General features: G+C 32.4%; 2 protein-coding genes across 3 annotated transcripts; both read left to right on the top strand.

Moving 5' to 3' along the window:
* Positions 1–767: 767 nt before the first annotated feature.
* On the top strand, positions 768–8,069 carry LOC132731568 (uncharacterized; the record flags this gene model as incomplete). The annotated part of the gene is made up of 5 exons (XM_060717760.1): positions 768–943; positions 1,687–1,813; positions 5,122–5,357; positions 6,589–6,782; positions 7,751–8,069. Coding segments are annotated over 5 exons (893 nt in total), but the record flags the coding sequence as incomplete, so codon positions are not given.
* Positions 8,070–30,791: 22,722 nt separating this feature from the next.
* LOC132731567 (uncharacterized) lies at positions 30,792–68,235 on the top strand. 2 transcript variants are annotated; one of them, XM_060717758.1, is made up of 11 exons: positions 30,792–30,975; positions 41,485–42,331; positions 42,711–42,879; positions 48,613–48,750; positions 50,276–50,386; positions 51,057–51,260; positions 58,814–58,983; positions 59,802–59,928; positions 60,545–60,780; positions 61,832–61,995; positions 62,493–68,235. In XM_060717758.1, exons 2-11 carry the CDS (start codon positions 41,555–41,557, stop codon positions 62,650–62,652), a joined length of 2,256 nt encoding a protein of 751 aa, XP_060573741.1. In that variant the 5' UTR covers positions 30,792–30,975; positions 41,485–41,554; the 3' UTR covers positions 62,653–68,235. The 2 variants fall into 2 exon arrangements, with proteins under 2 accessions (XP_060573741.1, XP_060573742.1); XM_060717759.1 differs by lacking the exon at positions 30,792–30,975 and adding an exon at positions 35,060–35,212.
* The last annotated feature ends 3,854 nt before the right edge of the window (positions 68,236–72,089 follow it).

Here is a 72,089-nt window from a genome sequence, read left to right as displayed (position 1 = left end):
TAAAGTCTTACTAAAAATTTAAAAAAAAAAATCAAAAAAATGAAACAGTAAACCTGAGCCGAAAAATAATTCAATAGAAAAATGAAAACATATAAAATTTTCTTGCAAGAAATTTTAAGAAAAACACTTACATGCTTCTTCAAAAGTGACTTTTGATGGCTACCTTAAAACGATGATATTTGTTAATTTCAGTTATTCAAGTTGGAAGACTGTTCCATAGTTTAGGACCAATAAAACTAAAAGATTCCCGAGAAACAAAACAATCACTTAAGCACGAGCCATATGGTTTTTAACCTAAAAACATGACATAACATACTTTGTTCAACTCTTTTACAAACTGGTAACTAATTAAGGGATTTAAAATGGGAAGGGCCAATATGAACTCTGGAATCAAGATTTAGAACAAATCTCATCGTTTTATTTTTTGTTGTCTGTAATTTAGTGAATATACTCTGATATTGGCCTGTTATTTTTAACAAAAGTTGGTTCTAAGCCAATCAGGGAAGCGCATATCAAAGCAATTTTAAGATTGCATAATTAATAACCTTTTACTCTTCTTGAAAGGAAAATTATTAGCCTTTGCCACAAGTACATCCATGCAAACTGACCAAGCTTTGTACTGTTTAAATCTCAGTTTTGAAAATTTGAATTGCCTTAAATTGGAAAAACTTTAAATTTGAAATGGACTGGACCAAATTAAAAACAGGGCAAGTCCATTTCACAAATTCAGGAGGTTAAGCATTATAGTCTGCCTTTGTTTTAAAAAGGTTTGCAGTTTTATAGCACAGATAAAGCAGTAAAAATATTCGCTAAAAAGAAGAGAAAGACCACATTGGAAGAGGAAAAGGCATTATCTAAAGGTCATGTGATGATTTCTTACCAATGGGCAGATCAGCAGGTACTTAAAAATGTACGAGACAACATCAAGGCAAGGGGATATAAGGTATGCTTAAAAAATTACAATACGACAGGTATGTTTGTGAATACAATTTGGCACACACTCATTTTAACCTGAAATATACAAATTGATCATACAAACTTTAAAGTTTTAGGTTGCAACATTAACTTAATGCTCAATTATACAAAGAGTAGTATAACTTGTCCTCACTATGCCATCAAGGCTAAGTTCCCTCATTATGCTATCAAGACTAAGTGTCCTCACTATTTGATTAAGACTAATTGACCTCACTATGAAATCAAGACTGTGTCAACAATATTCAATCAAGACTAAGTATCCCCACTATTTCATCAAGAGTAAGTGTCCTCACGCTTTCAGCAATACAAAGTGTCTGCACTCTGTCATCATGGGTAAGTGTCTTCAATTATTCATCAATACAAAGTATGTTCACGTTTTCATCAACACTTAATGGATTCACTATGCCATCAATACTAAGTGTTCTCATTACTCCATCTTAGAGTATGTATCCTCAATATGTAATCAAGGCTAAGTGTCCTCACTATGCTTTTAATAATAATTGTCCTCACTAAGACTAAATGACCTCACTAGGAGTATTAGGGTTTTTTTTCCAAAAAGTAGTCTTAATTGCAAGATCACTCTTTTCTTTTTATTCATTGAAAGGTTGTTGAAGAGTTCGCTTATTAACAGGGTGGTCATATATTGGATGTGTCTTTAAAACAGGTTTGCCTTTATGTTTGACCCACCAAAATGCTTCTACGTAAATTTAGGTTTGGATGGATATTGACCAGATGGGAGGATCCACACTTCAAGCTATGGCAGAGGCTGTGGAAGGTGCTGATGTGTTCCTTATTTGTATGTCCAACAAGTACAAGCATAGTCCTGCTTGCAGGGCAGGTAATTGATTAAATCTTTTACAGACTATTTTAACCGGCTTTTTATTGGCAATAGTTTCAAGCATATACATGTATGTTGCTGCTATTTTAAATTATGTATAACATACCCAATCACCATATTGATGTATTATCAAATAATGCCACGGAGGAAAACACCCTCTGACCTGACTTAAACGTACTAAATTAAGTATAACAAAGAACTATATACTGGTGTCGGGTTATTAACGAGGAAAAGGAAAATGGTGGGTGTTTTGAGGAATTTAGTTGAATTTAAAACCCTCTGTCTGTTAAGTTGATGGTTTTGTTTTAGCACCAAGCTAGCCAAATACATACTTGGCACACAATTTTGCATGGACTTACCCTCTTAGTTCTTGCATGCCAAGGCCTATACTTACCATTAGATAACTCAAACGTTTTATCTATGGAAAGCCATGGCTGTCTTATATTGTTCTTTTTCAATTATTTTTCCATTTGGATAGTATATAAGTTCACTTCGACTATATATGAATTGAGAACACCTTCTTGTTTAACCGGAATCGATTATATTAATCCACAGTTACAATATATGAAACCATGCCTTCAGTGTATGAAACCAATGTAGCTATATGTTAGTTGATTTTATCAATATATGGTACCAATTCTTCAATATATTGTACCACAGAAGCCATGTATGGAACCAGATATCCTTATATGAAACCGAATTATCAATATATTAATTCATTTTTACAATATATAAAAACCATTTTATCAATGTATAGAGCCGAAGTATCAATATATAAGTTGATTATCACATTATATGATACCAGATCTTCAATATATGGTTCCAAAGTAGCAATGTATGGAACCAGATGTCCTGATATGAAACCGAATTATCAATATATTAATTCATTTTTACAATATATGAAACCATTTAATCAATGTGTGGAACCAGAGTAGCAATGTATCAGTTGATTAACACGTTATATGATAGCAATTTTTCACTATATGGAATCAATGTAACCATGTATGGAACCAGGTGTCCTTATATGAAACCGAAATACAATATATTAATTCAATTTTACTATATATGATTCCATTTTATCAATGTGTTGAACCAAAGTATCAATATAAAAGATGATTATCACATTATATGATACCAGATCTTCAATGTATGGAACCAGATGCACTTATATGAAACCAAATTATCAATATATTTATTCAATTTTACAATATATGAAACCATTTCATCCATGTATTGATCCAAAATATCAACTTATAAGTTGAACCGGCCCTGATGTGGTACCAGTTCTTCAATATATGATACCAAAGTAGCAATATATGGAACCAGATGTCCTTATATGAAACCGATTTATCAAAATATTTATTCATTTTTACAATATATGAAACCAGTTTATCGATGTATGAAACCGAAGTAGCAATATATAGGTTGATTATCACATTATATGATACCAGTTCATCAATATATGATTCCAAAGTAGCAATGTATGGAACCAGATGTCCTTACATAAAACCGAATTATCAATATATTTAATCGTTTTTACAATATATGAAACCATTTGATCAATGTATATGCTGATTTTTATATTATATGACACCAATTCCTCAATATATTAACATAGGTTGCTAGTATATGAATCCACTTTTCCAATATACGGAACCAAATAAGCAATGCATTGAACCAAAATGTCATTATATTGACGGGACCTTCTTTAAAGGCTGTATTCTATCCTTGCACCTGTAGTACAGTTTCGCGCCAATATTCCTTATAGAACTGTCAAAAGATTAGCGTGCTTCACTAATGGCATACTGCACATTTTCTAAAAATGGGAAATATTTGAATTTAAAGTCACATTCACTTTCGCCTTAAATTGGGCTTGGCAGGCAAAACTTATCGTTATATATGTATGTAAAGTTTCAAAGTCATAATTTATACTTCTGAGTCTTACCGACCATTAACAAAAACATATTTAAAAAAATCAGTTCATCTCGACCTTTACCTTTGATAAAAACTGAGTATGGTCAGTAGGACACATGAAGATTAATCTACTCACAAAAGTCAAATAAGTATTGATTTCATAAAATACTTAAAATAATTACAGAACCCAGTGACCTTGGCCTTTGACTTGTTGACTTGAAAATAGGCTACTTTGGTTCCATATAATGAAAATTGCTATCATAGAATGTAACATCAACTTATATACTGCTACTTTGGTTCCATACATTAATAAAATTGTTTCATTTAGTATAAAAATGAAATAATATATTGATAATTCGGTTTCATATAATGACATCTGGTTCTATATATGGCCACTTTGGTATCATATATTGAAGAACTGGTGTCATATAAATTGATAATCAAGTCATATATTGCTACTTTGGTTCCATACATTGATAAAATGGTGTCATAAATTGTAATAATGAATTAATATATTGAAAATTCGGTTTCATATAAGGTATCATAAAATTTCATAATCAACTTATATATTGCTACTTCGGTTCCATACATTGTAAAGTTAATTAATATATTGATTGTTCGGTTCAATATATGGATATCTTGTTCCATATATGACTGCTTTGGTACCATATATTGGAGAATTGGTTTCATATAATGTGATAACCAACTTATATATTTCTACTTTGGTTTCATAAATTGCTAAATTGGTTTCATATATTGTAAAATGAATCAATATATTGATAATTCGGTTTCATATAAGGACATCTGGTTCCATACATGGCTACTGTGGTATAATATATTGAAGAATTAAAATCATATATTGAGAAAATCAACTTATATATTGCTATTTCGGTTTCATACATTGACGGTATGGTTTCATATAGTATAACTGTGGATTAATATAATGGATTCCGGTTAAATAAGAAGGTGTTTTTAATTCATATATAGTCGAAGTGAACTGATATATTATCCAAATGGTTAAATAAATTAAAAAAAGAACAATATAAGACAGCCATGGCTTTCAATATTTATCTATAAGTAGTGATTTGGTTGCTTTGTTTTCAATTTGCTGGTGCATTATCATATTCAGCTCAACTATAATGAAGTTTTTGTGTAAGTTAGAAAAGTACAGAAGGAAATAAGTTGAAACGTCACACACTTATTTGAGAGCATAATAGAAATTAACTATCCAATGCCCATAACTCCAACATGGATATTTTTAAAGAACAATAACCCCTTTTGAACTTAGGAAGTTTTACATTATCTTGGCTCATGTTTACTTACAAACACTGAGAATATTCAAGCACACTGACATACCAAACTTTTGTTTCTTTTTCATTTTCTTTTCATTGCAGAGGCAGAATATGCATTTCAACTACGCAAAAGGGTTATTCCATTAAAGATGGAGAGAGGGTATACTCCTGATGGATGGCTCGGCTTTATAGTGGGCGCCAAGTTGTTCTACGAGTTCAGCCCAAAGTATCCATTTGAAGACAAGATGAAGGCCTTGCTTAAGGAGATAGATGGAGTACTAGGAAGATCAGGAGATGTTCCTGATTCAGGGGAGATTATCAAACCTCTGATTCCTTCTGTACGTTTTTAGGATTTGTAAGCCCCTTGTACATCCTGCTGTCACAATGTTGGTAGACTGACAATTAGTTTTATGATTGGACAATTGTGTTCGTGGCATTGACACAATTTCTAGTTATGTATTGGTCTATATCATTAGTTATAAAGACAAGTTATATGGGCCTATATAAATGAAGGTTGTATATATAACTGAGCCGCTAGACAAATAGATAATACAGAAATCTTACTTATTTAGAGGATTCCTTTAAAAATGACAGCAGCTGTGTATAATATTAATTATAAAGATTTTACAGGTTATATGACCCTATATAAACAGGTTATATGGCCCTATATAAACGGCTGTTTATAAATATAACCAGAGTCACTAGGCGAGGGCTATATTGCAAACAATCGTTTAAATACGGACCTATACCCTGTCAGGAATATTTATAATGAATTTATAATACGCAAACCTCCTTTTTGAGAAAAAAATGAGACTTCTTAGAAAATTGACAGCAGTCGTGTATATAAAACAATACAAACGTCACGATCATCCAAAGAAAAGTGACGTTACAAGCGTGCAATGTCATAAAAAATATATTAATGTCTCGATTGTCCAATGAAAAGCGACATTACAAATATGCAGTATCATTATGTTATAAGATAAACAGATTTTGGACAGTTTTATGACCAAAAATGAATATGATTATTATTTTTTTAACAGCTGCTTATACATAGTCTTTTTACCTCTCAAACGATCTTAGAAATTTATAATACAACACCATGAAATACTTTATTTTAAAAAATGTGAAAATTACATTATAAGTCTACATCAACCTTGTATGAAAATAAAAAAAAACATCATTTTATCAAAGTTTGTATAAATGCCAATAATAACATATATGTACATGTAATTATAAATCTAAAAAGAATTTCAATTTTTAAATGTATTTGCAGTGAAATTACATGTATATTGCAAAATATATTCCCTTAGATTAAAAAAAACACTATAGCCAAGTAATTACATTTGTAATTCACTTGATACCGAAGAGTCTCAAAATATGATAGATTATATATTAACTAAATATATGATGACTATAATAATATACTTCTACCTCAGTGCAACACCCTTTGGGAAACAAAGCTTTTGCTGTTTCTGAGAGTTTTTTTCCCTAGGGGGTTGAATTTATTGTGAAGTGTTATATTTAGAAGAATTGTTACGGTTATTTTATAAAGATAATTATGCAACCAAGGTTACACTGTGTGTGGCAATTATTCTTCAGGTGACGGAGGCAGCAGGTGCTCATTCTATAGATCATCCAGACACAGCTTCTTCTGCGAGTACTACGGTTGCTAAGATATCACTTTCTAAGGCAACCATTGAAAATGTGAGAAAGTGGACGGCAGACGATGTGAAAAAATGGATTGTCAAGAACAGATTGGAAAAGTAAATACATTTAAATGATACACGTTTTAATTCCAATAATATAGTTAAATAATCTAATATTAGTGTGCTCAGTGCAATGATTAGTTTGGCAGTTTATATGAGCACAAGTAATGCCATACTTAAGCTGAACTTTAATTCGAAAGTAATGCATGTAAAAGGGGAAGGGGGTAATTACTAAATGATTTGTCAAAAAGATCGAACATATGACAATTAAAATATGAAAACAATCACAGTCACTTTTTGCCGGAGTTTGAAATGTCTTGTAGTGATATTCACACAAATCAGGCAGGATTTGCTAGTTTTTACATCACATAGGTCTCATTATTTGAAAGAATGAAATTGCATCAGCATCACCGTAATGCATGATGCTCTTATGAGTACAATTATAAATGTATAACGAAACAAGTTTAAGGAAACATCATTTCTTGGCTTAATTGTTCGGAGAATAGTGAGAGCTTCTGGACTCGACCAAATGTTTGTGTTTCGGCATCAGGGTTACACTTTAGTTTTGTGTTTGCATCTCTAGAAAGGACTGAAACTTTACACACTTATTCTCTCTGAAATTCGTACATGATCATCGGAACAGATAACATAACCTAACTTAACTTTTTACATAGTTACACCCCATTACTTACTGTCGAACACTGAGAATAGTCGAGTAAATTGCATACAGATATATCTTGTTGTTATTTGTATTTTGATTTATAATAGATATGTCAAATGCAACAAAAATTAAACACTTGCTAACTTTATAATGGGGAATACTTTGCTTTTCGATCACTGTTATGGGAAAACTTGGTTGTTTACCTCAAGCATATGTTCCTGCCTATATAGACTGCCAGTGTAAAATTCTTTAAAAATAATTCCTTTTGTAATTGCCTTTCGTCTTGGAGAATGCAGATGGAGAGGTTACTAATATGTCTTTTTTTCAAGACGTAACCCTGTTACACCATTGTTATCTGTTACAGGTGCGGAATCAGCAGTTTAACTGGCGCAGATATCGCACTCCTCGCTAACATGCGAGTAGAATGTCCTGATTTTTTCTACAAGTGCCTCCATGATATGCTCAGAATTAAGAATTTGTCAACATTGACAACAATAGTCTGGGCTTTACATGATTTATCTTAGATTTAACATGTGCTTACATATTTAGTTACACCCTTTTTAAACCTTTTACTGAACGAACTTTAGTTATAAAATAATAATGTCTTTACCAAGGAATTTATTGAAAAAATTAACATTACCTTTTATCATGTCTATACCATGTACTGAAGATTTATTAAAGATTTTTACAATCATTATTTCTTTTTATATTTAACTGCATTGTACACATTTGTAACCTCAATTTGCCTTAGATAATCATTAATCTTTATATATGTATATGCATGATTTGTTTAAATTTATTTACTTCTTTCTATTTTATTGAAAACGTAATTTTGTATTAAAAAGAATTTTTACAGAATATATTACAATTCATAAAGATGTCTCACATTCTAAACGGCTCATTATAAAATGTTAAATTGGCAACAACCATTTATACACGCCATGATTATAACATATCAGACAACTTTAATTTGTAACAAAGTACAGTAGATCTACTTTAGTAAAATATGTAATGAGACTTTGGTGAGTTGACCGTCAATCCTTGCTCATTGAAAATATGCATATCGATATCAGATATTAAATTTAATTTTATTCCGGTCATTTTTAACAATCCATTCCAAGCTAGTCTTTATCTACTCAAATAGTGACATAGATCTAAGCTATATATTATAGTATGCTCTAAACAAATGTTCCAAAATTGTTTAAAGATATAAGTAAAAAAAAATAATAATAATACCACGGTTTTTAGATATATATCATGATATTATCCCATTGTTGTCAATCTGAATTCTTTCCGAACCTTTTGTACATTTTCACATTTGTTATCGTTTATACCGGTAAAAATGGATCGGAACTATATCAAAATCCTGGTACATTTTAAGCTAAAATATCTTATGATTGAGACAAGAAGACTAATGCCAAATATTTCCATATTATAAGGAATAACATTAATTTTTCTACGGAAGTTTCATATTCGTTACATAACAAAATTACTGTCATAACCTCAAAATCTTCAAAATAACTGGAATATTCTTTGTAAATTGAAAATTGAAAATTTAATTATATAACGAATAAGCACTACTCCGGTAATATTCCCGTAATATTCCTTTTATCTTATGAATTACCATGTCCGCAATATTCATCCAGAAAGAGTTAAACCTTTTTATTTGTAAAAGAGGAAGAATGCCTTTCAGAGTATCGAATCCACTTTTACTTTTCACAAATGTTACTTTCAGTTGACCACGAGATGCATCAGCGGAATTTATAAATTATTTTCAATTTTTGAGAATTTAACATATCTGTGAATTTACTTTTCTTTTAAACATATTTTTGAATTTGATTAATAAGGTCACTTGAAATCGAATTGTATTGATTTGCAAACGATTGCACAGCAGTTTTTTTTAATTCATATATCAAATTTAATGTTAGATTATCACTGCCCGGCAGTTCGTTGGCTGATCGGTTTGATGCTAATGTGTCTGTTAATTGGTAAAATGGGCTTAATGACTTTAACATCTGCACCAGAGTTTCTACAGTGTCAATGGCAGAACAAAGAATGCTGACACACAAGATATCTTCCTTGGACTGTTATAGACACAGTGGTTTGTCTTACTTCGTTCATATCTCTTGTCCGGAGTTAAGTTTGGTGAATAACACAATAGGGTTAAATATTATTCTGTCGAGAATGCACGGTTTTAAATTGAAACCAATAAGTAAGATAGCTAAAATATTATAGTGGTATAAAAAGATGTCTTTATAATGACTTTTTAATTAAATAAAAAAGGGAAGAAAAATAATGTTCATGTTAAAGCATCAAAATAAAAAAATCTTGATAAATTTGAAGCTTTTATAATGTTATTACATGCTCTTTAACATTGTCTTCAATTACATGCTCTATCACATTGCATGTTATCACACCTCTATCACATTTTTTCTGATCTGATATTACATGCTCTACCACATTGTCTGTTGTAATATGCTCCATCATTTTGTTTGTTTTAATGCTTTATTACAGTGTTTGTTATTTTATTTCTGTTATAACATTTTAATCACTTTTGATTGGATTGTAAAGCTATATCTCATTATCTGCTATAAAATGCTGTTTCGCATTGTTATTGCATGCTCTTTCCAATCGCCTGTTGTTTTTACTTTTTTTAATCACATTGTCTGTAAGTACATGCCATTTTATATTTCTATTATAACATGCCCTATTGTCTGTCAATACAATAAGATAAGTATCAAGTCAAAATTGAGGTTTAATTGAACATCAAATGGATATCATTAAATATATAAATACAGTCTGCTCTTATATTTGCAAGGTAGGTAATTTGGCAGAATTTAAGACAGTTTAATAAAAGTTGTATTCAGGTCTTAGCCAGAATGACCAATGCTTTTGAGCCTTAACCAGTACTAAAGGTAGGCCAGCCTCAGCTTAGACTGAACAGATCTATGATGAATAAATATATAAACATATACATGCATTTGTTATGATATTTATTTGTAACAGTGTTTTGTTTTCCATGTCTTTAAAGCTCAATAGAAAGTCAAGTAATTTCATTATTTCATAATGTGATATAATACTTTTTATTTGATACTTAATATATGTTTCATGTTTTTTTACTTTTTTTACTATCTATTGTACATTGTTGCTATTAATGATAGTATTTTGTTATTTAATACCATATTTAAGTGGGGAATTAAAACTGAAAATAATAATTTATCATATATCCCAGATCAAAGCCATTTGCATAGTTATTACATGCTGCCTAACTGAAGTACTACCATTAGCTTTATGATAAATTTTGAGGTCCAATCTTGAGGAAAAATATTGAAGTTAAACTTGTAGTTTAGACCCATAAGTGTATAAAGCTATGCACATGCATTTTTTAACTGTAAATTTAAATAATACTGGTAAGAAATTTGTCAGTTACTCGTATATTAAAAGCCAGTGAAGCATTTGTGAAATCATCGTCAAACCTACTTAAAAAGGAGCGGAATATTTATTTATATTATTAATGATACACATGAAGTATATATTATTATAAGTATTATATTACCTGTTCACTTACCATACCCTCGTTGGGGAAGCAAATGTCACTTTAATCTATATACATTAGAACAGTTGTTTTGTTTATTTTTCACAATTATGATAATTGCTATAGACAGTATGTGTTTTATGTCAGTTTGAATCACTTTTCAATAGTTTTTATGTTGTTGTTTGTAACATTAAACCTTAAAAATCAATATTTTTTTTATTCATAAGAAACGTCAAACATATCTTTAATAACGTTTTTATAATGAATTTAGAGCATATTAGATAATAAACAACTGCAGAAAGTTGCGTTTAATATTCAGTAATATATCGTTCATGTAACAAACGTAAACAAAGTAGTATTTGTATTCCTATGATTATATAATTTCGGTAAAAACAAACGATTGGTCAATGAGTAACTTGTGAAAAGACACAGACAATAAAAAGTTTTTAAGAAATATATTGATAGCAATTTCAGAGATTAATGCAATTTTAAGTCTTGAGGATTTGTACTTGTAGTATTATTTTTATAAATGTTTTAAAAAGAAGTGTTGTAAAGGATGGTTACGGCTGTCGGTATGGTGAATAACTGCGTAATTTGAATTTACTTTCGTGCAGAAAATATTGAAGTACTAATTAAACTAGAATTCTTTGATTTAATCTAAATGTCACATAAGTCAATTACATTTGCAGCAATATAAAAGGTTTATATAACAATTAGATATTATTGAAAGGTTAAACATCACTAAATTGATACACAGTGGTAATGGAAACGTAAACTGCAATATAATTATAATCTATTTCAAAATGGTACACTAACAATTATTTGTAATTTAATGCGACTTGTTTCCCACATATATATGTATTATTTTGTTTCTAGTTGTAGCATTATTTTGTTTCAAGTTGTAGCACACTATTTGTATATGCAGATTTTATAGTTTATTATTTTTATGCTCCCCGAAAAATTTCGGGGGAGGATATAGTCGCCGGGTTGTCCGTCCGTCCGTCCGTCAGTCAGTCCTCCTGTCCGGCCCATAACTTTGTTATTTTCAGTCGGATTTTAAAACTGTTTCACAGAAATGATCGCCATATTGAGCCGAAGTGTCGCGCGCAACATATGGGTCGCTACCTTGAAGGCCAAGGTCACAGCATGACCTTGCAGCAAAATTGTGTCCGGCCCATAACTTTGTTATTTGAAGTCGAATTTTAAAACTATTTCACAGAAATGATCACCATATTAAGTCGACGTATCGCGCGCAGCATTTGGGTCGCTACCTTGAAGGTCAATGTCACAGCATGACCTTGCAGCAAAGTCGTGTCCGGCCCATCACTTCGTCATTTAAAGTAGGATTTTAAAAGTATTTTACAGAAATGATCACCATATTGAGGCGAAGTGTCGCGCGCAACATTTGGGTCGCTACCTTGAAGGTCAAGGTCACAACATGACCTTGCAGAAAAATCGTGTCCGGCCCATAACTTCGATATTAGAAGTCGGATTTAAAAACTATTTCACAAAAATAGTCACCGTATTGAGACGACGTATCGCGCGCAACATTTGGGCTTGGAGGCCAAGGTCACAGCATGACCTGGCAGCAAAATCGTGTCGGCCCATAACTTCGTTATTTGAAGTCGAATTTTAAAACTATTTCACAGAAATAATCACCATATTGAGACGACGTATCGCGTGCAACATTTTGGTCGCTACCTTGAAGGTCAATGTCACAGCATGACCTTGCAGCAAAATCGTGTCCGGCCCATAACTTCGTCATTTGAAATCTGATTTTAAAACTTTTTCACAGAAATGATCACCATATTAAGCCGAAGTGTCGCGCGCAACATGTGGGACGCTACCTTGAAGTTTAAGGTCACAGCATGACCTTGCAGCAAAATTGTGTCCGGCCCATAACTTCGTTATTTGAAGTCAGATTTTAAAACTATTTCACCAAAATAATCACTATATTAAGACTACGTATAGCCCGCAACATTTTGGTCACTACCTTGGAAGTCAAGGTCACAGCATGATCTTGCAGCAAAATCATGTCGGCCCATTACTTCGTTATTTGAAGTCGGATTTTAAAACTATTTCACAGAAATGATCACAATAGTAAGGCGACGTATCGCGCGCAACATTTCGGTCGCTCCCTTGAAGGTCAAGGTCACATCATGACCTTGCTGCAAAACTCTGTCCGGCCCATAACTTCGTTCTTTGAAGTTAGATTTTGAATCTATTTCACAGAAATGATCACCACATTGAGACAAAGTGTCGCGCGCAACATTTGGGCCGCTATCTCGAAGGTCAAGGTCACAGCATGACCTGGCAGCAAAATCGTGTCCGGTCCATAATTTCGTTATTTGACGTCGGATTTTAAAATTATTTCACAGAAATGATCACCATATTGAGACGACGTGTTGCGCGCAAGTTGATAGATAGATCTCATTGAGTAGAAGTGCAGTGCAAAGAACAGTAACTCTGCCTTGCCTAAGTTTAGAATTATCACACTTTTAACTTTGTCTGGGACATAACTCTGAAACTACAAAAGATATACTTTGCTATGTTCAAAACCTAGTCGGGGGCATCACCCGGTTCAACCGCCTTTTGTTTAGTAATGTAAAGAATTTGACATGGTATTAATAAAATCGTGATCAAATTAAATTACTTGTTGTTTATCACGCAAATTATCTAAAATGGTCTTGTTTACCTATAAATATTGACGAAATTATTCATCATTTTTCTAGCTAACGGAACGCCTGTGGTTCTACTGAGGCTGGTGCACGTTAGTGTCTGAAATAATGCACGGAAGGGCACCTGAGGTCTTCTACTACCAGTAATGCTTGGGTGTCTCCATATGACCTATACTGTTTGTTGTGACGTAAAACCCAATCAAACAAATAAGCAATTCGTCATTTTTAGGGTATTTTTCAAAATATTTACTTACTGATAAAAAAGTACTAGTCTTAGGCTTATTCAGAGGGCGCGTCAGTGGCTGAACGTTTATTGTCCTTAACTATTCGGTTTGGCTATGCCAGCGTCTTCAAATTATTTATATGAGAAAGCTATCCATTTGTTGCTTCTTCTTAAGTGCCTGTTTGTGCTTGAAATTACTGACAGAGCGACACCTAAGGTCTTCCTCCACAGTCGCCAGATGTCCTATCTTTTGTCAATGCAACGTAAAACCTAACCAAAATGAATTATTGTGTGATGTTTTTCGCAAAATTTACATAGAGAAAGAACAAATCGCCGCAGCAAAAATAAATTAGCCATGCGGAAATATCCTGGACTTATTCGTTGGGTTAGGGCTTTAAGCCTTTTTATGTGCAAAGATGACCCTCTCAAGTTGTACAAAATCAAATTTGCAACGGAATTGATTAAATGGTTTTTGAATGGTAGGCTCGTGAACATGATTTTTCCCCGAAATTTACATAAAAATGACCTGGCCATGCGGAAATCTCCTGGACATATTCCTTAGATTAGGGTTTTAAGTCTTTTCATGTGCAAAGAAGACCCTCTCAAGTTGTACAAAATCAAACTTGCAACGGAATTGATTAAATGGTTTTTGAATGGTAGGCTCGAGAAATTGATGTTTTTCGCAAAATTTACATAGAGAAAGAACAAATCGCCGCAGCAAAAATAAATAAGCCATGCGGAAATATCCTGGACTTATTCGTTGGGTTAGGGCTTTAAGCCTGTTTATGTGCAAAGATGACCCTCTCAAGTTGTACAAAATAAAATTTGCAACGGAATTGATGAAATGGTTTTTGAATGGTCGGCTCGTGAACATGATTTTTTCCCCGAAATGTACATAAAAATGACCTGGCCATGCGGAAATCTCCTGGATATATTCCTTAGATTAGGGTTTTAAGTCTTTTCATGTGCAAAGAAGACCCTCTCAAGTTGTACAAAATCAAACTTGCAACGGAATTGATTAAATGGTTTTTGAATGGTAGGCTTGAGAAATTGATGTTTTTCGCAAAATTTACATAGAGAAAGAACAAATCGCCGCAGCAAAAATAAATAAGCCATGCGGAAATATCCTGGACTTATCCGTTGGGTTAGGGCTTTAAGTCTTTTCATGTGCAATGATGACCCTCTCAAGTTGTACAAAATAAAATTTGCAACGGAATTGATGAAATGGTTTTTGAATGGTAGGCTCGTGAACATGATTTTTCCCCCGAAATTTACATAAAAATGACCTGGCCATGCGGAAATCTACTGGACATATTCCTTAGATTAGGGTTTTAAGTATTTTCATGTGCAAAGAAGACCCTGTCAAGTTGTACAAAATCAAATTTGCATCGGAATTGATTAAATGGTTTTTGAATGGTAGGCTCGAGAAATTGATGTTTTTCGCAAAATTTACATAGAGAAAGAACAAATCGCCGCAGCAAAAATAAATAAGCCATGCGGAAATATCCTGGACTTATTCGTTTGGTTAGGGCTTTAAGCCTTTTTATGTGCAAAGATGATCCTCTCAAGTTGTACATAATTAAATTTGCAACGGAATTGATGAAATGGTTTTTGAATGGTAGGCTCGTGAACATGTTTTTTTCCCCGAAATTTACATAAAAATGACCTGGCCATGCGGAAATCTCCTGGACATATTCCTTATATTAGGGTTTTAAGTCTTTTCATGTGCAAAGAAGACCCTCCAAGTTGTACAAAATCAAACTTGCAACGGAATTGATTAAATGGTTTTTGAATGGTAGGCTCGAGAAATTGATGTTTTTCGCAAAATTTACTTAGAGAAAGAACAAATCGCCGCAGCAAAAATAAATAAGCAATGCGGAAATATCCTGGACTTATCCGTTGGGTTAGGGCTTTAAGTCTTTTCATGTGCAAAGATGACCCTCTCAAGTTGTACAAAATAAAATTTGCAACGGAATTGATGAAATGGTTTTTGAATGGTAGGCTCGTGAACATGATTTTCCCCCCGAAATTTACATAAAAATGACCTGGCCATGCGGAAATCTCCTGGACATATTCCTTAGATTAGGGTTTTAAGTATTTTCATGTGCAAAGAAGACCCTCTCAAGTTGTACAAAATCAAATTTGCATCGGAATTGATTAAATGGTTTTTGAATGGTACGCTCGAGAAATTGATGTTTTTCGCAAAATTTACATAGAGAAAGAACAAATCGCCGCAGCAAAAATAAATAAGCCATGCGGAAATATCCTGGACTTATTCGTTGGGTTAGGGCTTTAAGCCTTTTTATGTGCAAAGATGACCCTCTCAAGTTGTACAAAATCAAATTTGCAACGGAATTGATGAAATGGTTTTTGAATGGTAGGCTCGTGAACATGATTTTTCCCCCGAAATTTACATAAAAATGACCTGGCCATGCGGAAATCTCCTGGACATTATCCTTAGATTAGGGTTTTAAGTCTTTTCATGTTCAAAGAAGACCCTCTCAAGTTGTACAAAATCAAACTTGCAACGGAATTGATTAAATGGTTTTTGAATGGTAGGCTCGAGAAATTGATGTTTTTCGCAAAATTTACATAGAGAAAGTACAAATCGCCGCAGCAAAAATAAATAAGCCATGCGGAAATATCCTGGACTTATTCGTTTGGTTAGGGCTTTAAGCCTTTTTATGTGCAAAGATGATCCTCTCAAGTTGTACATAATCAAATTTGCAACGGAATTGATGAAATGGTTTTTGAATGGTAGGCTCGTGAACATGTTTTTTTCCCCGAAATTTACATAAAAATGACCTGGCCATGCGGAAATCTCCTGGACATATTCCTTATATTAGGGTTTTAAGTCTTTTCATGTGCAAAGAAGACCCTCCAAGTTGTACAAAATCAAACTTGCAACGGAATTGATTAAATGGTTTTTGAATGGTAGGCTCGAGAAATTGATGTTTTTTCGCAAAATTTACATAGAGAAAGAACAAATCGCCGCAGCAAAAATAAATAAGCATGCGGAAATATCCTGGACTTATTTGTTGGGTTAGGGCTTTAAGCCTTTTTATGTGCAAAGATGACCCTCTCAAGTTGTACAAAATCAAATTTGCAACGGAATTGATGAAATGGTTTTTGAATGGTAGGCTCGTGAACATGATTGTTTCCCCGAAATTTACATAAAAATGACCTGACCATGCGGAAATCTCCTGGACATATTCCTTAAATTATGGTGATAAGTCTTTTCATGTGCAAAGAAGAGCCTCTCAAGTTGTACAAAATCAAACTTGCAACGGAATTGATTAAATGGTTTTTGAATGGTAGGCTCGAGAAATTGATGTTTTTCGCAAAATTTACATAGAGAAAGAACAAATCGCCGCAGCAAAAAAAAATAAGCCATGCGAAATATCCTGGACTTATTCGTTGGGTTAGGGCTTTAAGCCTTTTTATGTGCAAAGATGACGCTCCAAAGTTGTACAAAATCAAATTTGCAACGGAATTAATGAAATGGTTTTTGAATGGTAGGCTCGTGAACATGATTTTTTCCCGAAATTTAGATAAAAATGACCTTGCCATGCGGAAATCTCCTTGACATATTCCTTAGATTAGGGTTTTAAGTATTTTCATGTGCAAAGAATACCCTCTCAAGTTGTACAAAATCAAACTTGCAACGGAATTGATTAAATGGTTTTTGAATGGTAGGCTCGAGAAATTGATGTTTTTCGCAAAATTTACACAGAAAAAGAACAAATCGCCGCAGCATAAATAAATAAGTCATGCGGAAATATCCTGGACTTATTCGTTGGGTAAGGGCTTTAAGCCTTTTTTATGTGCAAAGATGACCCTCTCAAGTTGTACAAAATCAAATTTGCAACGGAATTGATGAAATGGTTTTTGAATGGTAGGCTCGAGAAATTGATGTTTTTCGCAAAATGTACAAAGCGAAAGACAAATCGCCGCTGCAAAAATAAATAAGCCATGCGGAAATATCCTCGAATTATTCGTCGGGTTAGGGCTTTAAGCCTTTTTATGTGCAAAGATGACCCTCTCAAGTTGTACAAAATCAAATTGCAACGGAATTGATGAAATTGTTTTTGAATGGTAGGCTCGTGAACATGATCTTTTCACCGAAATTTACATAAAAAATGACCTGGCCATGCGGAAATCTCCTGGACATATTCCTTAGATTAGGGTTTTAAGTCTTTTCATGTGCAAAGAATACCCTCTCAAGTTGTACAAAATCAAATTTGCAACGGAATTGATGAAATGGTTTTTGAATGGTAGGCTCGTGAACATTATTTTTTCCCCGAAATTTACATAAAAATGACCTGGCCATGCGGAATTCTCCTGGACATATTCCTTAGATTAGGGTTTTAAGTCTTTTTCATGTGCAAAGATGACCCTCTCAAGTTGTACAAAATCAAAGTTGCAACGGAATTGATTAAATGGTTTTTGAATGGTAGGCTCGAGAAATTGATGTTTTTCGCAAAATTTACATAGCGAAAGAACAAATTGCCGCTGCAAAAATAAATAAGCCATGCGGAAATATCCTCGAATTGTTCGTTGGGTTAGGGCTTTAAGCCTTTTTATATGCACAGATGACCCTCTCAAGTTGTACAAAATCAAATTTGCAACGGAATTGATGAAATGGTTTTTGAATGGTAGGCTCTTGAACATGATTTTTTTCCCCGAAATTTACATAAAAATGACCTGGCCATGCGGAAATCTCCTGGACATATTCCTTAGATTAGGGTTTTAAATCTTTTCATGTGCAAAGAATACCCTCTCAAGTTGTACAAAATCAAACTTGCAACGGAATTGATTAGATGGTTTTTGAATTGTAGGATCGAGAAATTGATGTTTTTCTGAAATTTTACATAGAGCAAGAACAAATCGCCGCAGCAAAAATAAATAAGCCATGCGGAAATATCCTGGACTTATTCGTTGGGTTAGGGCTTTAAGCCTTTTTATGTGCAAAGATGACCCTCTCAAGTTGTACAAAATCAAATTTGCAACGGAATTGATGAAATGTTTTTTGAATGGTAGGCTCGTGAACATGATTTTTTCACCGAAATTTACATAAAAAATGACCTGGCCATGCGGAAATCTCCTGGACATATTCCTTAGATTAGGGTTTTAAGTCTTTCCATGTGCAAAGAAGACCCTCTCAAGTTGTACAAAAAATCAAACTTGCAACGGAATTGATTAAATAGTTTTCGAATGGTAGGCTCGAGAAATTGATGTTTTTCGCAAAATTTACATACAGAAAGAACAAATCGCCGCAGCAAAAATAAATAAGCCATGCGGAAATATCCTGGAATTATTCGTTGGGTTAGGGCTTTAAGCCTTTTTATGTGCAAAGATGACCCTCTCAAGTTGTACAAAATCAAATTTGCAACGGAATTGATGAAATGGTTTTTTAATGGTAGGCTCGTGAACATGATTTTTTTCCCGAAATTTACATAAAAATGACCTGGCCAAGCGGAAATCTCCTGGACATATTCCTTAGATTAGGGTTTTAAGTATTTTCATGTGCAAAGAAGACCCTCTTAAGTTGTACAAAATCAAACTTGCAACGGAATTGATTAAATGGTTTTTGAATGGTAGGCTCGAGAAATTGATTGTTTTTCGCAAAATTTACATAGAGAAAGAACAAATCGCAGCAGCAAAAAAAATAAGCCATGCGAAATATCCTGGACTTATTCGTTGGGTTAGGGCTTTAAGCCTTTTTATGTGCAAAGATGACCCTCTCAAGTTGTACAAAATCAAATTTGCAACGAAATTGATGAAATGGTTTTTGAATGGTAGGCTCGTGAACATGATTTTTTTCCCCGAAATTTTACATAAAAATGACCTGGCCATGCGGAAATCTCCTGGACATATTCCTTAGATTAGGGTTTTAAGTCTTTTCATGTGCAAAGAAGACCCTCTCAAGTTGTACAAAATCAAACTTGCAACGGAATTGATTAAATGGTTTTTGAATGGTAGGATCGATAAATTGATGATTTTTCGCAAAATTTACATAGAGAAAGAACAAATCGCCGCAGCAAAAATAAATAAGCCATGCGGAAATATCCTGGACATAATCCTTAGTTTAGGGTTTTTTTGTCTTTCCATGTGCAAAGAAGACCCTCTCAAGTTGTAGAAAATCAAACTTGCAACGGAATTGATTAAATGGTTTTCGAATGGTAGGCTCGAGAAATTGATGTTTTTCGCAAAATTTACATAGAGAAAGAACAAATCGCCGCAACAAAAATAAATAAGCCATGCGGAAATATCCTGGAATTATTCGTTGGGTTAGGGCTTTAAGCCTTTTTATGTGCAAAGATGACCCTCTCAAGTTGTACAAAATCAAATTTGCAACGGAATTGATGAAATGGTTTTTGAATGGTAGGCTCGTGAACATGATTTTTCCCCGAAATTTACATAAAAATGACCTGGCCAAGCGGAAATCTCCTGGACATATTCCTTAGATTAGGGTCTTAAGTCTTTTCATGTGCAAAGAAGACCTCTCAAGTTGTACAAAATCAAACTTGCAACGGAATTGATTAAATGGTTTTTGAATGGTAGGCTCGAGAAATTGATGTTTTTGCAAAATTTACATAGAGAAAGAACAAATCGCCGCAGCAAAAATAAATAAGCCATGCGGAAATATCCTGGACTTATTCGTTGGGTTAGGGCTTTAAGCCTTTTTATGTGCAAAGATGACCCTCTCAAGTTGTACAAAATCAAATTTGCAACGGAAATTGATGAAATGGTTTTTGAATGGTAGGCTCGTGAACATGATTTTTTCCCCGAAATTTACATAAAAATGACCTGGCCATGCGGAAATCTCCTGGACATATTCCTTAGATTAGGGTTTTAAGTCTTTTCATGTGCAAAAAATACCCTCTCAAGTTGTACAAAATCAAACTTGCAACGGAATTGATTAAATGGTTTTGAATGGTAGGATCGAGAAATTGATGTTTTTTCTGAAAATTTACAATAGAGAAAGAACAAAATCGCCGCAGCAAAAATAAATAAGACCATGCGGAAATATCCTGGACTTATTCGTTGGGTTAGGGCTTTAAGCCTTTTTATGTGCAAAGATGACCCTCTCAAGTTGTACAAAATCAAATTTGCAACGGAATTGATGAAATGGTTTTTGAATGGTTGGCTCGTGAACATGATTTTTTCCCCGAAATTTACATAAAAATGACCTGGCCAAGCGGAAAATCTCCTGGACATATTCCTTAGATTAGGGTTTTTTTCTTTTCATGTGCAAAGAAGACCCTCTCAAGTTGTACAAAATCAAACTTGCAACGGAATTGATTAAATGGTTTTTGAATGGTAGGCTCGAGAAATTGATGTTTTTCGCAAAATTTACATAGAGAAAGAACAAATCGGCCGCAGCAAAAATAAATAAGCCATGCGGAAATATACTGGACTTATTCGTTGGGTTAGGGCTTTAAGCCTTTTTTATGTGCAAAGATGACCCTCTCAAAGTTGTACAAAATCAAATTTGCAATGAAACTGATGAAATGGTTTTTGAATGGTAGGCTCGTGAACATGATTTTTTCCCCGAAATTTACATAAAAATGACCTGGCCATGCGGAAAATCTCCTGGACATATTCCTTAGATTAGGGTTTTAAATCTTTTCATGTGCAAAGATGACCCTCTCAAGTTGTACAAAATCAAACAGTTTCAACGGAATTGATTAAATGGTTTTTGAATGGTAGGCTCGAGAAATTGATGTTTTTCGCAAAAATTTACATAGCAAAAGAACAAATCGCCGCGCTGCAAAAATAAATAAGCCATGCGGAAATATCCTCGAATTATTCGTTGGGTTAGGGCTTTAAGCCTTTTTATATGCACAGATGACCCTCTCAAGTTGTACAAAAATCAAATTTGCAACGGAATTTGATGAAATGGTTTTTGAATGGTAGGCTCGTGAACATGATTTTTTTTCCCCAAAATTTACATAAAAATGACCTGGCCATGCGGAAATCTCCTGGACATATTCCTTAGATTAGGGTTTTTAAGTCTTTTCATGTGCAAAGAATACCCTCTCAAGTTGTACAAAATCAAACTTGCAACGGAATTGATTAAATGGTTTTTGAATGGTTTAGGATCGAGAAATTGATGTTTTTCGGAAATTTTACATAGAGAAAGAACAAATCGCCGCAGCAAAAATAAATAAGCCATGCGGAAATATCCTGGACTTATTCGTTGGGTTAGGGCTTTAAGCCTTTTTATGTGCAAAGATGACCCTCTCAAGTTGTACAAAATCAAATTTGCAAAGGAATTGATGAAATAAGTTTTTGAATGGTAGGCTCGTGAACATGATTTTTCACGGAAATTTACAAAAAAAAAAGACCTGGCCATGCGGAAATCTCCTGGACATATTCCTTAGATAAGGGTTTTAAGTCTTTCCATGTGCAAAGAAGACCCTCTCAAGTTGTACAAAATCAAACTTGCAACGGAATTGATTAAATGGTTTTCGAATGGTAGGCTCGAGAAATTGATGTTTTTCGCAAAATTTACATAGAGAAAGAACAAATCGCCGCAGCAAAAATAAATAAAGCCATGCGGAAATATCCTGGAATTATTCGTTTGGTTAGGGCTTTAAGCCTTTTTATGTGCAAAGATGACCCTCTCAAGTTGTACAAAATCAAATTTGCAACGGAATTGATGAAATGGTTTTTTAATGGTAGGCTCGTGAACATGATTTTTTCCCGAAATTTACATAAAAATGACCTGGCCAAGCGGAAATCTCCTGGACATATTCCTTAGATTAGGGTTTTAAGTATTTTCATGTGCAAAGAAGACCCTCTCAAGTTGTACAAAATCAAACTTGCAACGGAATTGATTAAATGGTTTTTGAATGGTAGGCTCGAGAAATTGATGTTTTTTCGCAAAATTTACATAGAGAAAGAACAAATCGCCGCAGCAAAAATAAATAAGCCATGCGGAAATATCCTGGACTTAATTCGTTGGGTTAGGGCTTTAAGCCTTTTTATGTGCAAAGATGACCCTCTCAAGTTTGTACAAAATCAAATTTGCAACGAAATTGATGAAATGGTTTTTGAATGGGTAGGCTCGTGAAACATGATTTTTTTTCCCGAAATTTACATAAAAATGACCTGGCCATGCGGAAAATCTCCTGGACATATTCCTTAGATTAGGTTTTAAGTCTTTTCATGTGCAAAGAAGACCCTCTCAAGTTGTACAAAATCAAACTTGCAACGGAATTGATTAAATGGTTTTTGAATGGTAGGATCGATTAAATTGATGTTTTTCGCAAAATTTACATAGAGAAAGAACAAATCGCCGCAGCAAAAATAAATAAGCCATGCGGAAATATCCTGGATTTATTCGTTGGGTTAGGGTTTTAAGTCTTTTCATGTGCAAAGATGACCCTCTCAAGTTGTACAAAATCAAATTTGCAACGGAATTGATGAAATTGTTTTTGAATGGTAGGCTCGTGAACATGATTTTTTCACCGAAATTTACATAAAAATGACCTGGCCATGCGGAAATCTCCTGGACATATTCCTTAGATTAGGGTTTTAAGTCTTTGTATGTGTGCAAATAAGACCTCTCAAGTTGTACAAAATCAAACTTGCAACGGAATTGATTAAATGGTTTTCGAATGGTAGGCTCGAGAAAATTGATGTTTTTCGCAAAATTTACATAGAGAAAGAACAAATCGCCGCAGCAAAAATAAATAAGCCATGCGGAAATATCCTGGAATTTATTCGTTGGGTTAGGGCTTTAAGCCTTTTTGATGTGCAAAGATGACCCTCTCAAGTTGTACAAAATCAAATTTGCAACGGAATTGATGAAATGGTTTTTTGAATGGTAGGCTCGTGAATATGATTTTTTCCCCGAAATTTACATAAAAATGACCTGGCCATGCGGAAATCTCCTGGACATATATTCCTTAGATTAGGGTTTTAACTCTTTTCATGTGCAAAGAAGACCCTCTCAAGTTGTACAAAATCAAACTTGCAACGGAATTGATTAAATGGTTTTTGAATGGTAGGGTCGAGAAATTGATGTTTTTTCGCAAAAATTTACATAGAGAAAGAACAAATCGCCGCAGCAAAAATAAATAAGCCATTGCGGAAATATCCTGGACTTATTCGTTGGGTTAGGGCTTTAAGCCTTTTTATGTGCAAAGATGACCCTCTCAAGTTGAACAAAATCAAATTTTTGCAACGAAAATTGATGGAATGGTTTTTTGAATGGTAGGCTCGTGAACATATTTTTTCCCCGAAATTTACATAAAAATGACCTGGCCATGCGGAAATCTCCTGGACATATTCCTTAGATTAGGGTTTTAAGTCTTTTCATGTGCAAAGAATTACCCTCTCAAGTTGTACAAAATCAAACTTGCAACGGAATTGATTAAATGGTTTTTGAATGGTAGGCTCGAGAAATTGATGTTTTTCGCAAAATTTACATAGAGAAAGAACAAATCGCCGCAGCAAAAAATAAATAAGCCATGCGGAAATATTCCTGGACTTATTCGTTGGGTTAGGGCTTTAAGCCTTTTTATGTGCAAAGATGACCCTCTCAAGTTGTACAAAATCAAATTTTGCAACGGAATTGATGAAATGGTTTTTGAATGGTGTAGGCTCTGTGAACATGATTTTTTCCCCGAAATTTACATAAAAATGACCTGGCCATGCGGAAATCTCCTGGACATATTCCTTAGATTAGGGTTTTAAGTCTTTTTCATGTGCAAAAGAAGACCCTCTCAAGTTGTACAAAATCAAACTTGCAACGGAATTGATTAAATGGTTTTCGAATGGTAGGCTCGAGAAATTGATGTTTTTCGCAAAATTTACATAGAGAAAGAAATCAAATCGCCGCAGCAAAAATAAATAAGCCATGCGGAAAAATATCCTGGATTATTCGTCGGGTTAGGGTTTTAAGCCTTTTTCATGTGGCCAAAGAATGACCTCCTCAAGTTGTACAAAATCAAATTTTGCAACGGAATTGATGAAATGGTTTTTTTGAATGGTAGGCTCGTGAACATGATTTTTTTCAACCGAAATTTACATAAAAATGACCTGGCCACCTGGCCATGATTGGGGTTTTTTAAAGCTTTGCAAAGGAAATCTCCTGTTTTTTTTTGACATAAAACCCCACTGCATTCCTTAGATTAGGGTTTTTAAGTCTTTTGTATGTGCAAACTGGATGTATGCAAATTTTGAAGAAAATGTAATGACGATAAAATCCAAAACTGAAAAATTAAATGCATTGCATATTCTTACGAGAAGACTATAAAACATTCAAGTTTTAGAGGGATTACTGTTATACGAACATTTTTGTCGGTCTTTTGCATTTTATATTTTTTTAGAGCATAACTTCTACATGATTTGAGAAATTTTGATTAAACATTGTACAAATGTTTACCATTGTTAAGCGCTGTCTCACCAAATTCCGGTTCCCATGAGAAAGGCTGCACACAAACTAGTCATAGTCAAATATAACTTGGCATAAATCAAGTTCAAAGTCACATACAGAGGTCAACTGTCAGATAAAAATGAACATGTGTGCATGGACTATTAGGTCGATTGTAATGTTAATGTTCACCCTCAAGATAGGCCCATTATAACCCCTGATATGATTTTATGTTTTTTATTTCTGACAAGCTTTCTGTTTTTGGTGTCCTGTTATATTTTCCAAAAAGGTTACTCATTGGCAAATTACCTAAATTATCTTCTGTTGATGTTGCATTTGGAAAGTCATAGTGATTAAGTATTGTGTATGGAAGTCAAAATACTAACTTTGTGTACATTTTTCTACTTTTATGACAAAAACATTGTCTTAAACCATGTTAACTGTTATAAAACTTTCCTTTCTAAAAAACAAAACAATTTTCATTTCTTAGTTATAATGTGCCTTTAAGCATTTTTGATGTGCATATTTTGTTACAGTGGCTTTCTTGTTATTGATATTTATTATTCATCAACTTTGGTGTGCACCTTTTACCATCACCTGAGCATTGAATTTAAAATTCAAATAAACAATAAATACCCGTATGATTATACATAATGCATGTTTACATTACTTTAAAATGCATATACAATTGATGTGAATGTTGTACTACATATCTAACCAGCTTCACATCCCAGGTCAACAGTTATAAATCGAAAGTCGAGCTAACTGCTGTGCTGAATGTCTAGCTAGCTTCCCATTCCATCTCGACATTGATAATTGAATGTCGAACTGAATGTTTAATGTCTATCTTTGAACCAACTTGATGGACTTCAGTCTTTTAAAATATATAACAAATTTAACTGAACTCAACAGCGAAAAAATGAACATAATATCACTTTAACAGAAAGGTAAAAACAGCGTTTTTGAAAATTGTTAACAATGGTCCCTGATGCATATTTTGTTATTTAATAACACAGCATGAATATTTCTTTGCAAACCGTTTTTCCTGCCACGTGCAACATTATGCACAGTTTCTTGCTATCTGTGTATCATCAGATGTTTCACAGCGTTCCTTCTCACTACTACAAATATCTGTTACATCATAATTTGACTGACAATTCGCTACTTCAGAGATGAAATATCGTGTTTTCGCAGATACAAGTTCAGTTTCGCTAGTGCGTTCGTCTTCGTGTGAATTATCCGGGTCAGTATCGTCAGTGTTTTTTATCGAATTGTGACAGCTGGCATGGGTGTTCGAAGGAATTATTCCACAATGATCCAAATATAGAGATTCTGGATTTTATGAATGAAGGAAAGTTTAATGTGCAAACTGGAAAAAATGAATTTAAAAAAGTCGGCATCAGATAAGAATCGACTCGATTCGTTAGCGTGTCAGACATTTGCTGTATACATTGAACAATCAAACCATCAGCTGCAATATTATTTATTTCTCAATATTTAAATCTAAATTACATTTTTATTCCAGTATGTCGTAGCATTTGGACATATTACTTTCCCGAAAAAATAAAGAATTGAAGAAATAATTGAATATGCAATTCATTTGATTATTCTTTAATCAATCTACAGTTAAATCTGCTAAAAAAAGACAGCAGACACACAAAATATCTTTATAAAACATACCCATTCAATAATTCTCGCTCATTCTGGAATGTTATTAAGCCATGAAACTATAGCACATTCATTCAAATGTTGATAATTACCATTATGTTTTTTTTTAAATGTCAAATAAACATCTTTTGAATACAAACAGAGAAATATGTTACGTTTAAAACTGTACACACTACAGGTTATCACAGTATGATTAACAAAATATAATTTTAAAACTGGTGGTTTTTAGATGAATTGTACAAAATAATTTGAGCGATAATAGAGAATGGAGGTTCCAAAACATAGTTTTTACACTATTTGATGTGTGTGTGTTGGTGCGTTGGTGCGTGCGTGTGTGAGTGCGTGCGCGCGCGTGCGTGTGTGTTTCTGAAAATAGAATAAGGAGTTGCTTAATGTTGTGTTATGTTCTTTAATAGTTTACTTAAAATTATTTTTATAACCATGGAGGAAAAATTTAATCGTCAGTTATAAATCTTGAAAACGGTCCCTCTAAAAAAAACAATTTCTAAAAGGCCCCTCAAGCCCGTTTTTACCCCTTAATTTCATTAAAAAAATCTCTCTGAAATTCCCGAACCTTCTTGAATTCAAAAACCGGATTTTCTGGGGGTTCAAATGTTAAAAGCTTTATAAAAAATTCCTTTGAAACCGGGACAGAAATTTTAAAATGGAATTCTGTTGTTTTTTAAATATATTAAAAAACATAATCTCAACTGACTGTTCAATTACAAGTTTTTCATGGGCCCCTTTATTTGAAAAATTGTTATTTCGTTTATTCTTTTCCCAATAAAATTTTCATTTGCTTTTCATTATTAAAGTGCCTTTCCCCTGTATGGTTTATGTTTTTTTCAAGTTTTTTAATTTGGGTTTTTTTTCTTTCTCTAAATTAAATGTCTAAAAAATTTAGAAACGTAAGAAATAAATTGTCTGTTTTGGCAAAATTTTTCTTTGTTTGGATTTTTTAATTTAGCCCCAATAAAAAATTTAAAATTCCTTTTATTCAAATTTCAAAAGATTTAAAAAGGCCTATATTTTAGCCTTGTTTGTTTAATTTTGATTTTAACCATTGAACTTTTAATTTAATTTAAAAAAACATTTTTTGCAAAAAGGAAATTTAAATTTGAAGGGGCGGGACTTTGGGGGGAAAAATTTTGTTAAAATTTGTAAATAAAAATGGTTTTAACAAAAAGTCATTTCTTAAAAGATTATAATTTTTCAGAAATGTATAGGTAATAAAACGCTGAAACCGGAAATTCTTAAAACCACTTTTGAATTTTTAAGAAAGGCCTTTTAAAGTTTAACTGTATAATCATTTTGAAATTGTCTTGTCCGTAGGTTCTTTCCGGTTTTCTTCTTTACGGCACTGATGGCACTTATGACATTTTTACCGTGAATATTTAAATAAACATAGTTCATAACTTAAAATGTCGCTTTTATTTTGATGCTGTGCGACAGTAAACATGTCTAGCAGTAGTATACTATTTAACCTATTCGCTCTTTAACTAAAATCGACCCTGATTTTTCGGATATTTGCTGATCTATATTTTGTTTAAAGTCAATCGATTTTATTGTAGTTTGAGTGGAATGTTGATATGTCGAATATTTCGACATTTTAACAACAGAAACTTTCGTCTGCAATTTTAACATGAGTTGTTATGGGTTTATTAATAGGAATGTCAACACACTGGTGGGTCAGACGAGGTTTTGATATAATGCATTAGAATGGTAGATTGACTTCCAAATAAAACAATGAACAGATTATGTTCGTTTTGTCTACTATTTTGTATGTTTCAAGCAAAATACCACATGGACTTGAAATTCTATCAAATCGCAAATATTAATGATAATATCCAATAATACCCCCTATATAGTATAATTAAACTAATACCATAAAGAAGGGTATATTTCGGTTATTATAGACCTGCATATTTTGGACATTATCGTTAATATTGATAGAATTATAAGTTCCTGTGAAAAAACATTTAACATTCTAATCTTTATCATGCATACCAAAGTTCATGATGAGTCCGCCCATTCATAAATGATATACAATTCTGCTTAAAACCAATTAACCATTGAAAGTTTTGGGAAAATTTGATCTTTAGATGTCTATTAGTTCATCCTCACTTGTTGCATTTCTTGCTTGGACGCCCTTTGATGCTTTGCATCAATGCTTTTCTTGTACCACCGTCGATACCTGCTGCATGTGTATTTCAAATGATCAGATTAGTGCATTACAATAAAAATTTCACCACGACGGAGTTTGTTAACAAACGAGCAGTGCTGTGCAACACCGCACTTTGGGGTCAAACCCACTTTGTGGTCATAAAAATCAAATCAATGAGAAGGAATCTTAGTGATATTTTAAAATAATATCTTGTATAGTTGATGTCAATTTTAAACAAAAAATAAGGATCGGAGTAGGCGAAATGTACTAAATCAGCTAACAACAGCAAACAATAGAATTTGTTAATTTGTTATTATATCTAAAGCTTGAATTTTATTATAATCATGTTGTATATTCAATTGTACCACAGGATAGTGGCCTTAAAGTAAGATTATTATTAAAATATGTATGATGTGTTTTGTGAACATTAGATTACATATTCATGGTCTGGTGTTGAAAGCCCGATAATTAAAGATATTACATTCCACACATATTTTCTTCTAATTTAAATCCAGTTTCTTATTAGATAGGACCCATTAAAAATATTGATTTATCCTTTTTGTGGTTGAATGTAGTATTTAAGGGGATAGCATTTCTGAGTAAACTAATGAAAGTTCTTACTATGATGAATGATGACGAAAAGACTTGCATTAAAAATACTTCAGGCTGTGTCAATCTGCAAACACTCAAAAAAATAAAATAAGATTTAAGATGGCCTTCCAAAAAAAATTTATAAATGCATAAAATTTCCAAAAAAATTAATAAGAATTCGTCATTTTAACAATAGATTTTTTTTCCAAATTTTAAAAGGGTTTATAATATTAGTAATTGAACATTTACCTTCCCAATTTGATTTGTCATTATTATTACAACTCATATATTTTTAATTTTCGGGAAAAAGTTACCCAATCGCAGTCATTTCAAATGGCAAGCGGAATTTTGTCGGTTCATTGGGGCAACTAACTCTGCCCAAAACCCGGAATGTTTTTTACCAAAATGACATGTAAGTTTTCATTGATTAACAAGATAAGCTATCTCGTGCTGTAAATTAACGATTACATTAAAATTTAGATTTAGTACTTTCAGTTTATGTTTTTGTCTAAGGACGGCATCCAAAATGACCACAAATTAAATTTAAGAAGAAGAAGAATTCTTTATTTCAAAATCCACATATTAACAACGACAGCCTGGTAAAGGCTAAGTAGCCTTTGACCTTATTAAACTACAACATCCTAAGCAATACAATACATTACACATTACTGTACAATGCAAATAATAAAATTACTCACGTTCAACGTATTGTTACATACAAATATTATCAGAAATGTATGATATCAGTTACATTTTAATTTATATCAAAAACACTACTGGATATTTTCATACATGTATATCTCTTTGATTATTTGGCGTATTTCGAAAATCCGTAGCCCTGCAAGCTTGGGCTTAAATGAACCCTCCTATGTTTCGCCAGATGCTGTTGCACAAAGTAGGTGATACTCCTTTCTAAAGTGTCACCTGATATATGTAAAGCTTTGAAGGCTAAATTTTCCCTTTTTATCCATATAAAATACTACAAAATTTAATTAAGAAAACATCATGTTTTATTCGATTTAAAGTAAACTGCACAATATACATGTACAATTGTTGTCAATGTCATTAACGAATGCGAGTGATGGACGAGATTTTAGAGATCTATGACCTATCTAGACTAGTTAGCTTGTTAGCGGTATATCAATTAAGGCAATGAAAAACATAACTCGTTGAAGTAGTTTTGAAGAGCTTTGTCGCTTGTATCTCTCATGTTATAATTGCGCTTAATATGTTGAATTACATTTCCTTTTTTATTTTCATGAGGATTGTTTTTATGTTACCATACCCAAGTTTCGAATGTGATCCGATTTTATGGAATATATTTATTTAAACATAGATTGTGGGGTAAGATTATTTTTCTTTTATTCTTCTATAGCAGGCTTTAATCGAAACTTTTACCTGATAACAACATCTAATCATGCCAAGTGTTCTTGATAAACTACTTTGTCAGTGAACTTACTTGTATTGGTCATATTAATTAATTGTGATTTACAGTGTCTCAAAGTACTACAAATATCAACAAAAATGCAGTTAATTCGTTTCCCTCTATGTTTGATACGATCCCGGATTCCGTGTGTTTCGGATCACACGTCGCGATATTGTCTTGTACAGTCACGTCGTACTAGAAAATAACTCGAGTAGTGTAATAAAACAATGTATTTCCTGTTGGCGGAGAAGGTAACTGTATGTTTTCAGAGCAATGAAATTAAATATGAACATTTTGGAGTGTCATTTCGATTAATTTAACTATATAATATTTTTGAGGACGGCTTGTGAAATAAACGTTTTCTGGTATCGTCTGGAGGACTACTGCTCTAAAACAAAACTATTCTGTCTACACATTTCCAAAAGCTTATTTATCTTTATCAATCAAAACACTTTATAAAATTCAAAAAGGCCACATACAGATGAACACCTTGTTTGGCAGTTGTTCATTTACAATAGCTTGAAGAACAAAAGCATTGTCAGTTGTATAGTAACTCTCTCATTTTATCAAATATATCTTTACATAAAAAGTTATTATTTAAAGATACGAGTATAAATGTTTCCTAATACATTTTGAAGTAACTACTCGGTGTATTGTTATCTCCTTTTTATGGACAGCTACACTAACTGATTATCCTCATGAGATTGGAAATATACCAGTATTATATAACTGTTTTTAAGAAAAAATACTCAAAAAAGGTAAAAGAATATAAAAAAAGTGTATGTTAACAATAAAGTGGTTTATCCGTTATTAAGGGATGTCAGAGTCGGGTTTTAACTTTGTATATTCGGTATTTATAAAGCTTGTAATAAAGTAGCCCAATCTTATATATTTGATATTTTGACTTTTTTCAGCAATAAAATGCACAATGTTATATCAGGATCACATTATAATGACATGGTTATACCTTAACACAACACAAACTTTGGTTAAAAAAGATTTGGAAAAGAATACCATCTTATACGGTATGATCTTGTAATTGTCTGATATCTATTAAAAATAAATATAAAAATATGATATCTAAAATCTAAACGAAGCGTTTATTCAAAAATGTTTAAGGACAAAAACGTGATGGAATAGTTGATATTGTTTAATGAAGTTTTTCTGAAAGTGTTTTTATAATATATTGTTTAGAAGGCCTCATTTAAAATTAATATACAGTTGACTCTCAATCAGTCAAAATCGCCTTACTCAAAATTCCGCGATAGTCGAAGAATTTCTAAAGTTCCGCCAAATTTATCTCTTTTTCTTTGAAATTTAACTCCGCTTAGGTCAAATTTTGACTTACTGAGACTCCTGTTTAGTCGAAAGGAATGTTTGGTCCCGTCAATTAAACTACAGCATATTTTCATCTCTCAATTTGTCGAAGTGTGAAAAACAGCCGACTGATCAAAGGTCGGCGACATCAAGGTGTGATGTTGTCATTCTTGTTCACACGTTTCATAGTAATTTTAATTGTCGGTAATCATGTATTATTATCACCTCGTTAAAGTGACTTTAAGAAAGTTGACATGTACCAGTCTGACAGGTGTTAGTCCTTTAATAGCCTAGGTATTTATGTGTGTTATCAAAGGAAATGAAAAATTTGTATAATTAATTTTTAATAATTTATATAAATATTTATATAATAGATATATATAAATATTTACTTCCGGTTCACAACATTTGCTACTTTCGTTTTCGTCCGATGATTAATTCACGACTCCAAGTATTAGACATACTGATGTTTAAATAAATGTGTCAGTGGTGCTTCTATAGAAATTAATTTTTACGAGTGCTTATTGTAAAAATGTGCCTAATATCATTACTGATGAATACTGACCATATTGATTTGCATTTATGTCATTGCTACAAATGTTTCTGTTTATGTTTCAAAATTAATGAATTTTAAATAATATCTTTCTGTTCATTTATTATTTGTATTTGTAAGTGATTAACCGTCATTTCAACGGTTACATGTTGCAGCATTCCCGCTATCAACAATAAAAAACCTACTACTTTGGACATGTACATACATGCACGAATGTATACGTAATGGCGGCAGATCAACGTTACTCGAATTCCGTTTCTCTCGATGTGAAATGCACAGTCCCTTGAAATTCGAGTTACCGAGAGTCAACTGTATGTTATTATTATTATTTTCAGGTACTCAGTGGTAGTCTTGTCTGTAAAATTTTGTACCGAAAATGGCTATATCGAACTTCTGGCGTTTTGCATAAACGTGTCTGTGGCTTTCCATAAAATGAACATCAAAATTGTCATTAATTAATTAATAGAGGACAAAATCATGTCGATATATGATCAGACACTTCAAAGATTATACACGAGTGACATTTTCAAAACGGCATTAGCACGTGTCTCCTATAAAACTGTTTTAGCCGCCTTGTATAAGATATATGTCGACTTAGAATAGAGGCACTAGTTGAACGATTTTAATTTGACAGACTATTAAACATTTAGATTCAACGTTTACGATCAACTATACTTATATTTCAACGATGTTGCATAACCTTACTGCTTAAATATATATGTGATTAGCTATTACATTTAGTTTAATTTTACAGGGAACAACTCTTTGTATATTGTGAAAAAAACAACATCATATTAACACTAAATAGTCAGTATAAATCCTTCTTAAAAGTCAAAAATGATTAATAATAACAATTAATTATTCAAAATAAATTATCCAAGATTTAACACAAATTTGAAAACATTTTTATTTGTACTATTTCTTGTAAAACCCTAAATGTAAATTGATGTATACTGTATGCGTGTAACTGGTATATTTTGTATATATCATTGTTTCCATGTACATAATTGGTCATATTTCAAAACACGAAAATTTCATGCTTCGGAAATTTTGTTATTCAAGAGGCTACCTATAGGGTTTTGCAAGCAATAAAAATTGCTTAAACACAAAAATTGAGCATCTCTCACAGCACAAAAATATATTATTGCTAATTTTTTTTAATTTAACATGATATTTGATAGTAAAAGTAGTAATGTAAGTAAGATATGTCTCAAACTGACCAATTAGTACAATATTGATTTCCCTTCAGCACCTCATAAAATTCAATATTTTACATATTGGACAGTTTTTGGCATATATTTACTTAAAAAAAAACAAAAAAGCTCTTAATATGCAGAAGGGGCTGTTTTGCATGTTTTGACCTGCAATGAGAAATTACTTCACTTCACAATAGTTTACTATTAAATACATTTTCAAAATTGTTATGAACATAAGCAAGGATCTTAAGGCATGTTGCCTTAGCGTTATCATAGCATTATATTTAGTGATGCAATTTAATTAAAAGAATTTATGCCATTACATTTAATGATTTCTTTCTCTCAATATCATATTTTATGGGGACATACAACATGTTGCTGCAATGTTACTTAAATTAGCCCATTTTTGTTAGAATCACTCAAAAAAATTCAGTTTTTATCTGATTATCATCAATTTCCCACTTCTGTCAAAAACTTAAGATGCTATCTACTTATGGCAACTTGTAACCAAAACTGACATTTTCAATATACGAGTTTATCACCAATAATTGATATAAAACAATACACACATATTTTGGTTTATTTTTTTCCCTTAATTCTATATTAAGCAGGACGGGATTTCGACAAATTCAATTCATGCATACACACACGTCCACTGCACAAAACAATTGTCTTATTTACTTCGTCAGATATATTAAACAATGATAACCACGTGATGTTATATCTTCCTTTTTCTATGTACATTAAAGTGTTTATTGTGATTTTTATATAACATTTGTATAACAGCCGCGACATAATACAATGGATAAAGAGAAATACTTGGAAAACATCTTGACACTGAAAAAAAGATAACAATCAAAAGAATGAGTGTGATTATTGTTTAAGGACAATATATCAAAATTAGTTTGAATACATGTATATGAAAATAGATTTGTTGAGTTATAATTTTCCTCCAAATTCTCTTTCTTAAGGTGCTTGATATATGATTTAGCAAGTATTTTATCAGGGGTTCGAAGGTTACCCGAAAAAGTTTATCAGCGGAGTTGCTACTTAACATGACTTTAGCTGCGGAATAATGTCATCATTGCGGTGAGTTTTTAGTGTAGTAAATTGCCATTTAATCGAGAAATATACTTAACAGAACAAAGATACACAATGCATTTATAAGGCAATTTATGGAAACATAAATTTACACGTAGGCGACAAAAAAAGAATGAATAGATAAAAAAGAAATCGGCAAAGCCATGTTAATAACACTATGAGTGATATACTTTGAGTAGTATGGGTTTCATCTAACAAAAAAACCCCCAGACTTTCATTTATACACGGGTGTGGAACCCCAAAAGAAGTTTATGCGTTTAAGTGTAAGTCTAGGTTATCTTTTAGTGAGATGAAACCCATATTACTCATAGTGTTGTTAGCATAGCTTTACCGATTTTGTTTTCCAAATAACAACGCAAAATATTGACAAAATTAAATATACGCTTCATATCCTATCGATAAGCAACATTAATGTTTGAAACGATAGCTAAGTGGGCTTTGGATAAGAGAGGTAGTCTGTTTGATCTTTAAGTTAATATACATCATGTTTAACTCTTTTCTTTTTTTCTTTTTTTTTTAAACTTGTTCTGGCAAATGTCTGAACAATGAGATATAAGATAATTTTTTCCCTGAAAACTGCACAGCGCCGATTGGAAAAGCGCGCGTCATATCATTAAGACGTCAACTTTGACGTCACGTTTCTATGATTACGTCATTTGACCACTATGTTGGAAATATCATGTCAATGCTCAAATAAAAACACTAGAAAGGATTAATCTAAAACCAGTGTTCTGTATATGCACATGTTCTTTTAATGTTTTTAACATTTAGAACAATCTGTTTCTGCTTTGAAGGTAGGGTACAGAACGAAATTTTCAACATTATGTGACGCTGTTAGTTAGATGACGGATTAGAAATTGTTTTTTGAGAACATACACAGCAAGGACACGTATTATCTTAATGGCCATCGATCTTAAATATGTGCTAATTATTTATGAACATTCACTAATGTAAAATACATAAACATGTATACGTGAGGACTTCAAGTTTAAGTTTCATTTGCCAGAGTTGTGCCTTAATAAGTTCGGATTATAACGCTCTGGGAAGGTGGGAAAATAGTTCTTATTGGTAATCTACCGTTCATTAAGTAAATGTTTTACTTTTACAATTTCACTGTCTTGATAGCAATGAATTATTTTGAAAACCACTGTTACTAAAATTTTGATTTCATGATCTTTAGCATTTGATCTTTGACTTTCTTTCAGTAAGATAAATGTGAGATTTTTTAACTTATTGATCGACGGTTATTTATTGATATATCAAACATTCTAGAATTCTGCAATATTTTTGACCGTCTTGAGAAAGTGATTTACCCCTGTTACCTTAATCACTCAAATTTACTTCGACTGTTTTTGAACTGACAGTACACTTTAAATATCTCGGAAAAGAATATGTTTAATTGGTATATGATACAGCTTACATACGTTTAAACCTTACATCAAACTTTACTGGAATGACAGTCTAAAAACTGCACATAAAATATGACACAAGCGCGAGCACAATGGATAAGCGACGGAAAGCCATGTGACACGACTTCCGGAAGTTACAAACGTAAAAATAGCCAAGACCCTCTTTCGGAAAACACATCGCCAATCCGTTTTATCTTTCCTGGATAAAGAGAAATGTATGCTAGACAAATCATCGGAATTAGATAACAATGAATTTTGGAGATTGGTTAATAAAAATAATTCAAAAACCAAGTATACACTCTGTTTTGAAATGACATTCAATGGAATTACTGTAGAAGTAAACAAGGGATGGAAATCTTATTTCTCGCAACTATACTCAATAAATAATGATGAAAATTCTGATTACAAATCATATGTAGAAGGTGAACTTGAAACAATTAAAAGTAACTATCGAAGCAAACAACATGCAAAATACATAATCACCAGCGATATGGTAAAACAGCGCTTAATTCTTGCAAGACAAGGAAAGCCTGTGGCCAAGACAATCTCTTTTATGAGAAATTCATTTATGGCGGGGATTTATTGATAAAATGTATTACCAAACTCGTCAATCACATGTTTGAATTCTCACACACACCTACAGATATGAAGAAAGGCATAATAACAGTTTTATTTAAGGGAGGTAACAAAAAGAGAAAAAATGATCCAGCTAGTTACAGAGCTATCTCCCTTTGTTCCGCCTTGTTAAAATTATTTGAAAAGGTCGTTCTACAAATTGCAGAAATGGATGGTGGCATTCATTTAAATCCATCACAAGGTGGTTTCCAAAAATACGTTAGCTGTTTAATGACAGCATTTATGCTTCGCGAATGTGTACAATACTCCATAGAAAATAATTTTCCAATGTATACATGTTTTTTTATATGCGAAACAAGCATTCGATCACACTTGGATTTCTTCATTGTTACTAAAACTGTATCAAAGTGGTATTGATATATCTTTGTTTCAAATATTTAAATCGTTCTTCGAAAACTGTTACAGTTGAGTGAAATCAAATGGATTTGTCTCCGACTGGTTCCCCGTGCTGCAAGGTACACGTCAAGGACAAAGTTGTAGTCCTCAATTCTACATCCTCTTCATAAATGGAAATGATTGACATGTGTAAAAGTAGCTGTAAAATTCACAACATAGTATGTGCATGTCCAACCTCATCTGATGATATGGTAATCATTTCAAATGTCAAAAAAGGGCTAGATGAACTTATAGATACATGCTTCAATTATGCCAAAAAGGACTGTAATCTTTATAACGCAGCGAAATGCAAAGTTCTCGTTTTTAATGATAAATGTAGCAACAAAAGACTATGGAAAATGGGAAATAAAATTATAAGTTAAACTAACTCATATACCAATCTAGGCATTCTTTGCACAAATGACATGAACCTTTGCGAAAACATAACCGAAAGCTGCCATAAACTTAGGTAAACATTCTTTAGCTTAACTTACAGTGGAATAAGGAAAAATGGACTAAACCCTATCACCTCAAGGTGTATTTATGAAACTAAAGTTCTCCCATCTGCTCTATACGAGAGTGAATTATAAAGCGGTGTCACCGCGACACAGTTACTTCCCTTGGAACGGGCACATAGACAATGTGTCAAATGGATTCAAGGCGTTCCATATGGAACTCGTACTGACATCGCACTTAGTTTTTTAGGGATTTATCCGATATCTAACCTTATTGATATAAGAAAACTTATCTTTTTGTCTCAACTATGTCATGTAGATTCAAATATGAAGTTTAAGCATTTTTTTGTTAATCGTTTAACATCATATTATGCACGACCTGCTAAATCTAAAGGCTTTATTCCCGACGTGATCAGAGTTCTTGGAAAATATAATCTACATGTATTTCCATATCTACATGACTGTTCAGAAACAGGTTTCTTTCCATCTAAATATGCTTGGAAAAGAATAACCAAAAAGGCGGTGCACGAGCATGTACTTGGAAATCTAGATTAGAGCACGATGACGATATCAACCTATTTTTAAATAAACATTCCACATACGACTACAGCTCTATATGGATTTTTCAAAGACATTTCCCAGTTTATAAAACACAATGCTTTTCATTGTTTAAACTGATGTGCAAATATTACGAAAGAAAATATCCCGTTGTGTGTGACTATTGCAAGACTGTAACATACGAATATGCGTTACATAAAGTGTTTCATTGCTTACAATATGATAACATTTGATACAGTCTATGGACAAAACTCATATCTTTGCTAGGGCACAATTATTTCCGCATGTTAAGCGGTATGAGCATTGAAAACCAACTTATAGAGATGTTAAGTGGGTTCACAAGTTTTGATATTAATGACAATATACGTATACAGTGTTTTATCACAGTTGCCAAATTCTCAACTGAAATATTGTATTAATATCATCGGTGCAAAAGAAATCTCAGAAAATCATTAAGAATTATTGTTCTATTTATCAATGCCAATGATTTTCTAACAGTCATATGTCAATTTATATATGTTGATGTTTCATTGCCATATGTAAGCTTTCATATATGATCAATATTTTGTTAACTATCATGCCATTTGTTTAGGCGGCTAATTAATACTTTATTAGTCATCATATTAGTATATTGACTATATGTGTTTCTGTTTTGTTAAAAAATTATATTCTTACTTTGTAGATATAGAATCATATTTGCATTATAACACGTAACTCTCCAGTATTGGAGGAAATAAAGATATATATCGAAAGCGCAAGTCTATTTTATGACATGTTTTTTTGGTTTTGAAATTACCCATTGTGTATTAAATAATTTACTTAAAATGTCTTTAAATAATTATCTCAAACACAGAAAAACACAAAATAAATGTTAAGTAGATTAAATTAGAGCTTAGAAACAAATGCAAAATTTAATATTTGGAAATAAGAGCATGAAATTTATCAATTTGGCAAATAATTCCAGGAAAGTGAATCCCATGTTTTCCATGTATCCCCTCATTCTTAGCAATTGAGTCTGACATAATGTGGACCTTGATATCTGTAAATGAAAAGAGAAAGAAAGATGCACTGTACTTGTTAACCACATTAGGATTTCATTATTCAAAATTTAAACTAATCTGACCAATCTAACACTAAATATAACTTAAGGCATTTTACCTCCAGTCCCCAAGTAATTAAATAAGTTTTGGAGGGATATGTGATTAAAAGGCGAGGGTTGCAAAACCTATTCTAAATAAATGCTTGGAAAAGACTTTTGGTTCTTTTTGAAACGTGTAATAAGAAACATAAGAGTGCGAGGACAACAAACACAAGGCGTCCTGACACGGTTTAATGAACGTTCATAAGCAAGAACAGGACAATTATCATATCTTGTAAACTTTATAACGGACAAATGAGTTGTCGTTCCCCAAACTGAATTGTTTTAGACCAGTTAAAATGCACAAGAATGAAATTACCGTAATGATGCACATGCTTTGCATATAAAAACTTTCCTCTAAAAACATCCTGAAAAGATGAAGGAACTAGGTTCGATTTCCTAGTCACTGGAAAAAAGGTCTTTAACGTTCACCTGCATGCAAAATTTAAACAAACATTACTGTGCGGAAAAGGAAATACGGCCACTTTTCTGAACTTAAGCTTGGATGTTACAAGACCCTTTACCAGAATTGATGAACTCTTAATTAATCTTCAATACCAGTCCTTATGAAAAATGTGTTCCCATTTATCATACTTACGAAACAAATATTTACATTGAACTACCAATCAACACAAGAAAATTATTATTTCTAATCAAAATGTATAAAATATTAACGAAATTATATCGGTAGAATCTAGATAGATGTCATTAAGTAGAAATGCAATGCATAAGACCCGTAACTCTGCATTGCCTGATCTTAGAGGAATGGCCCTTTTCTCATTTTAACATTTTAAACTTTGTCCAGGACGGACATAGCACTGAATCTACAAAATGTATCAAACTAAACTGTGTAGTGCACAAGAACAGTAACTCTGCAATGCCTAATTTTGGAGTAATTACCTTTTTTCAGTTTTACATGGGACATTACTCTGAAACAACAAGAAGTACGAGTATTAACAAGAAATGCTTTCGTTATTGCATATTTAAACAAAACAGTTTTAACCTTTTCAACAACTACTAATAATATGATATCTTTTTATGCTGGATTCGGTAATGTGTGTGTGTGCCTGCGTGCATGTTTGTGTGTACATGTTTGTGTGTGTGCGCGCGCGCGTGCGTGCGTGCGTGCGTGCGTGCGTGTGTGTGTGTGTGTGTGAGTTTATTTATACTCGCCATCGGTTGTCCATATAGGCGTATAGGCGAGTCGTGTAGAAGAGTGTTTGTCATTTTATATTTTGGATTATAGTGCAAGATACAGATACAGAAAGATGCAAACTTCAAGGAGCATCTGCTGGTTCTTGTGTAATGCATATCATTGCCCATGTTTACCACTGTACAATATAGCGACTGATGTATTTACGAATAACGTTATGGTCGCAAGAAGCCAGAAGATATTAAATTGATTAACAATGGAATTTCCAACAAAAAATAGCTTTATAATTTTATGTGCGATTAGCAATTGTTTTAATCAAGTATACTAGTTTCAGATTATTTAAGTATATTTTTATGTACCGGTAAAGTGCATCTGTCTACTTTTTCCACATTTATTGTAAAATGTCTAAAGCGTACCTAATGTAATTGTGAAAGACGGGTGTCTTTTTCTTTGAAATTGTGAAGTCTGACGTGTTAACATTTTCTTAAATGTGTTAAATAATAATTTGTACTATCATTTTATACTTCGTATTTCAGACAGGACATTTCAATACGATCTTCAGTGTCTTGAACTAGCAAAACAAAAGTTACCGAAACATGATTACGAATGCAAGAAAAGTCTGAAAGAAATTTTGAAGATTGTACAGAAAAAGATAAATCCTCTTCTCACTGTCTAAAGAGTCATCGTATTGCAGCTTCTCCTTCCAAAGGTATTATATCTCCTCCTCCTGGTGACCATTTGGAATCTCCTGCAACAAATAATATTATAACTTCTGCACCTTTTAGTACAATGTCAGCATTTAAGAAAGAGACAAGTGATGACAAATATACTGGGACAGACAAACGTACAGACAAGGAGGAGGCTGGAATTGAAGAGAAGAACGTTGAGGATGAATGGATGACAACTAAAGAACTTGAAGAATTTAGAAAAACGACACTTGATTATCTTAGAGACACCGCAGAAGAAGTAGTTGCACTACAGACTCGCCACCAAAATGGAGGAGCATTTGTTAATGAGATTTATGATGCCGCTATAGTATTTAACGCAGCTTTTTTTCAGTTGAAAACAACAAGTCGAGAAAATATATACAAATACCGGAAAGACATAGCAGAATTAATGATGGAAACTAAATATTTCAAATTGAGCTGTGAAATTGTTATGTATACATACATGAACGGGTGGCGTAATGAAGAAGGAAAGGAGGAAAAAAGTAAGACTGTTCCTTTAATATGTAGCCTTCAAACCCTAGGTAACTTCAGTGATGGCTGTGATGAGTACACAATTGGCCTTGCAAATGAGCCTGGATTTATTGATATACTTATTCAAGTATTAAGAGATTCACTGCCAAAATATTTTGCAAAGGAAGGAGAACGGAAACTTGTGGTAATTTAACTTTAAAACTGTTTGTTAATAAATGTGTTTTTCACAACAACGTTCAATTAAACATGTATGATTTTAGCGAAATTCATACCAGATGATAAAATTTGCAAGCATAATGCATTTTTCGCTCAAAATTTGTTCAAAGGTTGAGCCAATGTTATCAACTTGTTTGTTTGTTTGTTGTAAATAGTTATCCTCAGTTTCTTTCAGTTATCACTTAGGGGTATATTTATGAAAGTTCAAAATTATAATCAACAGAAAAAACACATAACAATGAATAAAGGCAGGTAAGTTAACGCTGTCTGTGTTATTTCAATATTTTTTTTGACAATTTTATCAGCATTTTTACTTGACAGCTAGGAGAATTGTCCATATTTTTCAGGGAATCGAAGAAAAGCTAATGAATTTTTCTCTGACAATTGTTCACAATATGTCCATGAGAGAAAACAATATTTCAAATATACGTAATGCTGGGATGATCTCGTGTTTGAAACCTTATCTCAAGTCACCAAACACAGAATATGCATTGACAGCATTGGCAAGTTTGGCAGGTTTGTGATCTCATTGTTTTTTTGTGAACCATTACCAAACTTATTTTTAGTTCACTTAACCAGCTTTTAATTTGGCCTGACCCTGTACAGAAGGCTGCTCTTCCTTTTATTTTAACTAACCCGAGTTTTTTTGATGGCAGTCTTTCAGTAGTTTGTTATCCAAAGCAACCTTTCCTCCTTCCATACAATTGTGACTTGTCAATGTAGATAATATTATGACAATAACCTTTAATGACTGACAGTTAAGACCAAGTCATTGAAATTTGCTAAAATCGCCATTTTGTTATTTATAATTTTATTCGATTAGTATTAGGACTTTCCCATACCTAGTGTGTTTAATGAGTAAAGCAATTCAAGTGTAACTTTGACCTTTAAATTACTTTAATCTTTAACGACAAATAATTGTACATGTATTTTCTTATGTTTGTAGCTGCTGATTGTACTTATTGAATTTTGAAAACGAGTTCTCCACAGTATGACTACATAGCGTTACCAAAAACAACAAAAACAACATTTTGTTTAGAAATTAATTAAAATTTACCAATAGTAGAGAATGTAACCTTCTAAACATAGTTTTTGCTTCCTCTTATTCAAATAAGACATATTTAGTAAGTATCTCCAAGATTTCGAAAAATTCCTGGACGTAAAGTGTTTTACAATAATATGAGCATACTATATCTATAAGAGAGAATTTTGTTCTGAACGAAATCATAGCTTAATTGTTTTAATCCTACTTAAAGTAGCTGCAGCTTTCTAAAAAACCCTTTTATTTAACACCGGATTCAAGTTGTGGCCCTTGGATGACGTCATTAGGGGATACGATGGACATTGCCGATACGATTAAGTACATTAATTCAGGAATATATTTTTTTAATCCTTATTCTTATAAGATCGAAGATTGGTGGATTGAAATTGCCAAAATTGTGTGTAATTACATAAAATATTACAAAACAAGATGGTGAAATGAAAATGTTTACAAAAATAAGGTTAACGATTTATTTTAATACTGGATCATGGCCGGGTTACAGATCATGTTTGATTCTAAATAATGAAAATTGCCGCACCATGTTTTAGTAGGCAGTTTTATCGTATACTTACTTGCTAATATGAGTACTCAAGAGCTTTTTTGTAGTTTCAAAGAAGTATTCCTTAGTTTCGAAAAACGGTTGCGTAATAATTAATTTGCGAAATACTGGCTGAATAAATATTATTGTGATTTAAGCATAACTGAAACACAGAAACAATATTATAAATCTATGTAGTTTCCAACAAAAATGTTAAAGCACAAAAGTAACAATTCTTTTATATGTTCATGTATACTATTTGTGTCGGCAAAAAAACACTCTTAAAATATCGCATATCACGCCATTTAAATGCACTACATATTTTATTAAAGCTGTTAAAGTGATATTTTTAACTTTATAGTTTGCTTATGTAATTCAAATTCTGTTTGTCAAATGTTAAAACTTAGAAAAAATCACTAAAAAGAAAGAAAGTAAAAAAACACAAAAAAAACAAACAAAAAACAACAACAAAAAAAAAAACAAGTGGTGAAAAACGTACACAAAATGTCGCTATTAACTGAATTATACTTTTAGGTATTTGACTATACATATACTAAATTAATGCCAGTTGGATGCCATTCTGGTGTATAAAATCAGTAGGCATAGCCAATAAATTCCATAGGCTGATCGAATCATAGATATTTTGACAACTATCAAAATTAACTGATGTTATCTAAAGTAATGTTATAAAGCCAAATGCCGCGTGTATGTACAACATAATTATGCACCATGTTGATTAAGATGTTACAGACCAGAGTGGCTTATATATACATATCTGTAAATTTATAGAATAAGTTATCAAAAAAAGGTCTTTTATTTTCTTATCATAAGAATAGATTTGTAATAAAAATATCTTATTGTCGTCTTTGGCGAATAATAAGTTATAAAAATCATTGCCACGTAAATTCCGTTCCTTAAGGAATGTTTATAAAATTATCTGCTTCACTGGCTCTTTGGAATACTTTTAATATGGCATAATGGAAAATAAGTCTGGACAGAATGCATTTTGCTACTGTTCTAAAACTCGAAAAACAATCATAAGAATTTTCCAAGTGATAGAAAATCTCACAGAAATCTAGATAATGACCATTTAAATTTGTATTAGGTAATTTCGGTGTGAATGGGTGTTTATAAATTATTAGATTAAATTTGATTTAGTTACAAGCATTTTATCTTATCATAATCTTAAGTAATATTTGTTTTGCATTTTTTATTGTCTTAATATGGAGTTAATGTATAATTAAGTTGAAAAAATTATGTTATGATTATAATTGAACGATCAGTATTTACGCATTTAACTTTCAATAAGCTAACATTCTATGCGGTTTGTATAGTATTATCATCCATTGACGTCACATCCTGTAACGGAAGTATTTCTTCACCGAAGGTTATCGCTTAAATGAAACATTTTTTTTTGCTTACGAACAATATTCATGTGTACTAAATAACAGAGACATTTTACTCTACAACTCTTTTGAGAATCGACCATAAAATTGTGTTAACAACATTATTTAAGCTCGTCTGTTTCGAAGAGAATTTCGAGCTATTCTGACCGCTGCATTTTAAAAGTTATCAACATGAAACTTGAAATTCTTGCTTATCGTGACAAGGTGCAGTTGTTAGTACCCTACCGGTTTACCGGAGGGGACTTTAGGTTTACCCTCCGTCCGTCTGTCCGTCTGTCTGTCCGTCTGTCCGTCCGTCTGTATGTCAGTCCGTCAGTCCGTCCGTCCAGAAAACTGGATCCCGCGATAACTTGAAAAGTACAGAAAATATTTTTATGAAACTTGGTATATCGATAGATGGCAGTATGGACATTATGCACGTCTTTTTCTTTTCTTCCTATGTTGAAAATTCTGGTTGCTATGGCAACAAATGAGCTATAAATATGGCAAATTTTACACATAAACTGGATCCAGTGATAACGCAAAAAGTACTGGAAATATTTTTATGAAACTTGACATATGGGTAGATGGCAGTCTTGGAATTATGCACGTATTTTCTTTTTCTTTCTATGTTGAAAATTCTGGTTGCTATGGCAACAAATAGGCTAAAAATATGGCAAATTTTACACATAAACTGGATCCAGTGATAACGCAAAAAGAACTGGAAATATTTTTATGAAACTTGACATATGGGTAGATGGCAGTCTTGGAATTATGCATGTCTTTTTCTTTTCTTCCTATTTATAAAATTCTGGTTGCTATGGCAACAAATAGGCTGAAAATATGGCAAATTTTACACATAAACTGGATCCAGCGATAAAGCAAAAGGTACTGGAAATATTTTTATGACACTTGACATATGGGTAGATGGCAGTCTTGAGATTATGCACGTCTTTTTATTTTCTTCCTATGTTGAAAATTCTGGTTGCTATGGCAACACATATACTGAAAATATGGCAAATTTTACACATAAACTGAATCCAGTGATAACTCAAAAAGTACTGGAAATATTTTTATGAAACTTGACATATGGGTAGATAGCAGTCTTGATATTATGCCTGTCTTATCTGTTCTTACTATTTTGAAAAAATATCAGTTGCCTTGGCAACAAATAGGCTTAAAACATGGCAAATATAACAATACATGTATTTGTAATAAGTCAAAAAGAGCTGAAAATTTTTATGAAATTGCATCTTTAAGTCAAGAGTTATCTCCTATTTAAGAATTTTGCTTTTAAAATGTTATATTTTGGTAACAGGGATGTTTCAAATATTAACTTTAGAGTGTCCTTCAGTCCGTCTGACTGTCTGTTCATAAAAACTGTTTCTTGTGATCACTTTTAAAGAACTTTTCCAACAAGTTTACTTAAAATAGAGAAAAATTGAAACATAAGTGAATGGCCAATGGCCCTTCAGAATGTTGATGGGGTTCTAACCGGTAGGGGACTTATGGATTGCTTGCAATACTATGATAATTGCTTGTTTTACAAGGTGCATAATTCTGACTCTCAGCGAAACATCTGTTTCGTCAGTTCCCCCGTGAAACTACGAAACTCGGATTTGGCGCAAAAATGGTTTTTGACATTTTCGTATTGTCGAAACTTATCCACAACATCCGCGAATGTTGCCTTGAACATTTTGGATCAATGAACTTTGGAACCTTCTCACTGAAAAAAATCTGTGATAAATGTGAAGAGTATGAAGTAGGAAACATTACGGTTGAAGACTATAAAATACACGTCAAACGGAAGAATGAAGCAAGGGAAAACAAAAAAGGGACATGGAGCCAGTAAACGGAAGGATGATATAAAAGTGCTAAAGGCTAATAATAATTATGTCCACGGGTGGAGCTAGTTCGTTATATTATAAAATGAAGTTATCATGACACGACTCCACAATCTATTATCTTGGTTCTATTATCTCCGTTCACACCACAATTGAACGAGGCTCCGTAGCAAAGTGTGTATTTACCACAAATGAACGTGGAACACGATCATAAGGAATGCTAAGGTACAGGGAGTCGGGTACGAAGTTGAATATAATGATCACACAATATTTTATGACTTTGGAAAACTCAATTTTTACTCCACAATTCGGCCTTGTAATGACAAAATAACTAATATTCGTGTGTTACGGTAAGATGCTGATGGTATTATTGACCACAAACTCCATCACAACAATTAATCCTTCGCAGCAGTACCAAAAGCTAAACGAACTAGAACAAGTGCTGATTTTCCACATCGGATACACCGTGCAAGTTGTACCAAAGGAGCATTCCAATTTAAAAGGGAAGGTACCAACACCAGATGAGGTTAAAATCGGTAAATCATAATGATAACCATGGATTATTATTATAACCTTCCTCATGATACATGAAAGTGATAACCCGGGACCTGGTGTTCGTGAATTACTAACACATGAGACCGTTATTTTAAATACACATAATTATCCAAAAAAATCTGATTACAAATGAAGATGTTTTTCTACCACGTTTAAGGCCCGTTTATTTATATTTTCTTTTTCTTCATTATTCTTTCATAACTTCACAGAAATATTCGTTACTCCATATTTAATAAGATCAGCAAGGAAATTATGGTTAAAACCCATTCAGTCCGTGAAACATTATATTTTAAGACAGCATGCAAAGTTTAGTTATGAGTTTCTGAGAACATTTTTTTTCTCGTTGTCTTGAAAAGTTGTAAAATCGCATTTATCTATCTGGAAGGTTACCTGAAGGTAAATTATAGCCTTTAAGGACATGAATGGATACAAATCCATACTATGACTTTCAGTGTCTAAAGAGCGGTTTAAGCCTATTTGTTTATTTATCAATATCAGGCCAATACTCTTTCATTTTGGATAGGAGTATAATTCAAATATGACTATTGAAAGGCTACAATCAAAAGCCTCCTTCAATTTATTTGCTTATGGTAAACAGAAAAAAGATTTTTCTATGCTTTTTCTGACTCTGGGTTTGATTAAGTTCATACAAATTACTTTTAGTTAAATTGTGTTGAAAGCGATAAGCTTATTTAAACACTATTGAATCAGTTACGGCATCAAACCACCACTAAGCAATGAGTGTAAAGTGTATTGCTCACGAAAACAACCGCTTGCCACTTGTTTTAGGAATAAAAACAGTTTGTAGGGGATTGGGTTGGGTAATTATCTCTCAGTTTTAGTTTCATTTCAGGAATTGAAAATATATGTATTGATATACTTTAGGTGTAATCAATGAAGAAGAAAGTGATGTCATCAAAAGTAACAAAGAGATTGTAATGATCTTGTTGGACTGTATCAAGGAAGGGATGAAAGATAAAATGCGAGAATGTAGAGGATGGTCATGTCAAGAATCTGTTTTCAGTAAGTTCATTTTTTTTAATCGAGGAAACTTTTAAGTGCACAATCAAAAAATTCTCTCGCATTCATGTGCCTTACCTGGAGTAGCGGTATTTCGACTTCATGGGGACTTTCTAAAAATAAAAACAGATAGGAAGTCCGAGGCAATGTTAAATGTTCGGTATATTGAGGATATCGGATTAAGTGGAGATCCGGTTATCCGAGGTTTTACTGAGGGCTTGGTCATTTTATCATTTTTCCAGTTTTTAATACTATTATTGAAGATTGACGATAGTATAACTTGCTTAAGCAGCAATAAGACTTAAACTTTACTTTCCATGCGATCAGTAGAAGCATGGGCTAATGTGTGTGTGCGTGTGTGTGTGTGGGGCGGGGGGGGGGTGCGGGTGTAGGTGTAAGTGTGAATATGCGTGTGTTGGCCGATTGACATAACATTACGACATGAATATACGACATGAATAATTTGTGATTATCCCTGAAAATATATGAGCACATAACTTTATAAAAATGTTGAAATGTCCAGATAAACTGTATGTGTGAAGACTTAGAACATAATGGTTTATGTTTTGCCAACAGAGAGAGGCATAATTAAATGAACAGAGCACAATAACTATAACAATCACATGACTGGTCAGACTTTAATATCTTTAGTATTTAAAAGAAGAAAAAGTTTTAATCTTTCTGAAAAGGGAAGCTGGCATTGTATACTGTTCCGAGTTATCAACATAACATTACGACATGAATATGTTGTTTTTGGCTGTGTGTGCGTGTGTGCGTGCGTGTGTGCGTGCGCGCGTGTGTGTGTGTGTGTGTGTGTGTGTGTGCGTGTGTGTGTGTTGATGTGTGTGTGTGTGTGTGTTCAAGCTAGCTATATGGAGAGTTTTTTCTACAATATTTGATTGAAGCTTTGTATTGTATTTTCATTGTTATTAACTATTTAATATTGCATAAAAGCAGTCTGCCAATTTAGCACTAACCAGCTAAGGCATGGCTAGTTGAATCCGGGTGAGGCCATAACGATGAATGTTTCCAAAATTTTAAAAATTTAACAATGACTCATCTTAGTTTTGTAAATAGACAAAACAGAAATGACTGAATTATAAAACAAAACACTTCTTTCTTCATACCTTATAGAACAGAATAATAAAATAACTATGTAAGTCATTTTTCTTCATATGACTTTCTATCTTCAAAGTGAAATATTTTGGGCCAGTTAAACATAATTGGACTATTAAATGTTGCCAACCACTATCCTCTATCCCATGTGGTTTTCTAAGCCTAAATGATTTGACTGTAAAAGTGTTATTAGGAGAATAGCACTGTATCTTGTATAAACAGTAGTGTTTTAAAATAATGTATAGTTTAAGTAAACAATTCCTCAAAGAGAAAAATGATGAAGTGATATGGGCAAGAATATTCTAGGAAGGACATGGAGGAAAGCTGCTTATTTTTTAACTATTTTGACTGAAAATAGAACAAAAACTGCAGATAAAAGCTTCTAATGGTTCCATTTACTTTTCTATACAAGTTGTCAAGTTATTGGCAAGAAATGATACTAATACGAAGACATTGGTAGATCTTGGAGTCCTTGAATTACTTGTAGAGATGGCCAGAATTGGCGATGAAGGTGAACAGTATGGTAAGTATTTATAGGTAGAAAAGAATGATAACGATTTTTTGAAAATTTGTGATCACAATTTTATAGCATTTTCTGGTTTAATTATAATGTGATAAAAAGAATCTTTCATTTACGTTGCTCAGAATTGTTTTACTGTTAGTTTTATAAGCTCACCTAAGCCCATTTTTCTAGTCCTGTTAAATGTGTCACTGGGTGAGATATAATTTGCGGTAATAAGAAAAATGGAGCCAGACTTCTCTAAACACTGAACCTTTGGGAATGCCATACCACTGCTCTATCGCTAAGCTTCCTCACTTTTAACATATTCCCCCACAATACTGGACAAATATTTAATATAAAATATAACTCGCAATAATGTCCGTTTCATTCAAGTTCAATTCGACAACTAGCCTCTCACTGCTGTGGGTTTGAGCCGCGTCACATTCGGATTACTCATGTGATAAAGCTATCTAGCCTGCTTATGGAACAACGGGTAAGTATGTGCCTGAAATAATGTACAGAGGGGACCCTGGGGTCTTCTTTGGTAAGTCGCCATATGACCTAAACTGTGTTGGTGCAACGTTAAAAAAAAGCTTCAACTTCAATAATGCCACAGGTAATGATTGTTTACAAGTTTTGCTCAATGTATTGTTATTGTTCGAAATAAGAAGGCCTTAAATTACTATTGTAGAAAGTGTTTCTGCGCTATGGGCGCTGTGTTTTGACGCAGATAACCAGTTACTCATCACAGGAAAACCGGAGCTTGGGGTTGTTGATGTACTCGTAGATTTGAAATCGTCGGAAAATGAGAAAATTAAGAATGCATGCAATGGTGCATTATGGACACTCAGAGATGCATTAAAGAAAACAGTTGTTGAAAAATACAAGAATGTAGGTGAGGTCATGTATTTATGTTCTGCATTTATATGATGATTAAATTGTCCGTATATGAAAATGAACTTGTAAATAATGTTAATGAATGGGAGACAGTGTTTAGAACATCCATGTTGCTGAAAGCCGACTATCTCTTGTTTAATCCAAAACAAAAAGAACTTAATGACTCATTAAGCCTATATGGTGGAAAAAGTTTCAATTTTCAAAATTTGATGTTATATTACAGGTTTATAAATGTCACTTATTGACCAATAAGCTTGGCAATGTTTTGCTTCCTTTGGGTTCTTGCAAAAAGTAAATAGCGAGTCTTTTGTAATGAAGACAAAAAGACCACTTTGTTTAAATATCGCTCTTTTTATCAAAATTTATTTCACATTCCATGCTTATATTTCCACAAGATTAGCATCTGAAATGTTCTTACTACAAAAATGATTACAACATACTAAAACACATCTTTGCCCTTTCTATAGAAAGAAAGAAAAAAATATTCCTGAGTCTAAATGTGCCTTTAACATATCCTATTCTTGACCGCATTGATTACTGATAAGCCGAGTATCAGAAAACATTACGAAGCTATATCCAGGCTGAAAATATCCTTTTATAATTTTCAGTGACTTAAATGGTACTATAAATGCAATTAGAATCATAGTCAATAGATACCAAAACAAAAAAAGAAAGAAAAAAGAAAGAAAGAAAACCCACACAAAATAAAAAAATAGTTTTCTATTTTTTAAAAGTTGATAAAAGTTATAAAAGAGAAAGGTCCCATCATAAAGGATATTTTTTAATCTAAAGGTTACATATTTTATACAAATGTACATCAAGCATCTGCATGTAAAACTTTAACATTTAAGGGAAAATTACAGCCGATGCATGAGTGAAGGAAAAGTATATTGGTTGGGATATATAACAATGGAAAAAAGTCAGATTCAGACAAGTCAAACATGTTTAAACAAACTTTTCCTACAAAAGATCTGATAAAATTCACTGTAATATCAAATTTACAAGAAGGTAGATTTTGCTTCTTACATCAAAAAGCGAGAAGAAATATAATTACACGTACAGACAGGTTTAATGAGAAATATTATTTGTGATTATCCCTGAAAATATATGAGCACATAACTTTATAAACATGTTGAAATGTACAGATAAACTGTATGTGTGAAGACTTAGAACTTAATAGTTTATGGTTTGCCAACAGAGAGAGGCATAATTAAATGAACAGAGCACAATAGCTATAACAATCACATGACTGGTCAGACTTTAATATTTTTAGTACTTACTTTGTAAATTCATTAATCATATCTTTATGTAATTTTTTTTATCGAAGTTAAAGCCATTTATGAATCAATATTTTAATAATTGATCAATGTTTAAACATTTTCTTAGGGTTGATAAATTTGAAGGATAAATAATTATCGATGAACAAATAAAGTTTTAATTTCACTAGTACAGGTTAGTGTATAAACACATACAAGTATTTTGAGGACTGATAGAAAGTGCATTTGAAAACATGAATATAAAACAATTTCAGATTTATTCCTTGTTTAGAGCTAGAAAATGTTTTTTTTTAATTCGGGATGAGTACACACCTGTTGTATAATTGGGTCTCGAAATGCACTTAATCTATTCCCTTGAGTTGATTCTGTTTAAAAATCTGGAAACAAAGTGATTCCTTGGAAGCATTAATCACAACAAAATTACAAGAGAATTGCAAACTCGGTTTGATTGAGGGATAATGAATACGTGCAACATCACTCACGCCCCTAGCACCGGCTTGAGCGGTACTCCAGCGGTACTCAATTCTCAGGCTCAGCATTTTGATGACTCATATTTTTGAGATTTTTCTCACATAGAAATTGTCCACGGAGGCACTGAAAGATTTTATAGTTTCTGCAAGTCCCTTGTCTACTTTGTAGTCATAAAACAATTATTTTTAAGGAAGGCTCTCGACAAATTTCTATACAAGAATTTGTAATAACTTTGTAGATGATGATCATCTAATTTATAAAATGATCTTATTTGATTGTAATAAACAAAAGTTTTAACATTCAAATTTTGGACAAAGACGTTAAGCTATGATATAGTGGGTATTGACAGAATTTGACTCATTAGTATATTATAATTTATTTCAATAAGATAGTGCAATTGCTTCATTACAGCGCCAGCTTACATTCAATTACTCCGATGTTTATAAAATGTACTGCAAGTATTTTTTTTCAAAGTTTCAGTACAAAAATTAATTAATTAATCGCCTTTTGCATGCATGGTTCATAGGAATTCAGCCATTGAAACATTATTGACTTGAAACTTTTTGCCCCTCACTGCTGTTGGTTGGAATCTGTTTGCAGATGGTTCCACTTAGGTAGAGGTTATGCCGCAAAGTCTTCCATCACTATTAAATTTTGAAAGTCGACGAATGATATATACAGTGCTAGTGTGACAGAAATCCAAAATCAGTAAATTAAAACAAATTGTTATAAAAATATTGTATTCAATAAAACAAATTGCCATATCAATGCCAAACTCTGTGCAGATGTTATGTGACATGAAACTTCCTATCTAAGGTTAATTTTGGACCTGCAACTCATTTATATCCACAAAGTTTATACTCACCGTCTGTTAGCCCCATTGCTCAGACAATCATGTGGCAATGACTTGTCATGCTTCCTATGATGTTTTTCACCGTCCTAGCAGGGATGGCAGTCAATTCTCGCACCGACATGGCCATAAACTCCTTGATTTTTCTTTTTTGCACCTGTTACCCCACAGCTTATTCCACACTTGCCCAAATGTATAAAGGTTAGGTGAATGAGCTGGCCAGTCAATGCGCTCAATATATTTCCTTTACATGCAGTTTTGGACCACTTAGCCCTATGAAGCCGTTCATAATCATCCAATAAAATTAACCGGCTGCCCACTTTCTGTCATTCATCCTTATTAAAGGGTATAAACATCTTGTCAATGTTCCAATGGTCAGTCAATGTACCTATTTTTGGCAAAATAGGGTAAGTTTGTCCTAGCTGATACCCCACACAATAACTGAACCACTCCAAAGCAGCTATGCTCAGCAAGTTTTTTAAATTAAAATCCTTCCCAAGATCTTCTCCAAACTGAAGCACCTCTATTAGCAGATTTTCTTCACAACATGGACTCATCAGGGGAGAAAACATGTTAAATTGTCTTTTCCACCTGATCCCATGCTCCCTTGAAATTCCTATGCTTCTTACTATTGACGCTTTATGGAATGTACATGGTTATCAAAATCCTGCCAAGAAGGAATTAGCTTTAGGTTTGTTTAGATTTGAGTCATCTGATACATATTCAAGTTCTAGCTTTAATTCAAGTTCTACTTCTAAGGATGATAGTTACTCTGATTCCTCTTTAGGTCATAACAGGTCTAAGATTTTATGTAGAAAACACAAAACTAAATCAGGAATTACTTTAAGATCTTTTGACTCTGTTAAATATAAGCAGTGTTATCCATATGCTAATTTGCGTTTTGAATTTTTGAATTAGGACATTTTCTTTGAGAAACTTTACTTATTCATTGCAGAAGAGTTAAACAAAGGACGCTTTAATGAAAAAGTGATTTATCTTAACTGCCCTTATGGTTTTCTAGAATTTAAGCCTCTGTATGCAACTGTATTGAGTTTGGTCATAGAATATTGGGTGATGACCTTCAATATGTTGAAGCTACGGTTCTGACCTGGTAGTGTCGAAAATTTAAGCATATGTCAGAGTCAGTATAGTTGGAGCCTAATCCTAGGTATGTCCTCCCTCAAGAAAGAATAAGTACTGGTACAGTGGATGACAATAGTGTCTGATTTTGTTCAAAATATCAGAGGAATAAATGTTCTCCAAATACTGCTCATGAAGTCACGGCTAAGGGAGGTGAAACTCGTTTTTCTAAGCACAACTGTGCTACATGCTGGGACTCGGATAAGAAAGATTTACCGCATTCCGAATGTTCTTGTGCGTGCCTTAATGTAATTCAGTGACTGTCCATTGATGTTGCTTCAAGAAATAATTAGGATGATGTTTTCTTAACTAATTTTTGTAAAAGAAAATTCATCAGTTCTTCTAGCTGTAAGGTTACTTCAAATTCTGGTTGTTTTTGTCCTTAAGCAAGTTATAGCTTCTTGAAAGTTTAACTTTGAAGCCTGCCGGATTCAGTTAAGTGATTAAATTGATACTGATTTCACGTGTAAGATGCTTCATGTTTATTTTTATATGCAGGTTTGTGATTTTTTTTTAATTTGGGTTTCCCTTTAATATTAACTTAGAAAAAAAGTATTTTATTTTCTGAAACCTCCAAAGTGAAGAATGTTACTTGTGCTGTATTTTATTGTATATATGGTCAAAAATTTACAGAAAGAAGCTTCATATGGGGCTATTATTAGACCTTTCGATAGTTGTCCTTTTGTTGAAGATATGGTTAGTTCTCCTCTTCATATTGTTCCTAAATCAAATCCAAATGAATGAAAGTTGATTTTGAACGAAAGGTTTTCCTAATAATGATAATGGGGTAAACAACTTTGTGCTAAAATCATTATCTTAGGAACAAGGTTGATTTAGTTTTCCCGAAAATTTTGTAGCTTTAATTAGGAGAAAAGGTCAATGTTGTTTTATGTATAAACTTGATTTAAGACGGCAGAAAGACAAATTATTATGTGTCCTTCTAATAACAACTTTTTAGGTTCGTCGTGAAAAAACATACCTTTTCTGATACCATTTAAGCAATGGGGGTAAAGGTCTTCCACATGTTTTTGTCAAAGGGTAACGAACTTTTGTTTTTATCATGTGGAATGTGGGTTTATCTTGTTTAAATTATTTGAATGATTTTACAGGGATAGAAAATAAACAAACAGCTTATTTTGCTTTCAATTGTTTTACGTGAGCTTTTTATTTCAAGTTGAATTGAGGAGGCTGTTGATAAAGCGTGTACTCCTTCACAGATTATAATATTTTAAAGTATTTTGTCGTACTAAAACTATGCAGATTACAGGCTTAAGGAGATAAAGGATCTAATTCATGGTTGATTTCAGAGACTGCATCTTTAAAACATGTAAAAGACATACTGAAATTGCTTGGTAAATTGAATCTTATTGGAGCATGTGTTAGATCGAGGCGTGTTTTCGTTAATCATAATTTGAATTGGTTAAGAGAGTGATATGATACGCAATATTTTTTTTAATTCCTTGCGAAGTTATAAAAAGTTTATTATGGTTGAGTGAATTTTACCCATGTGAAATGGAATCACCTTAATTGATTTTAGAAAGTGGTTATAAAAATGCTTGCTTCAAAATTAAGTAATAGTTATAAATGTTTTATTTTCTCTTTTGCATGTTTCATGCTTCATATCATTTTAAAAAAAGAAATTAAGGGAGTTTATTGTCTAAATCTCCTAAACTATATTTTCTTTCCATTCGTGCAAAAGAGGTTTTGCAACTTTAGCTCACCTTGATAATATTTCCCGAGAGCATATTCAGCTTTTAGGGGATTGGAAATCAGATGCTTAGTAGTCTTTTTTGGAAATGAATTGGTCTGATAAGGCTTACATTTTTTCAAAAATGTTTGAGGCAATATACCAATTCACACATCTTGCATAAGGTTGGGAGCAATCTCAAACCTTTGCTGAATAAAACTATGCAAAACGAAAATAAAATTCCCTTCAAACGTTTCATTCTATAGTTGGTAATTTGTTGTGCCAAGCAAAAATTGAGTAGTATATAAGAAGTGTCTATGGCCAATTTGATATCAATACATTATTGACAAATATGAACATTTCATCTGGCGAATATTATGTGATATGTACTGAAAAAATAATATTTGAACGAGGCGATAGTCGCTGTCAATATTTTTGTTTCCAGTACATTACACATTACATTTTCCGTTTAATAATATTTTATTGTATATTTTGTACATGACAAATTTACACAATCTAACATCATTACCTTAAGGATAAATATAATGTACATACAAAAGGCTTGGACCAAAAGTTATGCCAACATTATCTAGGGTCCTCCCCTAAAGGTCTATCTTGTTGGCTTAATGGTAACATAGTTAGTAACTGTGAGTTTTAGAAATTCTGAGATATTTATATGATAAGCGATATATGTGTCATGTATTTTAACTGGTAACAAAGAAATCGCTTAGCCTAAAAATAACAAAAACAAAGAAAATTACAAAATGATTTAATGAGACTAAGTGGACAAAAAAATAATATATGCCATTAGGAATTTGCCACTAGAATAAACGAACCGAACCTTGATTTGCAGCAGTTTTTAATAAACTAAATACAAAAATTAATAAAGTACATGTATAAGCAGTATTGGGTAAATCTTCTAAATAAAATAATACTTTTGATGACATTGTGCACTTCTTGCAATAGTCTTTTTTCGGCTTCTGCAAGTGAATCAATACCGTTTAGAAATGTCTTACTACTGAGAGGATGGAATGACCTCATATTCAAAAAAGTATACGTCTTTGCATAGTATATAATTAACATGCGCTTGAAACTAATTTGTTAATAAACAAATAAATATTTTAGTTGCTACAATTGTTTCTAATTCAGGTTTGGTGGACATTTAACATACGATCTCCGTATAAGAAAAAAGATGAAACTACTGGTGGTTTATATAACTCTTTAATCTTGTTTTTAAATGTAGCTAGCGAATGTGATTCGCTAATTATTGTAGGAAGATTATTCCATAATTGATTAGCTGATCGTAAAACTGATTTTGAGTAAAGTTTGGTACGTCTGACTAAAGTAATATAGCATATTATTATAATGGTTTTCTAACACCATTTCGACAGATGGTGGAAAAAGTTGCATACGGTTTTGTGGTAATAAATCACCTAATTACCAGCTAAAAAGAACATATCCGTTTTATTATATAATTTATAATATGTTTTATATGGCTTATCAAATCTGCATTTAAAAACGCCGAAAATCTACATTTTTTCAATTTGCTTATTAAGTTGATGTTGCTTTTTCGTCATTAGACTCTATATCTTAAAAAAGTGCATGGGAACGCTAAATTCGTGATTTTCTTAAAAATGTTAAGACTTTAACTAAAATAGATTACTTTGACTCTGATATGAAAGTCACCAAACTTTTTTGTGAATAATACCAATAAACTTGGCGTCGCGTCTTTTGTGGGATTTCCAGAGAATCAAGATTTAGGGGAAAAATAGGTGACTAAACCCTAATATTGACCTGTTATTTTTTACAAAGTTTTTTCTTAGCCAACCAGGAAAAGGCATTTCTAAGCTTTTTATAGATTATGTAATAAATATTTATATATTTGAACTTTTACTCCTTTGGAAAGGAAAATGATTAGCTTTTGCCACATGTATAGAGCTATGCTAGCCTGTAAAGCCATGCAAACTGTGTAAGCTTTATACTTTTGAAATCTTAGTTGATGTATTAAATGATTTATAATTTGAAATACCTAAAATTGGAATTACTTTAAATTTGGAATGGACAGGTCAAAATTCACAGTACAAAAAATTAGGAGCTTAAGCATTATAGCCATTATTTCTAAATAGTTGAACAGTTTGATAACAAAGATAAAGCAGGGAAATTACAAAAGAAGAAAAGGACCACATTGGAAGAGGAGAAGTCATCATCTAGAGGTCATGTGATGATTTCTTACCAATGGGCAGACCAGCAGGTACTTAAAAATGTACGAGACAACATCAAAGCAAGGGGATATAAGGTATGCTTACATACAACAAGTATATGTGTAATAACAATTTGCCACACAATCACCTTAACCTGAAATACACAACGTTAAAAGTTTGGAGATAATATCTTAATATACAAACTTTAAACTTTTGAGGCTGCCACATTCATTTAAAGCTCAATTATACAAAGAATATTATAACTTGTCCTCAAAATGCCATCAAGGCTAGGTACCCATAAAATGACATCAAGACTTAGTGCCCTCACTATTTGATAAAGACTAAATGACCTCATTATGCAATCAAGACTGTGTCCACACTATTCCATCAAGACTAGGTATCCTCACAATTTTATCAAGAGTATGTGTCTTCACTGTTCCAGCAATACAAAGTGTCTGCACTCTGTCATCATGGCTAAGTGTCCCCAATTATCCATCAATACTAAGTATTTACAATTTTTATCAAGTCTAAATGTCTTCATTATGTCATCAATACTAGGTGTTCTCACTATTCCATAAATAGTATATGTATCCTCACTATGCAATCAAGCCTATATGTCCTCACTATGCCATTAATAATAAGATTTCTCACTATGCAATGTAGACTAAATGTCCTCACTATGCCATCAAGACTAAATGTATTCACTAGGAGTATGGGGTTGTTTTTTTCCGTATAGTAGCATGACCTTTATATACAATTGGTCTCAATTATAAGATTACTCTTTTCTTTTCATTCACTGAAAGTTTGTTGAATAGTTGCATTTATTAACAGGGTGATCATAATTTGGATGTTGTTTTTAAAACACGTTTGCATGTATGTTTAGACCCTCAAAAATGCTTCTTCGTAAATTCAGGTTTGGATGGATATTGACCAGATGGGAGGATCCACACTTCAAGCTATGGCAGAGGCTGTGGAAGGTGCTGATGTGTTCCTAATTTGTATGTCCAACAAGTACAAGCATAGTCCTGCTTGCAGGGCAGGTAAGCGATTAAATAATTTACAAACTCTTTAAAGGCAATGGTTTCAAGCATTCATGTTTCTGCTTTTTGATTTTTGGATAACAGACCCAACAACCATATTGACTAAAATGTACTAAATTAGGTATTGAAGAAATGCTGGTTTCAGATTCATAACGAAGCAAAGGAGAGTTGGGATGTTATGGAATTTAGTGGACTTTTTAACCTTTTGTCTGTAAAGTGGATGGCTTTCTTTTAGCACCAAGCTAGCCAAATAGTTATCTGGCGCAAAATTTAGCATGGACTGACCCTTACACTCTGAGTACTTGCATGCAAGGGCCTTCACTAGCCATTAGAAAATTGAAAAATCTTATCTGTTTCCTGTGGTTGGGTCGCTTTGTTTTCAGTTTACGTGTGTATTATCATTTTGTTTTTAGTTCAACTATAATAATGTTTTTGTGTGCAAGTTGGTAACTCCAACACTTCTGAAGGGAGTGAGTTGAAACTTCGCACACGTATTTGAGAGGATAATCGAAAATCAATTTCAAATGCCTATAACACTAACATGGATTTTATGAGAATTATCAAGCACATTATCATACCGAAGTTTTTGTTTCTTTTCAATGATTTTTCATTTCAGAGGCAGAATACGCATTTCAACTACGCAAAAAGGTTATTCCATTAAAAATGGAGAGAGGGTACACTCCTGATGGATGGCTCGGCTTGATAGTGGGCGCCAAATTGTACTTCGAGTTTAGTCCAAAGTATCCATTTGAAGACAAGATGAAGGCCTTGCTTAAGGAGATAGTTGGTGTACTAGGAGAATCACGTGATGTTCCTGATGCAGGGGAGATTATCAAACCTCAGGTTGCTTCTGTAAGTCTCTAGGATTTTTAAGCCCCATGTCCATCATGCTGTCACACTGTCTGTTGATAACTTACAAATCAGTTGAATATGTTGACAATAATGTACTTGGAATTGACACATTTCTACTTATGTGTTGGTTTATATCATTAGTTAAAAATTTTTGGCAGGTTAAATTTTCCTATATAAATGGTTTGTATGTATAACCCGAGCGGCTAGATGAATTTATAATACAGGAAACTTACTATTTAAGAGGAAGAAAAATGTGTGATTTATTTATGAATGACAGTAGCAGCAGGGATATAAACTACATGTACATAAATGACACTTTATCGAATGAAAAGCTACGTTATAAACGTGCAGTATTATAATGTTGTATGTAAGGAATTAAGATTTTTGATAGGTTGTATGACCAAGTATAAATGGCTATAAGTGAATATGATGGTTATTTTGTAAACTGCTATTTATAAATGGCTGTTTTATCTTTCATACCATCTTAATAAGAGATTTATAATACAGCACCATGAATAGCTTTATCTGAAGAAAAGTGAAAAGATAAATCTACATCAACCTTGTATATAAATAACAAAAGCATAACAATTGCATGACTACTTTACAAACATCATTTTATCAAAATTAAGATGAATGCCAATTGTGCCACACAATGTAATTATGTATCTAATATATTTAGATATAATTGCAATGGAATTATATAAAAACAAATTTCTCTAATAGTAACCGCCTCTTTTCGGTATGAAATGTGAATGAACAGAGTGTTGTATATGTGTATGTTTTGTGTTTGATTTGAACAGATATGAATTGAATACATTTCAACTTTCCCCCAAGTAACGTTGAAATGCATTTTCGGTAGCTTATTAAGCTATAGGTCTTAATGTCCTAAGTATTCTACAATTATAAAATGGATTTTGCATTTGAGTGGCTAAATTTATTGTGAAGTTTTATATTGTGAAAAAGTGAAACTGTTATTGTAAAGAGTAATAAAGGTTATTATGCTACCATTAGCACTGTACTGTTACCATGCATTTGACAATTGTTCTTGTAGGTGACAGGGGCTACAGGTGCCCATTCTATCGATCATGCAGACACATCTTCTTATGCGAGTAATACAATTGCTAAGATATCAGTTACTAAGACAACCATTGATAATGTGAGAAAATGGACGGCAGACGATGTTAAACAATGGATTTACAAGAACGGGCTGGAGAAGTAAGTGCATTTAAATGGATACACGTTTTTTTTAAATTCCAATAATGCATGTACATGACAATAAATTAATATTAATACTTTCAGTAAAGTGATTATTGTGAACACCAGTCATGTCATACTTAAACAAATCTTTGAATCGAAAGTATATGCGTACAAAAAGAAGATAATTACTAATTACAGGTCTCATACCTCTGAGATAACTTTTTTACAGAATTATGCACTTTTACATCGTTAGAGTTGTGCCCCTTCTGTTACTGTCAATCATGTTGTTATTGGTTTTTAAAATTTATTATTAATATGTCAGACGCAGTAAAAAAAACAAACAAACACTTACTCTCTTCACAGATGGGAATATCCTGCTGTTAGATAAATCCTTAGCGAAATTTGGCTGTTAATTAACCTCAAGCCAGATATTTCTGTTTATATAGACAGCCATTTTATAATTGTTATGTTAATTCCTCTTGTCGTCCTGCAAGTTGTAACGTGATCTGTTACAGGTGTGGAGTCAGCAGTTTAACAGGCGGAGATATCGCACTCCTGGCTAGCATGCGTGTAGAATGTCCCGATTTCTTTTACAAGTGCCTCAAAGATATGCTCAAGGTTAAGAAGTTGTCAACAATGTCAAAAATAGTTTGGGCTTTACATGATTTATCTTAGATTTAACATGGGCTTACATATTCAGTTAAATCATTTTTAATCCTTTTACTGTCAGACCTTTAGTTATTAAGTTATTATGTCTTTGCCCAGGAAGTTTTCTAAAAAAATAGCTTAACCTTTTATCATGTTTAAACTATATATTAAAGATTGTGTTAAAGAGTTTTACAATCATTATCTCTTTCTGTATAAAACTGCATTGTACACATTTGTAACCTCAATTTTCATTAGATAATCATTTATGTTTATATATCTATATTCATGATTTGTGTAAATTTATTGACTTTTTTCTATTTTATTAAAACAGTAATTTTGTAGTATAGTAAATTGGTCAAAAGAATTTTGCCATATCAAATAACAATTTATAAAGAGGTTTCACATTCTAAACGGCTCATTATAAAATGTCATTTTTAACATTGAACCCCAAGCTAATCTTTGACTACTAAAATATTGACATGGATCTAAGGTAATGTATATATTATAGCATTTTCTCCATACGTTCAAAAATGTTCAAATATATCAGATAATAAAAATTTGCGGGCTTTTAGATACAAATCATGATAAATATTATCCTATTGTTTTCAATCCGAATTCTTTCAAAACTTTTGTGCATGTTCATTTTTGTTATCGCTAATGCCAGGTTAATAACTAGGTAAAAAATGGATCAGAAATATATTTAAATTCTGGTACATTTTAAGCTAAAACATCTTATACCGAGACATTAATTGAAAAGAATAAATGAAGAATAAATCAGAAGTATTTAATGCCATATATTGCTTCATATCATCCGAAACAACCCTTATTTTTCTATGGAATTTTCCTTTTTGCTAAATAACAAAATGACTGTCATAACCTCAACATTTTTAAAGATTACTGGAATATTCTTTGTAAATTGAAAATTGATATTACTTAATGAATGAACACTACTCCGGTAATATTCCTGTAATATTCCTGTTATCTTATGAATTACCATGTCCGCAATAATTATTATCAGGAATAGTTAAACCTATTTTAGGTAAAAGATGAAGAATGCTTTTAAGAGTATCGAATCTACGTCTAGTACTTTTTACAAATTTTACTTTCAGTTGACCACGAGAAGTATCAGCACCTTTTATTAATTATATTTAATTTTTGAGGATTTAAACGTAATTTGTAAATTTGCTTTTCTTTTAAACATTTTGTTTTATTTGATTTCGTTTATATTATGTAAATTTAAAATAAGGTCACTTGAAATCGCTAACGTTAGACTATCGCTGTGCAATTGCATTAAATATGATCCTTTCGACAATTCACCGTTGTAAGTTGAAACCAATATGAAAGATAGCTTAAATATTCAAGCAGTATACACATATTTCTTTAGAAAGCCATTTTAATTAAATAAATGAGTGAATAAAAATATTTTTCATTTTTAAGCATTAAAGGACGGATTTCAAGCTTTGTATATATTGGAATTGTTCAATTCGGACAAAAATTGGCCATTGTTCAGTGTTCAAGTAGTATATATATTTATCACACACCCGTGCCAACTTTGCGACTCCGTAAATATGGTATTGCACGGCCTTGCATATATTTTGACGTGCCGTCATTAGCATTATGCAAACATAGTGAAAAGACGCGCTAAATGTTAGCGTTAAACTTAGGCGCGTCACTTATATCACTTTAAACGGTCTTTATTTTGGGTATGTGATAAAAATAATATTAAATTCGTGTAAGTTCATTACTGAATTTATTGCACTCGTTGAATAAAATAATATTATGCTCGCCACAGACTGGCATAATATACATTATTCAACTCGTGCAATAAATTCAGTATTGAACTTACACTCATTCAATATCCTCTATACATAGTATATATAATATAATAACCTTTTGGTAAAGGTGAACAACCTGTTGTTAAGTAGTGTGTTATTAAATGCTCTGTCACATTTCATGTTATTATAGGCTCTATCACATTGTCTGTAATTGCATGCTAAATGACATTGTCTGTTATTACATGCTCTATTACTTCATCTTTAATTACATGATTTATCACAATGCATGTTATTACATGCCCTTTTATTTTGTCTTCAATGACATGCTCTATCACATTGCATGTCATTACATCTGTATCGCATTGTCTGTATAACCTCTATCATAATGTCTGTTATAACATGCTTAATTAATTTGTCTTTATTACATGCTGCATCACATTACATGTTATCACTACTCTATCATTTTTTTCTGTTATAATACGCACTATCATTTTGTCTGTTTTTTTTTATGTTTGATCACAGTGTTTGTAATTTCATGTCTGGTATAATATGTTAATCACTTTGATTGTTAATACATGCTTTATCTTATTGTCTGTTATTAAATGCTCTTTCCCATGTCTGTTATTGCATCCTCTTTTATATTGTCTGTTACTACACGCTCTGCTATTTTCTGCTAATATTTGCTCTTTCCAATATTTTACTATTTCTATCACATTGTCTGTTATTACAATCATACCCTTTTATTTTTTCTGTTATTACATGTTTTAACTCATTGTCTCTTAATACATGCCGGCCAACTTTAGTTAGACCTGCCTCATTTGAGACTTACAAGCCCTATGATAGATAAATATATAAACATGTACATTTATTATATACTTATAAATGAAATATTGAGAAATATTGATGAAATAAAATGTGTATTTTCATTTGCCGTATTTTCACTGTGAAAATTTATTTTTCACTGCAGTGAAACATATTTTCCGTATTTTCACTGGTTTGTTGCCGAACTACTTTCTTTTAAATTCTGCCAATACACAAAATTTCAGGGAAAGTCTTTCAAATTTTAATGTCAAAAAGGAGAAAAATGTATATAATAAACAGAAAATTCAAGTTCTTTTATAAATACATGATTTATTTTCATCTTGTGGCATGAAAATTACCATATTTCACTCGTGGCTACCGCCACTCATGAAATATTAAATTTCATACCACTCGATGAAAATAAATCATGTATTTATAGAAAAACTTGAATATCCTCTATGTATTTGTTTAAGAAATAATATCGGTCTCAGCGGTGTTTATCCGCTATTTAACACCGGTTGGAGTTCTGATGCGTAGGAATTGACCACGTGGTCTGCAGCACGATAAAATAAAGGAATATCAATACTGTTATAAGAAATAATAAGAGAAAACAAGTTATTTTATAAAGTTTTAAACAATAAAAACATACGTCTTAAAATGGATTGTATTGTGTTTTCACCAGTGCCCAATTTATCATCATTGTTTGTTTGAAATGACGTCAGCGTTTATGAATGAGTAGTATACTTAGGATGACGTCATTACGCTGTTTACGGATTCGCGCTGTTTTTTTCAAAATAGTTATGTTATTTACTGATATGGATCAAATCTGTTGTGTTAGTGTATATGAGACTTTATTTCGGTATAGTTTGAAAACAAAACATTACAAGAACTGAAAATATAAAATAAAAATGCTTTTTATTGTTGCTGTAACTATATAATCGAGGGAGAAAAAATAAGAGCGGCATATACAAGTATTCCCTAACAAGTGTTTACTGGCAGTTTAAGACCGTAATTTCTTCTTCTTTGTCTATAGTGACAAAGTCACGAGGAGTGTTAGAATATGATATTTATCTATAACATTTTATATTATTATTTAAAGATCAATCGAATGTCAAATCATTTTATTATTTTGTAATTTTATTTTTCATAATTATTATGCACATAATTTGATACTTAATATATTTGTTTTTACTTTTTTACTATTTATTGTACACTGTTACTATTTATTGATTTTTTTCTATTTTGTTAGTAAACCTTATTTTGTGTCATATATAAGTTGTGGATCAAAACTGCAACATAATATCCCATATCATAGCAAAATTGGACACAGACTCTCCAAATAATAAGAGGATATTTTTTCGTTTGAGTGAAATATGGCAGCCATATTTTTTCACGAAACATGATAAAATGCCACATATTTTCACGAGCCGGGACGGCGAGTGAAAATATGTTGCATTTTATCATGTTGAGTGAAAATATATACCATATTTCACGGAAAACGAAAAAATTACCTTTTTATTTAATTTCATCATCAAAGAAAAATGGTTACGACCCCCCTTGCTTGTTACGCAACTGCAATTGTACAGCGCGCAGTAATATAATTATTATCTTGTTTTGCACGCGATATTTAGCGCTACATTGTGGCGTCACGTAAACAAGTCTTTAAACGTCTGTACAGTGTTAATGACTGAATAAAAGATATTTGTGTTCGGATTTATTTTTTTTAGTTAGACCATTTTTTATCATTCTAGATAGATATCAATACAAAATTCAACAAAAAGTTGTTTTGTATTGATCAGATTTTTCAAACAAAACGGCGAAAGAAGTCCCTTAAAATAAATATGAGTTTTGACTCCGCCCACTTTCATATTTATATTTCATATTTTTTTAAAAAAAATATGAAATATATTTGACTGATATAGCACCATATTTCATGGGTAAAATTAAATAAAATGCTACCATTAATTTAATATTCAGTTTTTATGACTAATTTTGTAGACAAATATTAAAGGTAAATTTTGAGATTCAACTTTAAGTTTAAATCTTAAAGTGTATACAGCTTAGTATTTGTTCTCAGTCAATTATAATGATAATATAAATAAATTTGTCAGCATACCTTTTGTTTAAGGCTTGTGGGCATTTGTGAAATCATGGCCAAACCTATTAATATAGGAGCAAAATATTTTATTAAGATTATTATTAATACAGATGAAGTAGAATATAAACAAGTATTTTAACTGTACACGTACTATACCCTTGTATCTGTGTGTGTGTGTGGGGGGGGGGCACTTTTATCAAACTTCAATAGAACAGTCAACAGGTTATTTTTTAGCACTGATACATATTTGGAGGCGTGTGCCTTAAGATATATGTTGATCCCTATATACATACGCAAACATGTATGAGTAATCTATTGTGAATGCATAAAAGTTGTTTTGTTTTATTTTCATTATTTTAACAATAATTATGATAATTTCTGTGGACAGTACTAAGTATGTGTTATAGTACATTTTACAATAGCTTTTTATGTTGTTGTTGTTTGTGACATTTAGCTTAAAGGCACATTAAACCTCAAAAATGAAAATTGTTTATTCTTAAAAAAGGTCGAACATATCTTTAATAATGTTTTAATAATGGATTTAGAGCACGCTAGATGATAGTTGCATTTAATGTGCAGTAATGTATCATTAATGTAACAAATGAAGTGTTCTAAAGGGTGGTTACTGCAGCGGGTATTATGAATAGCTGCATGCTTGGAATTTGCTTTCGTGCAGAAAATATTGAAGTATAAAAAGTTATCAAACTAGATTTCTTTGATTTAATTTAAAAATGTTTATGTAACAATTAGATATAAAATATTAAACACCATTAAATTGATACACAGTAGTAATGGAAACTTAAACATCAATATAATTATAATCTATTTCAAAATGATACAATAACAATTTATCGTAATTTTATGCCACTGGTTTCCCACGTATATAAGTACAATTTTGTTTCAAGTTGTAGTACGGTATGTACCTTTGCAGATTTTATAGTTAAATTTCAGTTATGTTAAAATATTGATATGATGCTAATAAAATCGTGTTAAAATTAAAGTATTTGTTGTTTACCACAAAAAATATCTTAAATGGACTTGCCACCTATAAATATTGACAAAACTATTATTTTCATCATTTTTCTAGCTTAGTAGGTGGTTCTACTCCGGTTCCGGTTCCGGTTGTCTGAAATAATACACGGAAGGGCATCTGAGGTCTTCCTCCAATGTCCCTATACATGTATATGCTCTATACTGTGTCAGTGTGACATAAAAGCCCAATCAAACAAACAAACAATTGATCAGTTTGAGCGAATTTTTCAAAATATTTACTTACGGATAAGAAAGAAAGTACTAGTCTAATTAATTGGGGGCCATACGCCACTTGTCATGGAATGACACGAAAGTGTCACATTGAAGATTCCATTATAACCGCCGTATGAACACATCTGCTGCAGATGTTTTCTAAATTCAAAATTTTGCGCTGATTTTATGTTTAAATGTTGCTTTCTTCTTAAGCCGGTGCAAGGAGGCGTGGACGGTAGATTGCACTTCACAGTACCGTCCATAAACAGACTTAATCAAACCGAGACTGCAACATTTTCAATTTTACCGTTGTGGACTGTCTTAAGGGTTCTTACTTTCTTTATTTTAGGCAGATTCAGAGGGCGAGTCAGTGGCAATATGGTTATGGACCTTAACTATATGGTTCGAAATATGTCACCCACTTCAAATTCTTTATGTGAGAAAGCTATCCAGTTGATAGTTCTACTCAAGTGCCTTTTTGTGCCTGAAATAATTTACATAGGGACATCTGATGTCTTCCTCCTCTAATAAAGCTGGAAAGTGGCCAGATGGCCTATCCTGTGTCGATGCGACGCAAAATCTAACAAAAAATGTGTTAGTGTGTGTGTCTTTTTTACATTGATAATGAAGTCATAATCAAGGAAGAATTTATACTGTTGTTGTTGTACATAGGACCACTGTTATTTCTTATTCTTGAAAGAACAACAAAGACTATAGGTAAGGACATTATCAATTAGAATACGAAAAAACAAAAACTATGGCAAAATATCATGTGTCTGATTTAGATGCTGGATGTATGTGCAAATTTGAAGAAAAAAAAACATATGGCTCACGGATATTTGCCAATTATGACGATACAATCCGAAACTGTAAAATTAAATACATTGCATATCTTACGAGAAGACTATAAACATTTAAGTTTTAGCGAGATTACTTTTATACAGACATATTTTTCAGTCTGTTACATTTAATGAAAATGCTTTTCTAGAGCATAACTTCTACATGCATTGAGATATTTCAATAAAATATGATAAAACAAGATCAACAATGAAAGGCGGGGTTCAATGAACGCAACCCCACTTTGTATAAATGTTGACTATTGTTAGGTGCTGCGTCAACAAAATTCTGGTTCCCATGGCAAAGGCTGCACACAAACTAGGTCTCAAGTCAAAGGACAGGGTTACGCTTTGGCATAAGTATAATATATAACTTTGCATAAATCAAGGTCAAGGTCACATGCAGGGGTCAACTGTAAGATAAAATGAGCCTGTTTGTATAGACATTTAAGTCGATTGTGATGTCAATGTTCACCATCAAGATAGGGCCATTATAACCACTGATATGGTTTTATATTTATTTCTGGAAAGTTTTCTGTTTTTGGTGTCCTGTTATATTTTCCAAAAATGTTACTCATTGGCCAATTACTTAAATTATCTTCTGTTGATGTTGCATTTGGAAAGTCATTTTGATAGTGATTTAGTATTGTGTATGGAAGTCAAGATGCTAACTTTGTGTACATTTTTCTACTTTCGTGACAAAAAAAATCACTTTCATAGCGCTCTACTTGATTCAGATGATAAACATTTAACATTCTCTAAAACAATTTTAACTGTTATAAACTTTCCTTTCTAAAACACGAAACAATATTCATTTCTAAGTTACAATGTGCTTTAAAACATTTGTGATTTGCGTATTTTGTGACAATGGCACTCTTATTATTGATATTTATTATTTATAAACTTTGGTATGCACCTATTTCTATCACCGTAGCATTGAATTTAAAATTCAAATAAACAATACCCGTGTGATTATACATAATGCATTTTTACATAATAGAATCTTTTATTGATCTTATATGGGGTGATAAAATATATATTAATGGATATTATGTAGGGCTATAACTTGATCAGCTAGATCATTCATTTATTGGTGATGGGAATGCTCTATTCGATGAGTAGCAGTTTTTGATTGAATGTTTAAATGTTGAATTCTGCTTAAGCCTGTGCAAGGAGGCGTGGACGGTAGATTGCACTTGACAGTACCGTCCATGAACAGGCTAAATCAAACCGAGACTGCAATATTTTCAATTTTGCCGTTTTGGACTGTCTTTAGGGGTTCTTACTTTCTTTATTTTTGGCAGATTCAGAGGGCGAGTCAGTGGCAAAATGGTTATGGACCTTAACTATATGGTTCGAGCTATGTCACCTTCAAATTCTTTATGTGAGAAAGCTATCCAGTTGGTGGTTCTACTCAAGTGCCTGTTTGTGCCCGAAATAATTTACATAGGGACACATGATGTATTCCTCTTTTAATAAAGCTGGAAAGTGGACAGGTGGCCTATCCTGTGTCGATGCGACGCAAAATCTAACAAAAAATCTGTTAGTGTGTGTGTCTTCTTTACATTGATAATGAAGTCATAATCAGTGAAGAAACTATACCGTTGTTGCTGTTGTACATAGGACCACTGCAGAGGTAGCACTGTTATCTCTTATTCTTGAAAGAACAAAAAAGGACTATAGGTAGGGACATTTTCAATTAGAATACAAAAAAATCCATGGTAAAGTATCATGTGTCTGATTTAGATGCTGGAAGTATGTGCAAATTTTGAAGGGTAAAAACACATGGCTCACGGTTAATTACCAATTATTACGATAAAATCCAAAACTGAAAAATTAAATGCATAGCATATTCTTACGAGAAGACTATAAACATTTAACTTTTAGCGAGATTACTTTTATACGAAAAATTTTTTCAGTCTGTTACATTTTATGAAAACGCTTTTTAGATCATTACTTCTACATGCATTGAAATATTTTAATAAAACTTTGTACAAAATACCATTGTTATGCGCTGCCTCATCATAATTATAGTTCCCATGGCAATGGCTGCACACACACTAGTCATACTAGTCATAGGACAACATATAATATGTAAGGATAATATATAACTTGGCATAAATCAAGTTCAAGGTCACATGAGTAATATTATAAATACCTGCTATCCCCCACCCTAAAAAAATAAAAAAAATAATTTCCAGTTATACCCCTTTTTTATAACCTACTTTTTTAAAAAGATTTTCTTCTCCATCACACCTAAAAAAAAATAAATTTTTTATCCCCGGCGGGACTCGAACCCACACCCCCTAAAAATAAAAAAATATTCAACCCTTAATCCATAGTACCCAGAAAAAAACAGCAAAATGCCTACTTGTCCAGACCACCGGGTAGGCATTTTTTTCTTTCTATCTCTCTTTTTTTCCGGTGGTCCTGGGGGTTTTGCCACTGTCACGGCCTCTACATGCCGTTCTTAGGCGGCTGCTCGTTATGGAGCTTTTATCTCAGACACTCCTGCATATCTCATATGCGTGCGGACCCTTCCCCGAAACCGAAATGGGAGGGTCTCTAGAAGTGCTGAGATAATATTACAAAGTAGCTGATCATACTACTAAGTAATACCCCCATCACTAGCTAGCTCGGACATTATGTATACTAAAAAAATAAAATATAAACTTAATACAAAATCGATAATGGTTTCCCAATAGTTTT

The sequence above is a fragment of the Ruditapes philippinarum genome, unplaced genomic scaffold, assembly GCF_026571515.1.
Source record: "Ruditapes philippinarum isolate M1 unplaced genomic scaffold, ASM2657151v2 ctg7988_1_1_1_1, whole genome shotgun sequence".
NCBI lineage: Eukaryota > Metazoa > Mollusca > Bivalvia > Venerida > Veneridae > Ruditapes > Ruditapes philippinarum.
Note: the sequence above shows the minus strand (reverse complement) of the source record. Positions and strands in the feature narration are given on the sequence as shown.

Coding starts and splice junctions, on each gene's coding strand:
- LOC132731567 (XM_060717758.1), top strand. CDS start 41,555: ATGCAAGAAAAGTCTGAAAGAAATTTTGAAGATTGTACAGAAAAAGAT. Junction 48,751..50,275: donor ATGTCAAGAATCTGTTTTCA/GTAAGTTCATTT, acceptor TTTCTATACAAG/TTGTCAAGTTATTGGCAAGA. Junction 61,996..62,492: donor TACAAGAACGGGCTGGAGAA/GTAAGTGCATTT, acceptor GATCTGTTACAG/GTGTGGAGTCAGCAGTTTAA.